Here is a 72,089-nt window from a genome sequence, read left to right on the forward strand (position 1 = left end):
CTAAAGGTCTCGACGATGATCCGGGTTAAGTCCCGAAGAGCATTCGTGCTAGTGTTACATTCGGGCTAAGTCCCGAAGAGCATTCGTGCTAGTGTTACATCCGGGCTAAGTCCCGAAGAGCATTCGTGCTAGTGTTACATCCGGGCTAAGTCCCGAAGAGCATTCGTGCTGTTGTTACATCCGAGCTAAGTCCTGAAGGGCATTTGTGTCGATGATGTGTAATCAGGCCTTCATGCCTAGCAGGCTTAATGACGGTGATTCGAGCAAAGTTTAAGTGTTCATTACTATATGAATTCAAAATTAAATGAAAGGACACGTTTAAAGTGTACTTATATGATGTTTTATAGACTTGGTTAAGTTATTTCAATGTGTAATAACGAATGAATATAGACACTATGTGTGCGAATGAATTGAGGCACTGTGTGTGCGGATTTTTTAACCGAGCACTATGTGTGCGAGATCGGTCAGTGGACACTGTGTGCGCGAATTCTTTAACCGAGCACTATGTGTGCAAGATCGGTCAGTGGGCACTGTGTGTGCGGATTTCGTTTCATGTAAGATCTCGTCTAGGACGACGGCATTGATTTGTGATAGTGTGTAAGACCGTGTTTAGTACACTGGCATCACTTGTGTTAAGCTTTATGCCTATTCGACTGTATACGGGTAACTTTAAATATGAATGGATGTATTGAATGAACTAAATGTTCAGGTACGTGGAAGTTAATCTTCTTTTGGAAATAAGTTAAGTCGAATATTTAGATATGATAATGTTATAAAGAATATTCATTAGGATGTTTAAGAACATGTATACTTTCGGCCATGTTACGGCTTATATATATATGAATGAAAATGTGGGTTATGAATATCTGAGTTGATGTTATGTATTTGTTTTAAAACAAGAGGACGTTATCCTAACGTAGTCGCTAGTAAGATTTTCAGGGATGAAAATCCTTAAAGAGGGGGAGAGTTGTGACATCCCTAATTTGACCCTAGTCAGAAAGTGGTTTCGGGATCACAAAACCGAGACATAAAAATAATTTAATATTCATTTTGATGCCTATAATATGCGTTAATTCATGTGTGACATTTTTTATGTTTTAACTTAGAGTTATAAATGTGAATTTCACTAAAAAGGGCTTAGTAGTAAACTTTGAAAGTATGATGGGGAAATGTGTGATGACTAGTTGATTCATGCATGCAAAATAGTGGAGTTGCATGTCAAATTTCCCCTTTTAATGTTAGTGGAAGGTAATGATGACTTTGTTTTGGCATTTTGTGCTTTGTATGTTAGTAAATAATGTTAATAATATATTTGTTTATATTAAAGAAAATAGTTTCATAAAATAGAAATAATAAAAGTTAATAAAATAAATGAATAAAATATGTTTGAGGTGAAAATAACAAGGCCATTTTCTTCTTCTTCTTGTCGTGAGTTGAGAAAGAAAATAGAAACCTTTGAGCTTAGGGCATTCGGCAAAAGAAGGCTTCAAATAAGGTAAGATTCATGTTATTTTCTTTGAAAATTTGTGAATTTTGGTTGGTTTTGAAGCTTGCAACAAGACCCATGTGAAAATTTTTGTGTTCATGAAGCATGTAGCAATCGGTCATGAGCTTAATGGGGTATATTTTGTATGTTTGATGATTTTAGGAGGATAATTGATTCTAGTTGAGTATGAACAAACTAAATGTGCTTGATGGCTCAAATGAGCTTGGAAAGTTGGCCAATGTTGTTTAAGTTCATGAATTAGGGCATAATTTCTTTCGGCAAACTAGGATAAATTGTAAAAAAAAAATCTTAGCATTAATAGCATTTGCTTAATTGGTGAATTGAACTTTGAGTGGATAGGGTGAGCCCTTGTGACTATGTTGATTGTGAAAATCGGCAATGTGGGGGCTTATACAAAAATTAATGTGTATTGATAATAGTTGTATGAGAATTATTCAAATTAGCACCTAAGTGATAAATTGATTATGTAATTGGGTTGATTGTTGCATTCGACCATGAATTCAACTTGTCATTTGAATTGGTAGATAAATGTCGCATATTAAGTTGAGTAATTAAATTTAGTTTTAGCTTGATTTTGAATGAATATAAATTGAGATGTTCTTTATGTGTTATCCGAATTAGTTGTTGAATAAGATATTGGGCTACACTTAGTGAAAGTGTTGAATGAATATGAATTATGTATATATATGCCTTATGTATGTACCATGTACACATAAGGACATTTGGCAATATGATTAAATTCTTGTATAAGAAAGAATGATAAATTAAGTGACTCTTTGCTTGTGAATGTGAATTAGATATAGATTAAATAAGCATGAAATCGAGTCATGGCATATTTTATTAATTAATACATATTGAAAATGATATGTGATTGCCAAATGTGATTGTCAAGTGAATAATATTAGTTAAGTACCTAAGCCAATCTATTGTTTCACTTAAGCTTAAGAGCAAAGAGGATCAAAGTCGGATAAGGGAAAAGAGAAAGTAAACGAATAGCCGTGGATATCTAGTCGTCGACCACTTCCGAGGTAAGTTTTAAGTGATTAAACGTTGAGTAAATTCAATCATAATAGAACATATTGAGTTGATTTAATAAGATATGATGGGCCATGATATGTTCTAAGCTCAAATGGTAAGTTCTTAAGTGTTTGAGCTTGGAAATTTAAGTGTAATTTGAAATAATCTGCTTAGGACAGCAGCAGTAACGTGACTTTAGAAAATCACCATAAATTTATGGACTTGAATTAGAGGCTGAATAAAATATGAAATTAAAGCTTAATGAGTCTAGTTTCTTATAAAAGAAACCGTGTAAGCAAAGGAATTTCCGATAATGAGATATTTAAAGTTATGTGAGACAGTGCAGAATGACACTGTAATCCTCTGTTCTGTTTTTAGAAAATCATTATAAATTGTAAAAAAATTTTAAAAGACAAAATTTATATGCTAGATGCCTTAGTGAGTCTAGCTTCAAATTAAATAAACTAGAACATATTTTGAATTTTGTACAATGAGAAATTTGATTCGTAGTGAAGAGTGGTCAGAATAGTCAAACAGTGAAATAGGGGAAACTTTAAGAAAAATCTGGTATTGATTGGCCAAACCAAAAATTCTGAAAATTTTTTGGATAAAATATATATGAGTCTATTTTCAGGGAAAATTAACAGCAATCCATTTGGAGTTTCGTAGCTCCATTTACGAATAATTTAATGACTGTTGCTCAGGAAAACAGCTTGTGCTGAATTTGTGATTATGTTGTAAACCTTAATAAAACTATTTGAGTTGCTTATAAGCTATCGATCAAAAATTGGTAATCAAAGTACGAAATCCGTATTAAAGGGAAGCTATAAGCCGTAAATGACTAGTATACCTAGTCAATTTTGTTATGATGAAATTGATGTACAAGATATGTATATGTGATAAGGCCGAATGGCCAATGTGATGAATGTGAAAGTGTATATATGTGATAAAGCCTAATGGCCAATATGATGAATGTGAAAGTGTATATATGTGATAAGGCCGAATGGCCAATGTGATGAATGTGAAAGTGTATATATGAGATAAGACCTAATGGCCGATGTGATGAATGTGAAAGTGAATATATGTGATAAAGCCTAATGGCCAATATGATGAATGTGAAAGTGTATATATGTGATAAGGCCGAATGGCCAATGTGATGAATGTGAAAGTGTATATATGTGATAAGGCCGAATGGCCAATGTGATGAATGTGAAAGTGTATATATGAGATAAGACCTAATGGCCGATGTGATGAATGTGAAAGTGTATATATGTGATAAAGCCTAATGGCCAATGTGATGAATGTGAAAGTGTATATATGTGACAAGGCCTAATGGCCGATGTGATGAATGTGAAAGTGTATATATGTGATAAGGCCGAATGGCCAATGTGATGAATATGAAAGTGTATATATGAGATAAGACCTAATGGCCGATGTGATGGATGTGAAGGTGTATATATGTGATAAGGCCGAATGGCCAATGTGATGGATGTGAAAGTGTATAAATGTGATAAGTCCCGAAGGGCATTTGTGCCAGTACTATATCCGGGTTAAGATCCCGCAGGCTTTATACGGGAATATTATTCTGAATTAATGTCCGTAGGCTTCGTGCTCGTACTATATCCGGGTTTTGAAGACCTGAAGATTCAAGTAAGACTTTGATATTGAGTATCCGCAGTAAGTTACCATCAAATAAGTATTATGTATTTAAAGATGTTCAGGTACGTATTACTTACTCGTCGGTGGATTGATTTCAAAGTGAATTATTAGTATCAAAAAGGTATGTAAATGTGATCAATATTATAACTTCAAATATGAGAATGATCTAATTGGTAATGGTATGCTTGTATAATGAAGTATGGGATGAAATATTCTTATGTATTAGTGCATATTCTGCCCAAAGGCCTTATGATTTGAGTACGGGTTGGGTTCAGCTAGATGTGCCAGTACAAGGTAAGGATTATATTCTGTAAACTTACGTATATGTAATAAGGAATATGTTTGGTTCTTTAGGTGCCTACAGTAATTTAGTACTTGTCATGTTGAAATACTTGAAAATATGGATGTGATTATGAACAAGTGGAAAGGATTATTGAAAGTTGTAAATTGATGAAGAATGTGCTTACCATGTGAATCCATCTTCAGTTGATGAAGAATGTGCTTTGGAAATATTCGACCATCTAGGTCACTATTGTACAAAAGTATATATGTGAGAGTTAAGTGATGCGTTTATTGATATTATAGTTCGAGATGAAGCTCTAGATTAACTTCATCGAACAGTTGAAATGAATGACCAAAGATATTGAATGAAAACACTTTGCGACTTAAAGTTCAAGGCTAAAGAAAGGCGAATTAAATTATGTGAAATTTTGGTTAGGTATATTGGGTCAAATGAGATTTTATCTAGATTAAGTATATGTGAAAAACGTCATTGATTCAACAAAATTATTGTTTTGCTTAAAACTTACTAAGCTTACGAAAGCTTACTCGTTCGTTCATGTTTTTGGTCTGTAGGTTGTGGATTCTAACTACTAGCTCGGGGATCGTCAGCACTTCATCACACTATCTACCATTACGGTAGCCATGAGATTGGATTATCTTATGGCATGTATAGAATAGACTTGTAGCGAAAGAATAATTTGGTTATTGTATATAAGCCATGCGAAAATGACATCTTTTGAATGTTTACTTATAGAAGTTTACATTTTATCCCTGGTTGTGTTTAGTGTTTATCCAAATGAATGATCTTAAAAAAAAAATTACCGTTCTGTCATAAGTTACAAGTCCGGTAATGCCCCTTACTTATTCCGGCGATGGTTACGGGATAGGGGTGTTACACATATCCTAGATATGGTCTTACATGTTATCATATATCGATGAAACTGTCCTACACAGAGTCTTACACGAAGTCAATTAACGATGCTGATGTCCCACATATGGTCTTACACGTAATCGCAATACAAGCCACCATCCCACATAGGGTCTTACATGTAATCACATCTCGATAACCTAATGTCATGACATTTGTATCCTATATTATTCCAAGGTTTGTACGGGGCTTCCGAACGTCGTAACTCTGTCGATTTCGACTCGTAATCATGATCATCCAGCATTCAATTCAATTCCATAATAAATAAGCATTTATAACACAATTAAAGTACATTTATTAGCATACGAACTTATCTCTTTTGCAGTAACGACGAATTAGATCGACGAATCTGATACTTCGTTTTTCCCTCGATATAGACTCGTGCGAGGCTTAACTTGATCTAATCAATCAAATTCAACTATTACAATTCATATTCTATTCATTTTAACCCAATTTCATATTTTGGTAAAATTACTATTTTACCTCTAAAGTTTCGCATTTTTGCAATGTAGTCCTTATCACTTAAAATCACAATTTCATGAAATTAAATATAAACCCAAACTAGCCGAATTTTCCATATATTACTATCAGCCCATATTTTCAATTACTTCACACTTTTAACTACAACATTTCACATTTCTCAATTTAATACCTAATTGACATTTTTGTCAAAAATCACTTTATAACACTTGTTAATCTAACTTCAAATATTCATATTTCACTATTAAACATCTCAATGGCAACTATTAAAATCTTTAACAATCTCGAAAATTAAGGCACAGATTAACTAGAACACAAAACAACGATCTCAAAAACGTAAAAATCATTAAAAACGGAACAAAATTGAGCTTACATGCATTCAATTCTCCATGGCCGAATGCCTTCAAATAATAATGGCTTTCTCTGCTTCCACTTTCGGTTGAAGAAACAAAAGAAATAAAATGCATGTGTTATTTTATTTCTTTATTATTTAACATTTATTAACACCATTTACTTATTTAACATTAAAGCCAACCCAAAATTTCAATATTGCCAAATCATTGCCATCCACTAACTCTTTAATGGATTAGTTACCATTTGAGGACCCTCACTTTAAAAGCCAAGGGCAAATAACTCCCTTTTACTAAAGCATGCAACTTTTGCATTTTACGTGATTTAGTCCTTTTTACCGAATTAATCACTCAAACGGTAAAATTTTTCAACGAAACTTTAATACTATCTTATTGCCACTCCGTAAATGTTTATAAAAATATTTACGACTCGGTTTATAAAAACGAGGTCTCAATACTTTATTTTCTAAACCCACTTGACCTTAACGTCATACCACTTGAACTTAATAAATCGCTTATAAAACAAAAATCACAATATCAAAAACCTTTTTTTTAAACTCTATTAAATATAATATTTACAAACCTACTCGCTGGATTTGGTGGCCTCGAAACTACTGTTCCGATTAACTCTAAAAACGAGCTGTTACAATACTACTTGAAAAGATAATGAAAATATAGAAGGGAATAGAAATGCTCATATTTTCATATCATCTTTTGTTTATTATTTTTGTTTATAATATAGTAAGGGGAAATGATTGTAAGAAACAGTGACACCACGTCATCTGTATCCCTTTCCAATAGTTTTATGCCACATCAGTACTTTTATCCTGAATTTCAAGATTTTATACTGAAAAAAATCAAATCCAAATTAAAATACTGAAATTCAGAATAAGAATACTGATGTGGCATAAAACTATTGAAAAGAGATACAGATAACGTGGCGTCACTGTTTCATACAATCCTTTCTCTATAAGATTATATAAATATTAATTTTTAATTTTTAAGTTGAATTTCCTGAAACGTAGTGAGAGCATTTTCTTGTAAATATAGGTAGATGTATTCACACAGCCACTGATTTGTATCGAAATGCTGCAAATGCAGAGGCAAAAAGAACAGGGCTATTAAGGTTGCCACTTGCCAGTGTAGAGCAAACACGTTGAACTGCGGAAACTAATCTCTGCATGCAAATCGACATCTGCCTGTCTGCTCTTCCAACACGTGTCATTGTCAACACTCTCCACTCTCCTTTTAGTTGCCTTGCATCTTACACTTTGCATTTTTCCTCCCAGGTTTTCAATCGAAACATCATCTGCTCTCTCTAAAGATTCGTCATGGCCTCATCCACTTTCAAACTAACCATTCATCTACCACTCTCAGGTATAGTTTCTAAAATTAAAGGCTTACACAAATCGAATCTGTTCTTTTCTCATTCCTTTTTCTTTCTGTTGTTCTTCATTGCTTTTTCTCTCCCCTTTAAATCCTCGTCATATACTTAGTTTGATGATCATGTTGCAGAATTTGAAGTCACCTTCACGATAGATTAATTAGGTTCCTGTTTCAAAAACTTTTCTGTTTTGCAGCATCCATCATAGTCTGAAGCCAAGTTACAAATCAACCATACTAAAGGTTAGCTGCATACAATTTAGATTTTGTTGGTGATACTAGTTTTTGTTGTTTAGATAAGTAAGAAACTAATTTCAAGACTTTGTTTAAGTGGTTCTAGGATGGATGATCCAGAATTAGAATGGGAAATCCAAGAATCATCAACTGGGTATAGTGAGAATGGCAAACTAAGTTGGTTGATGAGATTGGGAAGGAAAATATTTGTCACTGGAATTGTTATATCATCTGCACCACTTGTCTTCCCTCCAATTATGGCTATTTCTGCTATTGGGTTCGTCTGTTCGGTCCCTTATGGAGTCTTATTAGTAAGCTATGTTTGCACTAAGACTTTAATGAGTAGGTTACTTCCAATGCCTTCGCGATCTGCCCCATTATTGTTGGAATATGGAAAAGCATGTAATGGAGAAGGAGAAGGAGATGGAGAAGGAGAAGGAGAAGGAGAAGGAGAAGGAGAAGGAGGAGGAGGAGAAGAAACTAATGGAGTACAAAATGAAGTTATTAAAGGAGATATTAGCATAGAGAGGGAGGAAGAAGAGTTAAAAGAGGACATTATTGAAGAAATTGAGGCTAGAATTGAATTGGTTGACAAGAGAAATGAGGAACCAGATAAAGGGGATATTTTGCAAAAGGGTGCATATCAGAAAGATGGGGTCCAAAATGATGTAAAGAGATCAGCTGGAGATGACAGTGAATTTATGAATGAAAGGCCATCCCTAAGTTTTGAAGAAGTTAAGGAACTAACAGGAATGCAAACAGAGCAGCCAATGATAGGGGAATGTCGAAACAAACCGCCAGCAGAAAAGAGCCAGGGTATTGAAGCTGTTATCCAAAGAGACGAAAAGTGCAGCAGCAATCTTGTGAATGAAACGCCATTGGGATCCGGAAATGTGAAAGAGAAAGATGAATACGTTCAGTTAATTCGGGCCATTGATGCTTTAGTGAATGAGAAATTAAGAGGGACAACTGGAGAACAACAAAAAGAAAAGGAGGTTCAGGGAATAAATGAAGCTAAAGAGGAGGAATATGTGAGAGATAAACAGCCAATAGAGGAGGCCTGTAATGTTGTGATTGAGTTTGTGGAAGATGAGAAGAATGGCAACAATAAGGAGAGCGAAACACAATTTCTGATGGAAAAGGTAGATGTGCATTTCACCCAGTCTACTGACGTTGAAGAGGATGAAGAGTTAGTAAGGGAGACTATGGGATTATTAGAAAAAATCCGAGACCAGGGGGAAAGAGCTTATATGGATGATAAGCCGAGTACAGAAAAAGTGCATGTTGGTACTGAGAAAGATGATAAGCAAATTTTGCAAATTTCTGCAAATGCCGTCGCTGATTATGGGATGGAAATGCCAACTAGTGAATCTGAAACCGAAGTAGAAAAAAATAAAGCTGATAGTAAAGAGCAAATCAAGGGATCTGTGGAAATGGATATTCAGAAAAGGGAGCAACTAGTAGGGTCAGTGAGTGAAACTGCGAATGATGATAGCATTACAAAGGGGCTTACAGTCGAAATTTCTACATCGATAGTAGGACAAGCAAAAGATGAAAACATTGTAGATCGAAGCTATCGACTGAATAAGGAGAAGAAAGATGTGGTTTTTTCCAATGAAGATATAAGAGAGATCAATGACGACCAAGGGCTTGACCTGTCAGAAAATTTAAGTACAGTTAGTCTGCAGGGGTCTCCTCCAGAAGTGAACACTGAAGGTAGCATCTGCAATAGTTGATTTTCAGCTTAATTTGTTTCATGGTTTGCTTTTGTTTATAAGGTTAATTGTGATTCTAATTATTATACTCCAATGCTACATATGCAGAAAGTTGGCCTTCATCTAGTTACTCTCTTCACCAACACGCTTCTGATTCTTCAGATCTTCCTGTTTCTACAAAAGCTCAGGAAGCAGATAACACTATAATTCCTGTAGAAAATGCCACGGATGCCCCATCCAATGAGGTTAGGCCTAAGATAATTTATGTCGCATGTCACGCAACTATTTCTTAATATATATGTCTGTCAGTCTCATTAAGATCGGGAGCCATGCTCCAAATAATTGAAGTATAAGGTCAGAATTCTTTTATTGATCAAACTGGTCTTATTTCCTGCTAGAATAGTCATGTAGACATGTTCAATTTCAATTTAAATGATGTTCCCTTGTCTTGAGCATTTTTAAAGCGTAGTTTTTAATGAATTACCATGTCAAGGAATGTCCGTCCCTCGTGCTGGTAAACCCCTACTAGAACCATTTATTACCTATAAATGTGCTTATCACAAAAGATTATGAACGTGGATATGTAGGTTTCTCATGAACAGTAGTTCATCACATTGATCACACATTTAACTATCATCTGACTGCAGGCAATTCACTGTGAGGAGAAGATTTGGGAACAAATGAATGCTCTGAGAACAATAGTGGGGTATAAAGCCGCCCGAAGAGAGACATGCATAGATGAATTGAAAGCTCTGTATGTGTTCACTGGAATTGAGCCCCCTGCATCCTTGAAGGACACGTGTGATCCTGCAGAAGTCGATGCGAAGCTTGGGTTTCTCAAATCTGTAGTTGGAGTTCAATAGGAATGTGGTTCATTATGGACTTGCTTTTAGGTACTTGGTCGAACTTTACTTATTTAGTTTTATAGTTTGTGACATTAGAGACATTAGATTTAAGAGTAGAGAAGCTTGGAGTGCAGTGAATTGTGTGTTGTGTCTTGGAGTGAGAACTCTGGAGGCCTTTTCCTTGCGGTAATAGTTCTCCAGCTCTTTTCTTTTTTTACAGAAAATTCATATTAGTAAATTTCTTTGTTCCATTCCCATTTTTTTCCTTAATCCACATGGGAACTTAAACTCTACGTTTTTCTCATCTCGGTATCTGATTTTTTTTTTTTACTTTTTTTATCATACTTAGACTAATTTTTTATTCAAGTATCACTAAAAGTTGACTTTATTTAAAAAAAAATTTTAATTTGGTATCCTATCTAAATTATTTATTTCATATCGTTAGTTTTTCAATTTAATACATTTGATTCAATGAAATATATTATTAAAAAATTTATGAAAATAAAAAATAAAATATATTTTTAAAAGAATCGATCTAATCAAAGTTTATTAGTCCGGTTTAACCGATACAAGTCAAACTCTATCTTCGAATATCTCAAAGTTAGTTACAGGTCAAACTCTATCTTCGCAGCATCTCAAATTTGGTTTGGTTTTAGATTGATGAAAGAACTTTTTATCTTGTCTGAAGTTGAAAAACAAAATTCTCGGCCTTAAGAGGATGAAGAAAAATAAGATAAAATAAAACAATTAATTTTTTTATATTTTAAAAGTTCGTAATAATCTATTAAATTAAAATAATGTAACTATTTGTGATTAAAAAATTTTTTATACTAAGTTAAAAAAAATAGTTTAGAAATTTTTTGAAATAGATTTAATGATCTGATTAATTTGAAAAAAAAATTAAATATCACTTCTAAAAAATTGTGAATAAGAAAAAAATTTGAATTTAGAAACTGTTAATTTGTGACTTCAGATGTTTTTTAACATTCGAATACTTTATTTTAACACGCTTTTATCTTACAATGATGCAGTACGTTGTCTGTGATGTGATAGTTATTTCAAAGAAATTAAATTATTAATTTTTGTTTAAGGTAGAATTTGAATTTGACAGATTAAAAAATTAAATATAGACAGAATTTTTTGTAGATTTAGTGAAATGTTAGGATATAATTGTCATGTTTATAGTTTTGTTATCTTTGGGCAAATTATTTTGATATAATTGGCATGCTAAGTGTTTAATATATTTGCCAAAATGCTAAGTGTTTCAAAGTGTTTCAATGTAATATATTTGCCAAAATGCTAAGTGTTTCAGTGTAATATATTTGCCAAAAGGCGCAGTAAGGGGTTTGCCAGATTCACCATAAGTGTATTTCGCCAGTCTGTCTAGTGAACTGGGATTCGCCGATCATAGATTTTTTCAGATTCGAATTAGAAAATAAAAATATGGTGTATTTATGAATACTTTACGTGTAAGTAACACCTTTCCTAAGTCAAGTAAAGTATCTTAAGATTTTCAGAACACTTAAGTCTATAATTGTGACCCTTAATTCATGAGAGTTGTCTCATTAAATATTCTGTCGTCAAGTCTCTATTTCTGAACCAAGTTCGTGGCAATCAAGGTAAGTCTCTATCATGTTAGGTAATTCTTTAGAAAGCTAGGTTCATTTGCATGTGTGAATTCTATAAGTATGGTCTGTTTAAGTAATCTGTGTGTATGTTTATATTGCGAACCAGCCGAGCCATCCACCAGCAAGTATAAGGCAAAGCCAAGCTTGTTTAGTTTCTTAGTTTTTCAGTAAGTGATTTGAGATACATCATAAGCATGTTCATTATCATGATTTCCAGTCTGAATGCTTAAGGTTCGTATCTTGTGTGTAAACTATGATGATTTTTAAGAACTTTATTTCCAAACTTAGTTTCAAAAGTTGTTCTGAAGGAAACCCTATTTTCAAGTTTTGAGAATCTATTTCGAAACGTGTTTTTAAGTCTGTTTTTTAAATATACGTTTTATGTGAGCTCCTAAACAAGCTGACTTTTTTAAATATGTTTTACAAAACAGTTTCATAAACTGTGTTTTTAGGAGATTTTGTGCAAGCTTTTTACAAGTGTTTTCAAGTAAGCTCCCTATGCGAGCTCTTTGTGATATGTCTCTATGCGTGCTCCTTTACAAGCCATGTTGGACATATTGGCATACCAAAGGATTATGAGTATTCACCTCTTTGTTTCTGTGACTTTAGGCGTTGAGGCCTTGGGACATGTAGAGTGATAAGGGAATGTGGAACTATACTCCATTCACTGGCACATGTTGATGTACAGGAGAGTGTATTACCTCGTGATACACTTTATGGCACATATTATAAGGACTCTTTGAGTCATTCTGAGGCACTATAAGGAGATCCACATATCCAACAAGACTAAGATAAGTGTGGGCTTAAACATATCTTATATTCCTCAACCATACTAATAAGCATGTTAAGTGCAAGAACAAATTTTATGTTTCTCAGCAAGATAAGTATGTGAGCATGTCTTCATGTTGTATAGTTCTGTTTTTGAGAATGCACAAGTTAAGTTTTTAAGTATGAATTTTCAGTAACATATACGAAACTATTTTTCAAACTTATGCTTTCTGGCAAGATCTGTGAACTGGGTCTCGCAACCTCACTAACAAACCAACACGCGAAATGATTTTAAGATTAAGTTTTCTTTATGTTTTAAAAGTTCTATTCTAAAAGCATACTTTGTTTATTCCTATTTAATCACTAAGTTTTCAATGAACTCACCAACTCCTCTCTTACTTCACAGGTAAGTAGATCGTGGATAGCAGTGGCGAGGTAGACGACTTGGCGAGGCTCACTTCTGACTAGATATTGGCGAGCCTAGGAAAATAGGCAATAAGGTTTATTTTATGAAGGCTTTAGACTTATTATATTTTGATTTTGTTTTCCAAATAGGTATTTTAAAGTTTTAGCTATTTTGTTTTGTGAACCATGACTTAGAATATTGATTATCTTATATTACGAATAAAGTTGATGTTTTCATGCAAAAATGTTACGTTGAGTTGCTATTAAAAATACGAGTCAGATTTATTACTAAGCATTGTTTTTTGCGATCCCTGTATTTTTTTTATTCCAAAACTACACGTGTACTCTTAATTTAGCGAACCCATGCATACAAAAAAACACTATTAAAGTATGAAACCCCTTGGCGTATATAATCCTTTTTTTTTATGAAACTTGTTAGGATGCGAACCTTTGATGTGTGTTTGGGTGCGAACTTCATAAAATATGTGAACTATTGTATTGTGAACTTAAGCTATAAATGAATGATTTGACTTGTGTTGTGAACTTGTATGGGCAAACATAGTCTAAATTGTTATTTGGGAACCTACGCTGATTTGCGAACTTGTAATCTTGTGTGAACTAATACTGTTTGCATTATACAAACTTATATTGTATTTTATCATGTGTTCAAACCTTAACTTGTTCATATATGACCTATGAACCATCCTTTGTGGTTTTGTAAGCTTACATGTTTTCTGCTGGGTGAATTATTTTCATTGTTGTGCTTTAACTTAACACATTATCTGTTATTATTATGTGGTGTGTTGGAGGTTAGATTGGGAGTTAACAGAGAGTCACTTCAGTGGCTAATGTAGTTAACCAGATTCGGGCAGACCTACTCAGTCAGGTTTGTGGTGTTACATATTTGATGCTCTTTGGTGTGGTGGAGGGATACATTACCATATTGCTTTCGAGTTTGGCACTTTAGTGCCTTTTAGTATGGTGGATAAATGTGTTATGCTGTCTTACGACTTAACATTTCGGTGATCTTTGGTCTGGTGGAGGAGTCTGTGTATTGGAGTTGATTTTATTAGAGTTTACTATGGGTGAAAATGAACTGAAATGTTAATAATGAATTTCAAATGTGAATATAGACTGTCAAAAGTAAAATCAAGTGTTATGAGCTAAATGAGATGAAAAGATAGTAATTGAATAGTTAAGATAATAATAATTTAATATGATAATGTGTTCTAAAAGTGTGTTGTCGAGTGAACTCATCTTAAGTTGTAATATCCTATACCCAGCCCGGTCGTTGAGCTCGAATACTAGAACGCTACACCACCGTCTCACTTCAATTTCATTACAATTGTCACGTTTAGTATACATGCATCTTTATTTTGTTTTGTTACTACAACATTTATGCAAATATGAAGACATACAAACTCAATTTAACGTTTAATCAAGTTTTCAAACGACAAATGAACATAAAATAGGCATAAATCAAGCCTTGGAACCACTTAGCAAAATTTCCAAAACTGTTACGTAGGTATAGATACAGCCTTTACAATATCGATATTTTCCTTAAGTGGTATCGATACCATCTGGAAAATCGATACCAAACTAGCATTCTATTTCTTGCCAAATTTTAAAACATAAAAAATTATCGATACCTTTCGCAAGGTATCGATAAATTTATCTCGAGTATCGATACTCTGGCCAAGGTATCAATACCAATTCTATATCCTGACTCCTTGCACTTTTAAAGTTACAGAGGTATCGTTTTTAAAATCCACATATAGATACCTCTACTCCAGACTACCAAATTTCAACATATATCAACATTAAATCATTTAAACTCAATCCTAAATAACATGTAATACCCCTAACCTGTAACACCTTTAACCCGTATCCATCGTCGGAACAGAGTTTTGAGGCATTATTGGAACTTTCAAAACATTTTACAAATAATTTATGTAAACTACTATTCATTAACCGAGATTATTCAAAATATTCCTCAATTGGACCCTTGAGGCCCAATACGAGCATTAGAATCGAGTCGGGACTTAATCTGGAACTCTAAGAATTTTTCGCGAAATTACAAAAATTTTTCCAAGGTGCAGGATTCACATGCCCTTGTCGTCCAAGGGACACACCCGTGCTACAGGACGTGTTCAACCCCGTGTAACTCTCTAACTTGTGCACACAACCATGCCACATCCCAGTGTGCTAGGCTGTGTGGTCAAGTGATTCTTTTCGAAATTAGGTGCAGGTTTCACACGGCCAAGACATACACCGTGTTCTAGGCCATGTAGCACACATGGTTGAGATACATGCTCGTGTCTCTGCCTATGTGCTCAATTCTGAGCATTCTATTTCTCAAAATTAAGGTGCAGGAGACACACGGCCTAACCACACGCCCATGTACCAGGCTGTATGTCACACACAGTCTAGACACACACCCATGTGTCTGCCCGTGTAGACAAAATACAGTTATTTCGAAGCCTCATTTGTCACCCAAATTTACCAGTTCTTGCACTAAAACATACCAAACACATTCCAACCATTTCTAGGCATTCATGTTAAGCAATTTCCATCATGTATCATGGCATACCATTACATGCATACATGCTCACAATCTTACCTTGATTCAATCCATATATTAGACATAAGTTGATCAACTACTTAACATATATTTAACTACCATAACATGACATTACAAGCATATCAAAACAACCATTACTAGCCATTCAATGGCTAGATTACAAGCATCATTATCAAGTCACTAATGGTCAAGTTGTCCTATACATGCCATTATACCAAAATGATTTTACTATGTATACCCAAACAAGCTAGATGATAGTATGACGATGCTCCAATGATCTCCAACATTCGCGAGCTTCCGAGAACTATAAAATAAGGGGGAAAATAAAACGGAGTAAGCATTACATGCTTAGTAATTTCCTATAACAAAAACTAAACTACCAATCCAGTTTATTAAATCTAAGCATACAATAACATGTTTTCCATCCATATGGAGCCTAAACACATGCATCCAATCAAACATGTTAGTCCCAAAGTTTACATATACATCAAGTAAGGATAGATGAGCTCATCATGTAATACTCTTTCAAGACATTATCATTTCATCTCATAATTCTCATGTTATGTCAAGAGTTTTAAGTCTATTGAATCCTTGAAATTCAGATGGATACTCAAGTAGTACACTTGGGGTGTACGATTTAATAATCCGTCAATTCTTATTCGAGGGTACCCATTAGGGCACTTATCAAGGAACACACTCTTGTGTCACATATCATATAATAGGATTATTAGTTTAGGCTAAATCTTTATATAACGTAAGCTCAAAAGAGCTCAATTAGGATTACCAGTCCAGGCTAAACCCTAATTGTAACGTATACTTGAGAGGTATTATATCAAGATTACCCGTTCGGGCTAAATCCTTTCTATAACGAGGTCAATACGATTACTCATCTAAGTTAAATCTCGTATGCAACAAATGCAGGACCTTATTCGTTTCGAGAAAGCACATATATTCATCGGAATCGGAATTCAATATTCAATTGGGACTTAACCCTTTTTCTCTATTTCAAGCATGTATTCAATTTTTCATTATAACATTCAAATAATGTACATCAATATAAGTCACATTCTATACAAACACAACATTCAATTAAAAATATTTACATGCTCGATTAAGCTACACGAACTTACCTTGACACTTGTTCGCGTATAAAATCTACTAATCCGAACCCTTTTCTTTTCCTTAGTCTAACCTTAAATTTGCGTTGTCCAGATATATATAAATATCTTTAATCATCAATTTTAGATATTTCATATTTATTTAGACTCAATTTACATCTTAGGCAAAATTACCATTTTGCCCCTAACTTTTCCATAAATTTCCATTTTGTCCCTAGGCTCAAAACATGAAACTTGCGCAATTTACTCCCTATTCCAAGCCTAACCAAAATCCTATTACAAAATTTACAGTACATGTATTCATAAAAATTCAGAATTTTTCATCAAATTTCAAAACTTTACATTTTAGTCTCTAAATCATGTTTTCATCAAAAATCACTTTGTAAAAGCTGTTTATCTATCAACAACCTTTCATTTTCTACCATAAATTTCTAATTTTTAGCATATTCATCCATGAACCAAATTTCATACCTTGATAACTTTTCAAATTAATCCCCCAAATAGATTGTTTAAGCTATTCCAGTTTCAAAAATATCAAAATTACTAAAAATGGGACAAAGAAACCTACCCAATTAAGTTTTGAAAGTTTCTTCTCTCTCTCTTAGGGTTTTCATATAATTTTGGGGTTGAAGATGACAAAAATAAGATGATATTTATTTTTATCATCTTTTAATTAATTAAATTATTTCAATTCCAATTTAGTTCTTGCCCTTTTTCTAAATTTCAATGGATGAGTCACCAAAAGTATACATACTTTTCTTTAATGGTCTAATTACCATATAAGGACCTCAAGTTTTGAATTCCATAGCTATTTAATCTTTATAGCCACTAGAATTCAACTTCCGCATTTTATGCGATTTAGTCCTTCTTATAACTAAACACTTAATCAATAACATTTTCATATCAAAATTTTCACACGACATATCTATCATAATACGGACCATATAATAAAAATAAAAATAAACTTTATTTTTGGATCGGATTTCTTGTCCCGAAATCACTGTTCTGATTTCACTAAAAAATGGGATGTTACAACTCTCCCCCTTTAAGGATTTTCATCCTCGAAAATTTTACCAGTAAAAAGATTCGAGTATTGCTTCCTCTTAGTATCCTCCGTGTTCCCAGGTAGCCTCTTCAATATAATATCGTTTCTAAAGAACTTTTACTAACGCTATCTTTTTATTTCTTAACTCTTTTGTTTCCCGAGCTAAGATTTTGATCGGTTCTTCACTATATGTCATATCAGGCTAAATCTCTACCTCTGTCGGAGAGATAACATATGAAGAATCAGATCGACACCGCCGTAGCATAGACATATGAAAAACATTGTGAATCCGATTAAGTTCTGGTGGTAAATCTAACTTGTAACACCTTAAACCCGGCCTAGATGCTACGGCCGAATCTGGTGTGTCACATCTGAGTGTTTTGTGAAACCTTGTACTTGATGGTGGAAACCATTTTTAAGTTAAACCCATCTGATTAAAAACCGCAAAAGCTTCTTTACTTGAAAACCTTAAGGTTAGAAATGCAGGTTTTTATTCAAAAACGTTATTATTTTGAAAACTCGATGTTCCTACTCTAGCAGTTTAGAATATGAAATCAAAAGCCCATTAAAAGTTAAAAACCCCCAAATGGCCTTATTACATAATTAAAACCCAAATATGAAAGCTTAAATAAATTGAGTTATTAACAACCAATCTACGAACTTGTGGTCACCATTGAGTCCTTCGCGGCTCTAAATCGTTCAAGGCTGGGGATTACTTGCACAGTTAAAAGAAGTGTGAGTTTACGAAAACTCAATGTGTGATCCCCTATCGGTCAACAGTAACAGTGCATACAGTAACGGTCTGGGCCTGAGCCCTATTCAATAACAGTACAGTCTGGGCCTAAGCCCTATGCAGTAATAGTGTGGGCCTATGCCCAAAACAATATGATCATAATATAGGTATGCAACCCAAACCAATCCATCCTGCTCACCACCCGTACCAACCAACTCACCATGTGGGGATTAAATTAACCCACATAGCCAACTCACCAATATTGCAGGGTAGCTACTAATAGTAATGCAGCAAAGCTGCTAATAGGGGTAAACGTGGCGTAGCCACTAACATCAGAATACGTGGCAAGCCACCAGAACAGTACTTCCTCCAAATCAAAATCCCAACCCCAATGCAGTATGTCATGTCATAATATTTCATGTATGCAAGGTTTCATACTCATATACGGTCATGCATATATCATACACTCATCAATTAACCTACCTCTAAGGTATAACAGTCATTTCCACCCATTAGGGGTAGAATAGTAATTTTTACCCCTCAGGGGTATTTTGGTCATTTTACCTTCTAGGGTCTCGATACAGATAATTGACCTCCTGGAAGGTCCACAGTTGGCTCGAGTGACTTAAGTAACCTAAATAGACCTAACGGTGTAAATTGGCCTAAGACCTATTATTCGACCCAAGTGGGCCCACACGCTCGTATGGCCCACTTAGCCCAAATTTAGCTACGGTTATGTGACCTACATAGCCCAGTCCAAAATCACTTACCGTGAATTTAATCTGTGTGGGGCCCAGAGCCCGTTAGGCCCTTCTGACCCATTTTGGCCCAATAAAGCCTTTAACGGCCTATGCCATGTACATGACATGACAAGCCCAACTACTTCCCACTTATCAATTAGATTTACACAAGTGGGCCCACGAGGCCCATTTGGCCCATCGAGGCCCACTACACGAGAACGCTCGTGGCGGCCTCTACAGTCTATCGCCTATGGTTTGTGGGCTCAGTTTACCCCACGAGCGATCATACGCTCGTGAGGCCTCAAATGTTGAAGTTTTGGCTTTTTGGCTTTTGCCGATTTCCAACAAAGAATGGCGTGAATACACACCTGTTTATGAGAACGTGCCGAAGTCCACGATTACCAACCTTGGCACATCCTGCATTGAGTCTTAATCGCTTTCCCCCTCACAAACTCATCTGGTTCGCTCTATTTAAAGCCAGCTTTTCACCAATACTCATGTTATCTTCCTAATGTGGGATTACTTTCAACCATTAGGAAAATTCCTTATTTTTTTATGACCACTTCAACCATAGAGTCCCAGTCCAACTCTACCTCCTACACAGCTTAAACAACAAAATAAATACTCCATTGCGTATCCCAGGACTTGAACCTCAGACCTCACAGTTACACAACACACCACCTTGCCACTCTACCATAGGCTCTTTCTGTGTCACAAAATATTCTCAATTAATTATGAGGTCTATAGGCCAAAGTCCAGGTTCCTTTAAAAGAAAAACCAAAATAAATTGCAAGAGCCAAGACTTGAACCCAAGCTTCCTTACAACCTTAATGACGCCATAACCACTAGACCACATGCTTCCTTGTGTCAATGCAAATTCACCAAATAGGTAATGCCACCAGATTTTCAATGCAAACACTATGGCTGCCAATTCAAGATCATGTGTCAGGTAGTTTCTTTCATGTGGTTTTAGCTATCTTGAAGCATAGGTTACTACTTTACCTTCATGCATCAAAGCACAGCCTAAACCATTTAATGACGCATCATTGTAGACTATAAGTTCCTTACCTGATTCTAGCTGAATAACACTGGTGCTTCTGTCAATAAAGCTTTTAATCTATCAAAACTCTGCTGGCATTTGTTAGTCCACTCAAACTTTACATCTTTCTATAGCAAACGAGTCATCGGAGAAGCTATCATTGAAAAACTTTTTACAAATCTCCGATAGTAACCAGCTAGTCCCAGAAAACTTTGGACTTCAGACACATTCTTCAGTGGCTTCCAATTAACAATGGCTCAAATTTTTTTCGAGTCTACTTTGACACCTTCCACAGATACTATATGCCCGAGAAAACTAACTTCCTGTAGCCAAAATTTACATTTACTTAATTTTGCGTACAATTATTTCTCTCGCAAGGTTTGCAACACTATTCTCAAATGCTCAGCATGATCATTTTCATCTCGGGAGTAAATCAAAATATCATCTATAAATACCACCACAAACCTATCCAAATACGGGCTGAAAATTCTATTCATCAGATCCATAGACACTGCAAGTGCATTTGTAAAGCCGAATGGCATCATAAGAAACTCATAGTGTCCATACCTGGTTCTAAATTCTATCTTTGGTACATCCGAATCTTTTGCCCGTAAATGATTATAGCCAGAACGGAAATCAATCTTGGAAAATACAGTGGCACATTTTAACTGGTCAAACCAGTCATCAATACAAGGCAAAAGATACTTGATCTTTATTGTAACTTTGTTGAGTTGTCTGTAATCAATACACAGCCCCAACGATCCATCCTTCTTCTTTACAAATAGAACTGGCACACCCTAAGGTGAGAACCTAGGTGGAGCAAAACCTCTGTTAATCAATTCTTGCAACTGTGTTTTTAGTTCTTTCAATTCAATAGAAGCTATCCTGTAAGGTGCTATGGATATAAGTATTGTACTCAGAACAAGATCTATAGAGAATTCCACTTCTCTATCCGATGGTAAACTAGGTAATTCTTCTGGGAATACATCAGGAAATTCACATACAGCCGGCATTGACTAAATCTTTGACTCAAATTCTTTAGTATCCAATACATATGCAAGATAAGCGTCATAACCTTTTTTGACATATTTCTGTGCTGATGTTGCTGAAATCACATTAGGTAATCTATCCAATTTATCAGATTCAGCATGAAGTAGTTCACCACTCTCACATTTCAATACAATATATTTTTGCTTACAATTCACCACTGCATCATATTGAGTTAACCAATCCATTCCCAGAATCACATCAAATTCATCAAATGGAAACAACATTAAGTCAGCTGAAAAGCAATAACTTTTTACCATCAACGGACAGTTCTTACAAACTTTATCCACCATAACACACTGGCCCAGGGGGTTTGAAACTTTAACCACAAATTCAATAAGTAAATTTTTAACAGTCACTAAGTTCGTGCATATGTATGAATGTGTGGAACCAAGATCAATCAAAGCAGTAATATCAGTATCAAGTAGAGAAAATGTACCAGTAATGATGTCTAGTGCAGAGGCATCTTCTCTAGCACGAATAGCATATGTTCTTGCAGGTGCTCATGCCTCAGATCTAACTGTTGTATCCCTGGTAGTACCTCGACTACCACTAACATTGCCCGGGTGACGGGGTGGTCTGCCTCTTGAAACAGAATTACTAAGCTTTGGAGCTGGTTCTATTTCTTTTTCAACTCTTTCGAGATAATCTCTGAGAAAATGGTCAAATGAACTACATCCAAAACAAGCTCCACTTCTAGACAGACATTCCTCATGATGAAATTTGTTACAATGTTTACATTTTGGTTTGGGATTATCGACACTACCCATACTGGTCACAGATGGAGATGAAGACCTCGGGTTAGAACGTTGAGAGCCCGGTCTCTTCCAGAATATTCTGTAGAGGTGGTAACACGATCATAATACATTTTTAATTTCTTAGAAGCAAATGATTGTGACTTACTCATAATTCTTTTTCCTAAAACCCGAGCCTCTCTTTCAGCTTGTTTCTTCTTTTTACTTAATTCCTTAGCTATGTGTGCTTGATCGGCTAACACCGCAAATTCCCTTATTTTGAGAATTCCAATCAACAACTTGATATCTTCATTTAAACTCTCTTCAAAGCATTTACACATTTCAGCCTCAATTAGAACCCATTCTCTGGCATACTTTCTCAACCGAACAAATTCTCATTCATACTCAGACACAGTCATATTTTCTTGTTTGAGCTCTAAAAATTCTTTCTTTTTCTTATCCATGAATCTCTGACTAACATATTTCACTAACATATTTCTTTCTGAATTCAGCCTAGAAGAATTCCCATGTAACGTTTTCCTTCGGTACCACTGAAGTTATGGTATTCCACCAATGATAAGTTGTATCTTTCAGTAGGGATACTGCACATTTCAGACATTCAACAGGTGAACAGGATAATTCATCAAAAACCCAGATAGTATTTTCTAGCCAAAACTCAGCCCTTTTCAGATCATCATCTGCAGTAGCTCTAAATTCTTCTGCCCCATGCTTACAGATTTTATCTACCGGAGGCTTACTAATTCTAACAGGTTCAGCACCCTGTGGTACCTTAGGAATCGGTTGAGAAGCAGGTGAGAGAGGTCGTTTTATAATGGGGTTTGTTCTTAGGTACTCAGTAAACTACTCATTCATCAATTGAAAGAAGGCCTATTTTGCCTCCTCACCTCGACCCTTAGAGACGGGCCTTTCACTACTAGAGACAAACGCAACTTTTTGAATTGAAGTTGAAGTATTGCTCTCAGCTTCCTCAGATTCAGCTCTAGATCAGTTGGATGACAATGCTATATGAAAAACAAATTTAAAATGATTAGGAGTAATCACACTATCACAAATTATATAATGGCATGTATAGCTAAACTCGTGTTTGCTACGATAAATTTGAGAATTGATTAAATCGTGCTCTGATACCACTAAATATAACACCCTAACCTGTATTTATCGTCAAAATAGGGTTTCAGGGCATTATCAAAACTTTTAGAACGTAATTTATGTAAATTACTATTTATTAACTGATATCATTCAAAACGTCCCCTAATTGGACCCTCGAGGCCCAATACGAGCATTAGAATCGAGTCAAGACTTAATCTGGAACTCTAAAAATTTTTTGTGAAATTACAAAAATTTTCCCAATGTGTAGGGTTCACATGTCCATTTGGTCCAAGGGATACGCCCGTGCTATAGGCCGTGTTCGACCCCGTGTAACTCTTTGACTTGTGCATACAGCCATTCCACACATCCGTGTGCTAGGCCATGTGGTCAATTAATTCTTTTCAAAATTAGGTGCAGGTTTCACACGGCCAAGACACACGCCCAAGTTCTAGGTCATGTAGCATATACGGCTGAGACACACACCCGTGTCTCTGCCCGTGTACTCAATTTTGAGCATTCTTTTTCTCAAAATTAAGGTGCAGAGGACATACGGCCTAACCACACGCCTATATACTAGGCCTTGTGTCACACACAGTCTAGACATACATCCGTGTGTCTGCCTATGTGGACAAAATAAAGTCATTTCCTAGCCTTATTTGTCACCTAAATTTACCATTTTCCTGTACTAAAACATACCAAACACATTCCAACCATTTCAAAGCATTCAAGTTAAGCAATTTCTATAGTTCATCATGGCATACCATTACATGCATACATGCTCACAATCTTACCTTGATTCAATCTATATATTAGACATAATCTGATCAACTACTTAACATATATTTAACTACCATAACATGACATTACAAGTATATCAAAACAACCATTACTAGCTATTCCAATGGCTAGATTACAAGCATCATTATCAAGCCACTAATGGTCAAGTTGTGCTATACATGATATTATACCAAAATGATTTTACTAAGTATACCCGAAACAAGCTAGATGATAGTGCGACAATGCTCCAATGATCTCCAACCTTCGCGAGCTTCCGAGTACTATAAAACAAGGGAAAAATAAAACGGAGTAAGCATTACATGCTTAGTAAGTTCGTATAACAGAAACTAAACTTGCCAATCCCGTTTATTAAATCTAAGCATACAATAACAAGTTTTCTATCCATTTGGCAAAATTGCCTAAACACATGCATCCAATCAAACATGTTAGTCACAAAATTTACATATACATCAAGTAAGGATAGATAAGCTCATCATGCAATACTCTTTCAAGACATTATAATTTCATCTCATAATTCTAATGCCATGTTAAGAGTTTTATGTCTGTTGAATCATTGAAATTCTGATGGATACTCAAGTAGTACACTCGGGGTGTACGGTTCAATAATCCGTCAATTCTTATTCGAGGGTACCCATTAGGGTACTAATTAAGGAACACACTCTTAAGCCACATATCGTATAATAGGATTACTAGTCCAGGCTAAATCCTTTATGTAATGTAAGCTCAATTGAGCTCAATTAGGATTACCAGTCTAGGCTAAACCCTAATCGTAACGTATACTTGAGAGGTATTATATCAGGATTACCCGTCCAAGCTAAATCCTTTCTATAACAAGGTCAATAGGATTACTCATCCGAGAAATATCTCGTCCGCAACAAATGTTGGACCTTATTCGTTTCGGGAAAACGCATATATTCATCGGAATTCAATATTTAATCGAGACTTAACCCTTTTTCACCATTTCAAACATGTATTCAACTTTTCATTATAACATTCAAATAATGTACATCAATATAAGTAACATTCCATACAAACACAACATTTAATTAAACATATTTACAGGCTCGATTAAGTTACACGAACTTACCTCGACACTTATTCGCGTATAAAATCTACTAATCCGATCCCTTTTTTTTCCTAGATCTAACCTCGAATTTGTGTTGTCCAGATCTATATAAATAGCTTTAATCATCAATTTAACATATTTCATATTTATTTGGATTCAATTTACATCCTAGGCAAAATTACCATTTTGCCCATCACTTTTCCATAAATTCCCATTTTGTTCCTAGGCTCGAAAAATGAAACTTGTGCAATTTACTCCCTATTCCAAGCCTAACCATAATCCCATTACAAAAATTTACAGCAAATGTATTCATAAAAATTCAAAAATTTTCATCAAATTTCACAACTTTACATTTTTGTCCCTAAATCTGTTTTCATCAAAAATCACTTTGTAAAAGTTGTTCATCTATCAACAACCTTTTATTTTCTACCATAAAAACTTACAGCACATGTATTCATAAAAATTCAAAATTTTTCATCAAATTTCACAACTTTACATTTTAGTCCCTAAATCTGTTTTCATCAAAAATCACTTTGTAAAAGTTGTTCATCTATCAACAACCTTTCATTTTCTACCATAAATTTCTAATTTTCAGCATATTCATCAATGACCCAAGTTTCATGCCTTGTAACTTTTCAAATTAATCCTTCAAATAGATAGTTTAAGCTATCCCAGTTTTAAAAAATATCAAAATTACTAAAAACGGGACAAGAAAACTTACCCAATTAAGCTTTGAAAGTTTTTCTCTCTCTCCTAGGGTTTCCATATAATTTTGGGGTTTAAGATGACAAAAATAAGATGATATTTATTTTTATCATCTTTTAATTAATTAAATTATTTCAATTTCAATTTAGTCCTTACCCTTTTTCTAAATTTCCATGGATAAGTCACCAAAATCTACATACTTTTCTTTAATGGTCTAATTACCATATAAGGACCTCAAGTTTTGAATTCCATAGCTATTTAATCCTTATAGCTACTAGAATTCAACTTTAGCATTTTATGTGATTTAGTCCTTCTCGTAATTAAACATTTAATCGATAAAATTTTCGTATCAAGATTTACACACGACATAACTGTCATAATACGGACCATATAATAAAAATAAACTTTGTTTTCGGATCGGTTTTCTGGTCCCGAAATCACTCTTCCGATTTCACTAAAAAATGGATTGTTACATAACATGCTTCATTCACCTAGTTAAATAAACATCAAAGTATTCAAAATAACAATCCTAACATCATATTCACATTCACATATTCCAAACATAAATAGCATGCAAACAGCCCAAAAATTGACTTAGCAAAACCGATATAAAATCTGCCACATTGCCTTAAACTCCCATATCAAAATAACCATTAACACCTACTATCGCGACTAAAGATTGGCTTGGATCAATCCCTTGAGGGCTACACCCTCACACTAGGAACTCAACTACTCTGTAAAGGTTAAAATGGAGTGGATGAGGTTAACAAGCTTAGTGAATGCTCAAAACAACTGAAACACCCCTTACCCGTACCGACACCGGGACAGGGTTCGAGGCATTACCGAACTTAAACATAAACATTAATACAAATCGGGCTATAAAATTTGGTCCAAATCAAATTCATCCAATCACATGCATATCGTCCCTTATACGGGCTCACGAGACCCAAAACATATGTTGGGAGTGGTTCGGGACTAAACCAAAAATTTTTGGAACTTTTACTACAATTAGAAAATTTTCATACTTTGGAGAGTCACACGCCCATGTGGGTAGGCCGTGTGGTCATACACACGCCCATGTCTCGAGGTCGTGTCCTTCACACTGCTGAGACACACGGCCGTGTCTCTGCCCATGTGGCCAAGGAAATGGCTATTTTCCAAGCCATTTGCCACCCTCATTTGCACACTCACGTACACACTTTCCATGAAACTTAACATGGCACAATTAAGCTACCATCACAACCATAACCAAGGCTTAAACTTATCAAAACAATTATTACTGTTCATAATAAAACTGTCCACTTAAGTCACAGTCACTGAATTATTTATATCTTCATCTACAGAACTCTAAATTAAAATCCTTTTGATTTTTCCAAAACTAGACTCAAATATCTTCCTACCATAAAATTTACAGAATTTATGGTTTAGCCAATAAGTACAATTAATTCTTCAAATTCATTCCTATTTTGCTGTTTGACAGTTTCGACCTTTCTTCACTAAAAATTAATTATCTCTTAGTACAGGATTCGGATGATGTTCCCATTTATTTCTCTTGAAAATAGACTCATTAATAATTTAAAAATATAAATTTGAACCCCCAAGTATTTTTATACAATTTTTAATTATTTTCCAAATTCAGAACAGGGGAACCCGAAATCATTCTAACCTTGTCTCACAAAAATTCAAATATCTCATAAAATGAAATTATTTTCCTTACAACGTTTCTTCTATGTAAAACTAGACTCATAAAATTTAATTTCATATTTTTTTCAACCTCTAATTCGATTTTCAAAATTTTTGGTGATTTTTCAAAGTTGTACTACTGCTGCAATCCAAAACTATTTTAATGCTAATTTTACTCTTTACTGATTCCCTTGTACTTTCATTAACATACCATTATAAACCACATCACACAATGAAATTGGTATAGGCATATGAGTAATTAATATATTTGCAACCCATTAGCCAATATAAGCCAATTTATATGGCTACATACCAAATCAAATCCTTATTCATTACAAGCCAATACATTTGGCCATATCATAATGACACATATACAAAATGAATAAGTCCCTATACATGCCATAGACTCAAAGGTTTACGTTCATTTACCCAACATGATAGCTTGATAATGTGATAGAATCTCTGACGATCTCCAACTCGAGCTAGCTGAATAAACCTATGAGATATGGGAAAGGAAAGGGGAGTAAGCTTCAAAGCTTAGTAAGTTCATATGCAAATAAGAACAACTATTAGCATTTATTTACTTTATCCGTCCATGATGATACCATTATTACAATTTGCATTAAATCCCATGATTACAACTTACTCATTCATAATGCTTACTCTTTTATCTTATACACACTAATTATATCGTCTTGTCATTAGGCTAGCAACCATAATCTCCCCATTATAGCATATCACATTATTAACAAGTTATTTCAATTTGCTTAACAACATGTACATCATTTACAAGTAATCATAATTTCAACATATAGCTTAACAATCTTTCACATATCTATTGAATCACAACTTAAGTATATACATCGTACTATATCCCAACTCAATTAGGCTCATAAGCCTAACACATGATTATTTTCAAATCTTATTATACATCCATTTATCATAATTGTAGATCATCAGTCACATGACTATCAATATTTCAGAAGCATAACTTTTTCGTATGCATTCTTACCACATATTCATAGTATACCGAGACCTTTACTCATGGGTTATAAGTACATACCTGTACTAACTCGTAGCATATTCTCATATTTCCTCATCATTGACTTACTTGTCACATAATTCACTGATTTACCCGTTAAACACTTGGAATACTATCGGATACACGGAAAGCTTGCACATAGTGCCTCATACGTAGCCACTTGCTACCTCATATAACATATCACACATTGCTCACTCTCGAGCTAATCACGGGCCTGCTCACATAAGCTGACAGTCAGGACGTAACTACACGAGCTGCTCACACAAGCTAACAGGTACCCACAACACATGCCGGGCTACCCAGCCACCAGTAGAACGTACAAGACCAGCACTCGAATTCACATGGTCACATATACACATAATCTCATGAGCTCATAATCACATAGTTCCTAGTGACATGTTACATTGTATCCTAAATTATTCCTAAGGTTCAAACGGGATTTTCTCGACGTCTCATCTTTGCCGAACTCGTTACAATGTCATTCTCATTGACCATATTATCATTCATACACTAATTGTAACAATTAAACATAGAAAGTCATACATTAATTAAGCATTAAAACATGATACAACATTGCATTATTTACACATGAACTTACCTCGACACCAAAAATGGCAAAGAGGTACCTAATCGTCAATTACTCGTTTTTTTCCCCGTTCTAGGTCTGAACCTCGTTTTCTTTGATCTTTAACATCATATTTAGCTTATTTATTAGTCACATTATTCATTGTGACCCAAAAATAAAAATTACATTTTTTCCCCTAAACTTTGTCATATTTATATTTTTCCCCTAGGTTTGTAAAATGATTTTTGTTCAATTTCTCTAACATACAAGCCTAGCCGAATCATTTTCATAACTATAACAGCCTACAATTTCCATTAAAACACACTTTTCTACATATTTTATAAATTTTACAATTTAGTCCTTTTAAGCGTTTTCATTGAAAACCACTTAGCAAAAGTTGTTTCTCCAACCATAAACATGCATAATCTACCATTCAACATCAAAATGCCCAAATTTCTAACATGGGTCTAACCCTTGACCTTCATCATAACTCAAATAAATGGTAGAAATAGGTAGATCTTGTTACGAGGATTTCAAAAACATAAAAATTATTAAAAACGGGGCCAGAACGGACTTACAATCGAGCTCGGAAGCTTGAAAAACCCCAGCCATGGTTTCTTCATGTAAAATTCGGACAAGGAAGAAGATGGACATGAAATTTTGGCTTTTATTTTATTTTTAATTCATTTTAATTACTAAATGACCCAAATGCCTCTAACTTAAAGATATTCTATTTCACCTATTTCATGTCCATTTTTGTCCAAAAAATTAACCCATGGTTAATTACCATTTAAGGACCTCCAATTTAAAATTTCATAACAATTGGACACCTCTAACATGTAGAACTCAACTTTTGCAATTTTTACAATTTAGTCTTTTTAACTAAATTGAGTGCCTAAACGTCAAAATTTTCAAACGAAATTTTCACAAAATCATTTTGTGAAATTGTAGACCATAAAAATATTTATACAACAACCACTATGTAAACAAGTCACTATGCATCAACTAAACAGACATTTATAATATTCATAACATAACTCTAATATCATATTTCACACATTTAACCACATGATTATTTAAGTATATATCACAACACAAATAAACCATATTTAGTCACATTCAATCATATTATAAGATAGTTTGGCTCTTGAGGTTACGAAACATAATGTGGACTCTATCACTACACTCAGATACAAGGATCTCCAACACACCAATAATGACTCATAGAGTCATGCATGTCCTATAAGTGTAGCGTATAGCTAACATTCTCCAACACACCAAACACACATATCCCAGTAAATGGAGCTTAGCTCACATTTCCTTATCACTCTAAAAACTATCCTTGGGCCTCAACACTTCAAAATCACATCACAAAGGTGAGTATTCACAATCCTATGGCGTGCCAACTATATCCAATGGTATCATAATAACACAAGGCCAAAATATTCACATTATTATCACATATTTACTTATTGATTTTCCACACATATTCACTGTATATTCACATAATTAGCACATTATAAACATTGTCACATAGCATGAATAACATACCCATATACTCACTTTCACATTAGTCATCATAAGCTTATAACATATGTCGTAACAATCTCATATATGTTCATAATTTCACAATTTCACAAGCATACATATATCACATTTAATCATAGGCACGAGAACACTTACTCTCGAAATTTATATTAGGGGTTTAGGCTACCTCTAAATTCCCAATTACATAATGAATCATCTACTAACAGTGATTCCAAAACTCTCACCGAATATCAACTTTCATTGAAAATTGAGAGCTCAAACTGGCTCTTCCTCTAACTCGTAGAAGGATCTAATAAATTCGAGACTTCACACATAACAATCACACAATATACATAGTCAAATGACAGCCAATGACCTACTTAAACTAACTGAAACACAAGCCTAATTACCTTCTCATGTAACCAAACCCTTTAGCATGATGGCCTTAAAATAAAAATTCCTCGATCTACACTTAGCCTTTTCTCATGAGACAAGTTTCATTCATCCCCATATTCATATACGACTAAAACCCAACCTTTAAACCACACAAAACTACATGTTTCAAGGTATCGACTTTTATCAACAAGTTTTGACCATAATAACGAAAATTCATTAAAACTCAAGAATTCCTTAACAAAAATTCAAAATAACTTTAGAAACCTTCTAGCTATGTTAAAATAAGTTGAAAAGTAGTTTAAAACCAAGTTTTAATTCAAAAACCTGAAATCCACCGTTAATGACCAAAATTTTGGATTTTTATCTAAAACATGTGTTTTAACATTTAAAACTAATAGGAAGATGAATGGTTACCTTGAATGCAAAAAAAAAATGAACTTTGGCAAAATTTTGAAAAATCCATTCTTGAAGAAGATGATGAAATTAATGAAGTTTTTGGGTATTTTCCTAGTTTCAATGGAGATTTATAGTTTAAGGAATGTTGGAAATCCAGAGGAATTAGGAATTGGAGGTCAAAAGCTGTAACAATCTAGTTTTGACCCTAGTCAAAACAGTGGTTTCGGGACCACATATCTAAGTTAGAAAAATAGTTAAATATTATTTTCCATGCTTTGTGATGTGTGAATTAGCATATGTGAAGTTTCATCTGAAAACTTGATTGTTTGTGTGCTCAATTTCATAAAAAGGACTTAATCGCGTAAAATAAAAAGTTACTGCTACTTGCTAAAAGTGCTTATTTGATTTGGCTTTACAAATGAGAGGTCCTTATTATGTTATTTGTCCATTGGAAGTTGGAATGGACATTAATGACCATCCAATATATGTTTATTTTATATTTATAATAAGGTTAATAAGGTAAAATGTTTATTAATGTTAATTAAAATAAAACAAAAGCACGAAAATGGCCATTAACGTCCATTTGTGCCGAAAATACAAGAAAAAAGAAAAAAATGGAACATTAGGGTTCGACCATTTATTTTCTTTGATTAAGGTATGTTTTTGCTTTGGTTTTTGATAATTTCTACGTTTTTATAATCGTTGCTTAGTATACTATCAAGCCCATGTCTCAATTTCTGATTTTGATGATGAATTTGAAATGTGCCATGGATAAATTCATGAGCTTTATGTTGTTATATGATGAAATATGAAAGTTTGATGTTGGGTGTATATGTTTTGTCTTTGGATTTTTGATGATTTTGAGTAAAATGGGATAAATTGTAAAATTTGTAAATTGAGGGACTAAAATATGAAATAAATGAAATGTGTGAACTTGTATGAGTGCTATGAATATTCGGCCAAGCATGAGTATATGAAAATTATGTGTATTTTGTGATTTTGTGAATTAGGGACTAAAGTGTCAAAATGTGAAAATGTGAGGGTTAGTTTACAAAGTGCCCTAAATATGTGTTTATGGACTGTTTTGAATGAATTTATGATTGAATAAGTAAAATTTGAATTTATATAGATAAAAAATTAAAGAAAACGGAATTAGATCGGGGAAAATCGAAAGTTGTCGAGTAACCAATTCTATCCATCCGAATCTGTACGAGGTAAGTCTATATACAAGTAAATGTGATTTGAGTTGGAATATTAATGTTTATATGCTATTGAACATTTACGAATGGCAATATGAATTGAATACGAGAAAATCTGAGAAAGTTTCGATAATGAGACGACATCCAAAAAGCCCCGTATGAACCATAGGAATAGTTAGGATACATATGTCATGACATAGGATCCGATATGTGTTTCTTTATAAGACCACATCTGGGACGTTGGCATCGATTTATGTTTTACATGTAAGACCATGTCTAGGACATCGGCATCGTATCTGATTTCATGTAAGACCCTGTCTGGGACAGTAGCATCGATGTTTGATTACATGTAAGACCACATCTGGGATGTTGGCAGTGTATATGTTCTCTGAGCTATCCATGTATCCTTACGTTTTCGAACGGTTCAAATAGGCATTCCAAGAAAATGAATAATTTGGTGAAATCATATCAGATTCAGGTATGTTTACTTTGTATAGCCTAATTGAGAATCACTACAGCAAAACAGGTTTTTAGCGGCATTTTTAGCGGCGTTTGGATAAAAAACTCCGCTATAGATTGAGTATTAGCGGCGCTTTTTGAAAAACGCCGCTATAGATCAAGCATTAGCGGCGCTTTTTGAAAAACGCCGCAAAAAATAAGCACAACTTCGTCATTTTATGTTAAGCTATAGTGGCATTAGAGGTGCATTTTCAAAAACGCCGCTATAGATTAAGCATTAGTGGCGCTTTTTAAAAAACGCCGCTATAGGTCGACCATTAGCGACGCTTTTTTAAGAATGCCACAAAAAATTAAGCATAACGCCATCACTTTATATTGAGCTTTGGTGGCATTAGCGGCGCTTTTTGAAAAACACCGTTATAGATTGAGCATTAGCGGTGCTTTTTTAAAAAACGCCGCTATAGGTCGACCATTAGCGGCGCTTTTTGAAAAACGCCGCTATAGATCGAGTTTTAGCGTCAGTTTATCAAAAACGCCGCAAAAAATGTTTTATCTGTCTATTTATTATTTAACTGGTTTATTTATATTAATTAAAATACAATTGGTTTATTTATATTAATTAAAATACAATTTATTTTTAATTGAATGCTTGAATTCTTCAAAAAAAAAGAATGAAACGTAGAAAAAATTTGAAAGTAAAAAGGGTATATGACTAATTATTTTTTAATTTATATATTAAATAGTTTCTTATATAATCGTAAAAGAGATAATATTAATTTTAAAATATTGAATTAATTATCATTATAGTTTAGGGTTTATAGTTTAGGATATATAGTTTAGGGTTTAAGCTTTAGGAGATACTATTTTAAGGTTTATGGATTATAGTTTATGGTTTAAGGGTTGGGGGCTTAAGGTTTAGGGGTTATGGGTTATGGGTTATGGCCTTAGGGTTTATGTTTTATGATTTAGGATTTATGGGGATAGGGGATAGGCATTTAAGGTTTATATTAATTAGTGTTTTTTAATTTATATATTAATTAATTTCTTATATAATTGTAAATATATAATTTTAATTTTAATATATTAAAATTATGATTATAGTTTAAATTATTTAAGAGATAATAGATAAACTTTATATATATTAAATGGTTTAAGATTAAAGGTTTACTTGAGATTTGTTAAATGATTAAATTTTATACAATCAATTAAATCTTTTATATTTAAAAATATTTAATCTAAATCATTTCATATATATTTAAATATTAGATTTAAAAAAATTGATAAATAATAAAAAAAAGTAACAGATTGATATGGATAGGTAACTATATAGTTAGGGTTTAAGGTGTAGGTTTATGGTCTAAGATTTAGGGTTTATGGTCTAGGATTTGGGGTTTGGTGTTTGGGTTTTAGGATTTAATTTTTAGTGTTTAGGGGTAAATATGGTGAACTACTTAACTTGTGTATCTTGGATTTTTTTATAATATAAATCTAAAAAAATAAATATAAATTATTATTTTTAAAAAGTTATATATCAAAATGGGTTAAATCCCAAAAGCATACATGAACAATGGTTTAGTGTGCAATTGTATACATGAACTTTAATTTAATCTAGTTCTTGTAAATTATTAACACAATTATTGATATAACATCATTTTATATTTATATATTGCATACATAAATATTTATATTTATTCAATATAAAAATATATTGATGTATTTATTTTTTAAAATATGTATGATTAAATCAAAATTAAAGTTTCAACTATACATTTAAACCACAATTAGAATTTCACGTCTATAATAACACATTAAACCGAAATTCATATATAATTCTGAGATGTATCTCTATCAAAATTTAGGTGTATACATATAATTAAATGCCATTTATATAAAAATCTAAACTACTAATGCGAACCATACTTAAAAGAATAATGCTTGTATTGTTGTGTCATTTTGTATTTTTTTAATTCATCAATTCCATTTTATTTCTGTTAAAGTTTCCTTTTGTATTTTATATGTTAATTTAAAAATTATAAAAATCTTTAAAATAAATTGAAAATTTAAAAATAAAAAAGAAAAAAAACTTAAAAATTTTAATATTTAATATTTTAGTTCATATTTCAATTAAAAAGTTCAATATTCAAAATTAAAAAAAATCCAAAAAATGATAATCTTAGCACAAAAATTTTGAAAGGAAAAAATAGAAAAAAATATGTTAAAAATTAAAAAAAATAAAATTAAGCAATAGTGGTGTTTTTGGGTAAAACGCCACAAAAAGTTGAGCTATAGTGACGTTTTTGGTAAAAACGCCGCAAAAGACCATTATTTTTATACAAGAAAAGGAAATCAAAATCTTGCTCACAACCAAAAAATAATTTTTGGTTACCCGCTCGTTACTCCCTCTTCTTCTCATCTCCTTTTACTCTCAAAATTTACCCCCCAATTTCCCATTTCCAGCAACATCAAGTCAATTAACCTACACCAATCACACTTCTTTTTCCTTTTCATTTCACTGCACTGAATTCACCACTATAGTTACTCCTTTTCATTTTTGCACTGAATTCACTTTCCCACTCTTCGATTTAGAGCTTTCAATCAAAATTACGTAAATAAAAACCAAATTTCGTATCCCTAATTTAAAGAAAAATTTTAATTATTTGCTTAAAAAAAAGTATAGCCTCTGCCATCGAATCTTGTTTGTGATTCATTGAAGGTATATTATTTCTATATACTCACATTCTTTGATTACAAGCTCTAGGGTTTTCTTTTTTTAAAAATTGTTCACTGTTTTTTTTTTAAATTTTGTTTGATTGAAATTTCAGTTTATTTTATGATATTCATCTTGGTTTAGTTTTTAGGGTTTTCCTGCGATTTTTTTCTAATTGTTGTGATTCGATTAATGAAGTATGATTGCGATGTAAAATCGTGGAGTTTAGAGGATTCGATTTTGATTTTTTTTATTTTAGTTTAGAGTGGCTTTTACTGTGTAAGATAGAGCATTTTTCGTTTGATGAGGCTGGGTTTTGTTGATTAGTTGAATAATGAAGTACTATTGTGGAATTTCACTGAATTATTGTTTTTTCTTGGACTGCTATGTGACTGAATTTTAGATTGGGTTTAATTAAAGCAAGGAAAGTTAAGTTGAATGCAATTGTATATGTTATCTCTGGCTTACTCAAAAAAAGGTAGAAACAGAAAAGCAATGTTGATTAGGAAATAATTAAAATGGGAATATTGCTATTACTGATTGCTATGTACTAGATGTCACTGGCAGCTGAAATCAAAGTTAGTTTCATTAGTTAAATAATGTTTGTCCTTCTAGATCTTATTTGGGTGAGATAGATATTTAGTGATATGATATATAGAATATTTTCAGCTGGAGCAGCTAGTTAAATAGTGGCAGCGTTCTTTGGTTCGAGTTTAATTAATTTGCTGAAATTGACTTGGGGCTAACTTTGCGAACTATGATTCTATCAGATAAAACAAGGTAAATTATTTAATATATATAATTTTTCATGATGAGGTGATGTGGCACCCTCATGAATCAAGGTGAGATAGTTAATGAAGCCAGCCCCGTATTTTTACAATCATTTATTTTCTTTTCCATATTTGTTTAATTAGTTCTAATTTGATAATGTAAGGTTTTAAAATTTTTTCCAGCACCTATACTCTGATTTGAATATTATAATTATTGTATGCAACAGATGCAAATCTTTCTTTGAATTTGTTTACTTTTTATGCAAATAAACTATTAAAAATGTAAAACTTATTAAATTCAAATATTTAATGTATTTAAATATTTAGCTGTTTGTTTTTAAATATGTATTAGCTGTTGGTTTAAAGTCTGTAAACATACTTGGTTTAATAAAGTTTTTTTTTTTTTTTATTGTGTATAGAGGCATTACGTTTGTCCCTTCACATCACATTCTTTTCAGCTGTTCCCCCTCTAATATACCTATGGTATAGTGGAGTTTGATACAAAGAATTTACAGAAAAGAATAGCCTTCTCTACCAGCACTGATCTGTTTTTGTATCATGGTAATTATCATGAAATGCAAGAGGTTTTTGCTGAACATTTTAATCACCAATTCTGATGAGGTATTTTATCAGTGTTATGGCAGTTCAGTTTGTCCGCAATACACATTATATGTTCAGTGTGGGGAAAGATCGCCTTGTAAAATACTGGGATGCTGATAAATTTGAGTTGCTTTTAACTCTTGAAGGGCATCATGCAGATGTTTGGTGCCTTGCAGTCAGCGACTGTGGTGACTTTGTTGTTACAGGATCTCATGACCGGTCCATTCGCCGTTGGGATCGTACTGAGGAGCCTTTTTTTATTGAGGTACTTTCAAACATTTTTTCTGTGTACCGAAAGTGAAGTTCTTGGCTCAGGACGGAGAATGCTGTTGTTAAGCTAGTTCTACTTACTGCATTTGTGATTATCTTTAGAGCTGGATTCTCTTTTTGTGTTTACCATTGCTTGAATGTGCAGGAAGAAAAAGAGAAGATTGGAGGAAATTTTCGAGGCTGACATTGACAATACATTTGAAAACAAACATATACCGAATTCCAGAGGAGGGAGCTGTTGCATTAGCAGGGAAGAGAAATTGGAAACCCTGACAGCCACTGATTCAATTATTGATGCACTAGATGTGGCAGAAGTGGAGTTGAAACGAATAGCTGAACATGAGGTATTTTTCACTTACCTTGTTCATCTGTTCTAAATTGATATGTTTATGGCTTTAACTAGCTTGTTAAGTTTGGGAAAGAAGTGGTATCTATCTTTGAATGCCAAATTTGTATTTTGACCCTCATTAATTTATGCTTTTAATAATTTTCTCTTCCCCCAAGCAAAGAGGAGAAAAGAAAAAGAAAGTTATTGCAATTTATATGTTTACTATGTTGTATCTCAGGATGAGAAAGCCAGAGGAAAAGTTGCTGAATTCCAGCCAAATATGATTATGCTTGGGTTGTCTCCATCTGATTATGTCCTTCGTGCTCTTTCATATATTAGCACCAATGATCTGGAGCAGACTTTACAGGTAATTAAGTGTGTCTTAGGATTGCAGTCCATGATTTTCTACTTGTTTAGTTAATTATTTACCTTATAATAGGACCAAATACCACGCATATGCTGAAAATTTAGCAGCTTTAAACTGAGTTTCTATTCATATTCCTGCTATGTCAATAGCCAAGTTAGTAATCCAGCTTCTCACAATTAATAAAAGAAAATTCATATATGAAAGTTTGACTATCTTTGTTTTGTCTAGAAGTTGTTCTCTGCCCAGGCACTACCATTCTCAGATGCTCTCAAGCTGCTCTCTTATACAAAGGACTGGACTTCAAATCCAGACAAGGTTGGCCACCTTGCGTTATAAATGTGTTTATGGTTGGATGTTTTTGTAAATAGATGTGTGTCATGTACACCATGCATTCTCTTTAAGATAAACACTAAAGCTATTGATGTTATGAAAGCATATGTTTTATGCATTTGAGCACTCATCATTTGGTACTTACTGTTGTTAGTTACAATATATCTTGTTTGTACAGGTTGAGCTGGTTTGCAGGATTGTTAAAGTGTTGTTGCAAATACATCATAGTCAGTTAATTAGTACCCCATCTGCCAGACCAGTGTTGGCTGTTCTAAAGGAGATTATTTATGCACTGCAATAATTGTTATTTTGTGCACTGCAATAATTACAAATTGCTTATGGAAAATAGGTTTTCATCCATTCTCTAGTTGGACATTTTTTTTGCTTCTTTGTTTATGTAACTTGTCTGATTTCAGCTCATGAAGCCAAATATATTAACGTTTTTATTCTCTATTTGGTTTTCTGTTTGGTTCTCTTGTAAAATGAATATAAACGTTGAAAGAATTGTCAATTTCTTTTAATTTTTTGCTTGTGTGTGTTCCTTGAGCAGCAATTCAGACGAGGTTACAAATGACAATGGAGGTTAGAGACAGTCTCGAGATAGCTCAAACTGCGGAGGACTTCTTTAAGTTATATGCAGGCATTGCAATACTTCGACTTCATCTAAGCTTGAACCAGCCCTATGTTGTATATTGATTTTTCTTCTTTTCTGATCTTTTTCCTTTGATTAATGAGAGGTGATGATGATTTGGCATTCTTTTTCCACCAGAATGAATTTTGTTTTAGAAATAGTAATACTTTGTGAGTGTCTGTGTTTTTTTTAATGTATTAAATTACATATTGAATCAATGTTTATGTATTAAATTTAAATTCATTAATTTTTATATTTAGTTTTAAAGTTAAAATTTTTATAGAAAATTTGATTTAATTAATATTTTTTTTATTTATCCTTAAAAGTATATAGTTTAAACTTCAAATTTCAAAAATAAAATAAAATATAATATTTATCATAAAAATAAATATTATATAATTAAAATATATTTTTTAAAGGTTATGTTCTTTAGCGGCACTTGTGGGAAAAGCGCCGCTAAAGGTCATGTTCTTTAGCGGCGTTTGTGGAAAAGCGCCGCTAAAGGTCATGTTCTTTAGTGGTGTTTGTGGGAAAAGCACCGCTAAAGGTCATGTTCTTTAGAGGTGTTTTTTTACATAAACTCCGCAAAATGTTAGTGACGTTATCTTTAGCGGCACTCCCAAAAAAACGCCGCTAAAAACCTGTTTTGCTGTAGTGAATGAAAGGTAAGTATTTGAATCTGGTATTTGTGTTAGCATTGGTATACAAAGTATAAATGATTTGATGATACTTATTTTCTTTGAATGATATGTTTATTTGTATATGGCTTACTAAGCTTTTGAAAGCTTACTTTATGTGTGTTTGCATTATTTTATAGATATCAAAGCTATTGTGAGCTCGGGGATCGTCACCACACTATGGAACCTTATTTTGGTACTTTGAAAATGTATATATTAAAGTATGACATGTATAAGCTAGAAGTTGTTGAATTATGTTTTGTGATGTACATATTTAGCCATGTGATATGTCTAGTTTGTGTTAGAACTTATAGTTTTATAATGATATATGATATGTGATGTTAATGTGAAATTGTGGTATGTTTCAGTTGGCCAAAAGAAATGGTTAATGTTGAGAAGTTTTGGTAATAGTTTTGAGCATTTGATTGAATGGTGTATTAATCATATGTTTAGGTATGATTTTAGTTTAACTTTTGTTATGAATTGATTGATGAATTGAGATTTGAAATGATTGATAATGTTATAGCATGAATTATGTATGGTTTGGTATAGATATTGGCTGAAATGGTTGTGCATATATGTTTGGTTTGGTGTTTGTAGGTTGACCCAAATTGGGGTGGCAAATTGGCTATTCAAATTGCCTATTTTTGTCCACACGGGTAGACACGGGCGTGTGTCTCAGCCGTGTGCGACACATGGCTATGTGGCACGGTCGTGTGTCCCCTGGGGTACCCTACAATTGTAAGTTAGGTTCGAGCACGGCCAAGGCATGCGGGCATCTAGCTAGTCGTGTGGCTCAAGTCAGACTCGACCACGGCCAAGGCACACGGGCGTGTCTTGTGCCCGTGTGAGCAAGTTAGTATGTATGTCTTGTTTTGACACGGCCTAGACACACGGGTGTGTCTAATGCCGTGTAAGGCACACGGCCTGATTACATGAGCGTGTGACCTGTACTCATTTGAAAAATGTTTAAGTTTTGGGAAAATTTTGTATGTCTTCGGTTTAGTCCCGACTCTTTTCTGACGCATGTTTTAGGTCTTGAAGACCTTTATAAGGGAATCTATATTGATGTTGATCTCTGATGATTTGATGTTTATGAAATGAAAGTTAAATGTTCTGATTCGTCTGGTAATGCCTTTAACCCTAATCCGGCGACGGATACAGTTTAGAGGTGTTACATTTTATTGGTATCAGAGCTACAGTTTAGTCAGTTCTAAGACTAATGTAGCGTATGTGAGTCTAGCTATACATACCATATTAATGAACTGCGATAGTGTGATGAATCCTGACATTGAAAATGGATCCCGAACGAGTCGTAGCGGACGATGTCGAAAGTAATGCGCATGCTCCCTCGCAAGGGATGGCACCATCCGATTCTAGACCGACTATGAGTAGCCGTGATGGTGAGGCTAGACAAGCCTTCTATCAGATGATGAACGAATTGTTTAGCCAATATATTAGAACTAATCCGGCTGTACAACAACCTCCACCCCCGGTTAATTCGCCACAAGCTCCTGTTATGCCACCAGTGAATCCAGTTCAGTTAAATAGACCACCAGTCGATAAGATTAAAAAATATGGGGCTGAAGAGTTCCGAGCTACAACGAGCGATGATGCTGAAAAAGCTGAGTTTTGGCTAGAGAACACTATAAAAGTGTTTGACAAATTATCGTTAAATCCTGAAGAATGCATAAAATGTGCTGTTTCCCTTCTGAGAGATACGGCATACCATTGGTGGAAGACTTTGACATCTGTGGTTCCGAGTGAACGAGTTACTTCTTCCAAGCTGAATTCCGGAAGAAATATATCAGTCAGAGATTCATCGATCAGAAACGTAAAGATTTTCTTGAATTTAAACAAGGCCGTATGTCTGTCACAGAATACGAATGGGAATTCGTAAGATTAAGTCAGTATGCTCGTGAATGTGTATCTATGGAAGCAATAATGTACAAAAGATTCGAGAATGGCTTAAACCAAGGTATTTGTCTGTTAGTTGGAATTATAAAAATCAAAGAATTTGTTGTGCTTGTTGAACGAGCATGTAAAGCTGAAGATCTCAGGAAAGAGAAAAGAAAAGTTGATTTTGAAACTAGAGAGATACGAAAGAGATCATCGGGCAAATCATTTCAGTCCGCATCAAAGAAATTCAGAGAGGATAATAGCCGTTCAAAAACTAATGTGGGACATTCGAATAGAGATCGTGCTAGATCGCAGTCGAACTTCAAAGCTCCAGCTACATCTGTTGCCAGTGTCGAAAATGCTAAATCTGATCGCCCTGAATGCAAGCATTGTGGTAAAAGACATCCTGGTAATTGTAGAATGTATGATCGTGCTTGTTTCAGATGTGGATCGTTAGATCATTTTATCCGCAATTGCTCTGAATCTATCGAGCAAGAAAGTGTGCAAAATTTGAGATCGAGTGGTAATGCTTCTCGTGGTAGACCTCTTAGAAATACAGGAAATGTAAGTGGCAGTTAGAGAGGGACAAAAGATACAGCTGTTAGATCCGAGGCTCGTGCACCTGCCAGAGCCTATTCTATCCGAGCTCGTGAGGAAGCTTCATCGCCAGATGTGATTACTGGTACATTTACTCTTTATGATACTTCTGTGATTGCTTTGATAGATCCTGGATCGACACATTCGTATATATGCATGAACTTAGTGAACAGTAAGACTTTTCCTGTAGAGTCTACTAAATTTGTAATTAGAATTTCGAACCCCCTAGGCAGATTTGTTTTGGTTGATAAGGTCTACAAGAATTGTCCTTTAATGTTTCAAGACAATTGTTTTCCGGCTGATTTGATGCTGTTGCCCTTTGATGAATTTGATATAATCCTGGGCATGGATTGGTTAACTTTGCATGATGCTGTTGTGAACTGCAAAAGAAAAACTATTGATTTGAGATGCAAAAATGATGAAATAGTCAGAATTGGATCTAGTGATTTGAATGGATTACCTGCTGTGATATCTTCGATGAAAGCTTTAAGTATGATGAGAAAGGATAGTGAAGCTTATTTTGCATATGTGATTGATTAGAGAATGTCAGAAAAGAAAGTTGAATCAATGCCTGTTGTATGCGAGTTTCCTAATGTGTTTCCTGAAGAACTTCCGAGATTACCTCCAGTTAGAGAAGTAGAATTTGGCATTGAATTAGTACCTGATACTATTCCGATTTCAATAGCTCCGTATAGAATGACTCCGACCGAACTAAAAGAATTAAAGTCTCAATTGCAAGACTTGACCAATAGAGGATTTGCTAGACCGAGTTTCTCACCTTGGGGTGCTCCGGTTCTATTCGTGAAAAAGAAAGAGGGAACGATGAGAATGTGTATAGATTATCGTCAGTTGAACAAAGTGACTATTAAGAATAAGTATCCTCTACCTCAAATTGATGATTTGTTTGATCAGTTGAAAGGAGTTGCTGTGTTTTCGAAATAGATTTGAGATCAGGCTATTATTAGTGGTGAGTGAAAGACTCAGACATTCCAAAAGCTGCTTTCAGAACGAGGTATATAGTCACTATGAATTTTTAGTTATGCCTTTCAGATTGACTGATGCACTTGCTATTTTTATGGATTTGATGAATAGAATTTTCAGACCATATCTAGATCAATTTTTTGTTGTATTCATTGATGACATATTGATTTATTCACGTGATGAATCCGAACATGCCGAGCATTTGAGATTAGTGTTACAGATTCTGTGAGATAAATAGTTGTATACGAAGTTCAGTAAATGTGAATTCTGGTTGCGAGAAGTTAGTTTTCTGGGTCATATTGTATCAGCCTCTGGTATCCGAGTTGATTCGAGCAAAATTTCAGCTATTTTGGATTGGAAACCTTCGAGGAATGTTTCTGAAGTCCGTAGTTTTTGGAACTTGCTGGTTATTATAGAAGATTCATAAAAGTTTTTCGATGATTGCGACTCCATTGATAAAACTGTTTCAGAAAGATGTGAAATTTGTGTAGTTTGAAAAGTGTCAAAACAATTTTGATCAGTTGAAACTTTGTTGACTAAAGCTCCGGTATTGGTACAACCCGAATCGGGTAAAGAATTTGTGGTCTATAATGATGCTTCGTCGATCGGACTGGGATGTGGTCTATAATAAAATTCAGCATAACATATAATTAACATCAATAACTTAAAAATAACCATTATGATACATTATTTACACATGAACTTACCTTGGTACCAAAATACAAAGATTTTGCAATTTAGTCCATAATCTTTTCTTTTCCTCGATTGAGGTCGATTCCACGTCTTTCTTGATCTAAAATAACACATTTAGCTTATTTAATACCCACATTATCAAATTAATCTTTAACTCAAATTTTGGAAAAATTACAATTTTACCCCTAAACTTTTGCATATTTACATTTTTGCCCCTAGGCTCGGGATTAAAATTTATTCCTTATTCTTATGTTTTACAACATGTTGATCACTTTTCTCTTCTATGGCAACATCAAATTCTCACTCTAACATGTACTTGTGACTATTAGGTATTTTTACCGATTAAGCCATTTTACTCGTTTTTGCTTAAAATCGAGTAGTACAAGTTGTCTAACATAATTTAAAACTTCATATTCTATCATAAAACATCAAAATACACAAATTTCACCTATGGGTATTTTTCCAAATATAAACCCTAGGTTAAATTAATGCTAACATAAGCTTTATCGAGTTACCGGGATCTCAAAATCGTAAAAATCATTAAAAACGGGGCTTGGAATCACTTACTATGGAGCTTGGAAGCTTGAAACAAACCCTAGCTATGGAGAACCCTTGAAATTTCAGCCTAATGAAGAAGATGGACAAAAATTGACTTTTAATTTTGTTTTTAATTCATTTTAATAACTAAATGACCAAAATACCCTTACTACTAAACTTTCCAAAAATTCCTTCCATGTCCTAATTTTGTCCATGAACTTAAAATTGGTCAAATTGCTATTTAAGACCTCCTCATTAATATTCCAAAACAATTTCATACTAAAAACTTCTAGAATGCAAGTTTTGCAACTTATTCGATTTAGTCCCTACTTTCAATTTAAGCACTTTAGGCATAGAATTTCATCACGAAATTTTCACACAATCATGCAATCATATCATAAACCTAAAAATAATTATAAAATAATTATTTCTATCTCGAATTTACGGTCACGAAACCACTATTCCGATTAGGCCCTAATTCGGGATATTACATGCAAGTCCTCCCTTTTTATTACATGCACCATTAGATCCTTATAGATTAGCCTATCACATTTCAAAAGTGTCACACAAATCCTACTAACTGAATTCACATGCAATTGACTAAATCGAAGCTTGAAATTTTCACACATTCATAATTACATACTCTAGACAATAAATATCACATCAAACATTTCGGTGACTCGGTTTAGCGGTCCCGAAACCACTTCCCGACTAGGGTCAATTTTGGGCTGTCACAACTCTCCCCCACTTAAGAAATTTTCGTCCCCGAAAATCTTACCGGTAAATAAGTTTGGGTATCGTTCTTTCATGGCATTCTCGGTTTCCCAAGTAGCTTCTTCGACTCCGTGTTTGAGCCATAACACCTTTACTAACGGAACCCTTTTGTTTCGCAACTCTTTCACTTCACGAGCTAGGATACGAATCAGTTCTTCTTCATAACTCAAGTCAGATTGAATTTCAACTTCTGATGGATTAATCATGTGTGACGGATCGGATCTATAACGTCGAAGCATCGAAACATGAAAGACGTCGTGAATCTTTTCAAGTTCAGGGGGCAAAATCAATCTATACGCAACTGGACCAACTCGTTCGGAGATTTCGTACGGCCCAATGAATCTCGGACTCAACTTGCCCTTACGGCCAAATCTGAGTACCTTTTTCCAAGGCGAAACTTTAAGAAACACTTTATCTCCCACCTGATATTCAATGTCTTTTCGTTTCAAATCCGCATACGATTTCTGACGATCTGTGGCTGCCTTCAGACTTTCACGGATTACCTTTACTTTCTGTTCGACATCTTTAATCAAATCAACTCCGAAAATTTTACTTTCACCGAGCTCGGTCCAAAACAATGGTGTACGGCATTTACGACCGTACAAAGCCTCGTAAGGTGCCATCTTAATACTTGATTGAAAACTATTGTTGTAAGCGAATTCAATCAAAGGTAAATACCGTTCCCATGAACTACTGAACTCGAGGATGGAACATCTCAACATATCCTCAAGTATCTGAATTATCCGCTCGGATTGACCATCGGTTTGGGGGTGAAAAGCAGTGCTAAAATGCAGCTTGGTACCCAAAGCTTCTTGCAATTTCTTCCAAAATCGTGAGGTGAATCTCGGATCTCTATCTGACACGATAGAAATAGGTACCCCATGTAATCTCACAATCTGAGAAACGTACAATTCAGCTAGTTTATCCAATGAAAAATCCGTACGCACGGGGATAAAGTGAGCCGACTTAGTCAGTCTATCAACAACAACCCAAATCGCATCCTTCTTACTTGCTGACAATGGCAGTCCGAACACAAAGTCCATTGTGACTCGATCCCATTTCCACTCGGGTATCATGATCGGCTGAAATAATCCTGAAGGCACTTGATGTTCCGCTTTCACTTGTTGACATATTAAACATCTTGAAACAAAGTCGGAGATGTCTCGTTTCATACCATGCCACCAAAACCGACGTTTCAAATCGTTGTACATTTTTGTACTCCCAGGGTGAATTGACATTCGGCTACAATGGGCTTCGTTCAGAATCATCGAAATGAGTTCCGAATTCCTTGGAACATACAAACGACTTCTGAACCTCAAACAATCATCATCATCAATTTGAAACTCCGATTCCTTGTTCGGAACACACTCAGCCCGTTTTGCAACCAATTCATCGTCGACTTTCTGAGCTTCACGAATTTGATGAATCAATAATGGTTCGGCCTTTAATTCAGCTACTAACACATTGTCGGGTAGAACAGACAAGAGTACATTCATCGCTCGTAAAGCAAACAGTCATTTCCGGCTTAAGGCGTCTGCAACCACATTAGCCTTTCCCGGGTGATAGTCAATGACAAGCTCATAATCCTTTAACAACTCGAGCCAACGTCTTTGTCGCAGATTTAAGTCTCTTTGAGTCATCAAATATTTGAGACTTTTGTGATCCGAAAATACATGGCACTTTTCACCAAATAAGTAATGTCGCCATATTTTTAAAGCGAATACGATGGCAGCTAGTTCGAGATCATGGGTCGGATAATTTTTCTCATGTGGCTTTAATTGTCTCGACGCATAGGCCACAACTCGACCTTCTTGCATCAATACGCAACCTAACCCAAGTAGGGACGCATCACTATAAATGACAAACTCTTTGCCTGATTCGGGCTGCACTAGAATTGGAGCTTCGGTCAAATAAGTTTTCAGTTGATCAAAACTTTTCTGACATTTTTCCGTCCATTCGAACTTAACATCTTTTTGAAGTAGCTTCGTCATCGGTGTGGCTATCATCGAGAAACCTTTTACAAACCGTTGGTAGTAACCGGCAAGTCCCAAAAAGCTCCGAACCTCAGTAATATTTCTCGGAGGCTTCCAGTTAAGTATGGCTGAAATTTTGTTCGGGTCAACTCGAATACTCGATGCAGATACCACGTGGCCCAAGAAGCTAACCTCTCTTAACCAGAACTCACACTTACTGAACTTAGCATATAACTGCTTATCCCGTAAAATTTGCAACACTAATCTCAGGTGCTCAGCATGTTCGGTCTCATCTCTTGAATAGACCAAGATGTCATCAATAAACACAACTACGAACCGATCCAAATACTGTCTGAAGATCCGATTCATCAAGTCCATAAATACCGCAGGGGCATTAGTGAGCCCAAACGGCATCACTAAGAACTCGTAGTGGCCGTATCTCATTCTGAAAGCAGTTTTGGGTATATCCGAATCTCGAATTCGCAACTGATAATAACCCGATCTCAAATCTATCTTTGAAAACACTGAGGCTCCCTTTAGTTGATCAAACAAATCATCAATACGCGGTATCGGATATTTATTCTTTATTGTCACTTTATTCAGCTGACGATAGTCGATGCACAACCTCATGGTTCCGTCCTTCTTCTTCACAAACAATACTGGTGCACCCCAATGTGAGAAACTTGGTCGAGCGAAACCTCTATCAGTCAACTCTTGCAACTGAGCTTTCAACTCCTTTAACTCGGTTGGTGCCATACGATACAGAGCTATCGAAATTGGCGTAGTTCCAGGTACAAGCTCAATACCAAACTCTACCTCCCGAACAGGTGGTAAACCCGGTAATTCTTCAGGAAAAACATCCGGGTATTCACAAACCACCGGCACAGATTCGGGTTTCTTTTCTAATTCTTTGTCATCAAGTACATACGCAAGGTATGCTTCGCACCCTTTTCTTACATATTTCTGGGCCAACATTGAGGATATTACAGCTGGCAACCCATCCAAGTCCGTAAACTCAACTCAGATCATCTCGTTATTTGCGCACCTCAAATCCATAGTCTTGCTTTTGCAATTCACAACCGCATCATGCACGGTCAACCAATCCAAACCAAGAATAACATCAAATTCATCAAACGGCAAAAGCATCAAGTCCGCCGGAAAACAGGAACCTCGAATTACTAGGGGACATTTCTTACACACTTTGTCGACAAGCGCGTAACGACCCAAGGGATTTGACACCCGAATTACGAACTCAGTAGACTCAATAGGTAAAGTCTTACTGGATGCTAAAGTTTCGCATATATAAGAATGAGTAGAACCAGGGTCAATCAAAGCAATCACATTAGTATCAAAGAGAGTAAAAGTACCGGTAATAACATCTGGCGAGGAAGCATCCTCGCGTGCGCGTATAGCATAAGCCCTAGCAGGAGCGCGAGCCTCGGATCTGGTCGTAGCATCTCTAGATCCTCTCTGACCACCACTAGCATTGCCCGTATTTCTAGATGGTCTACCTCGAGCAGTGGTAGCACCCGGTTTCCCACTCTGATTTACATTCTGTTCAGACAACCTCGGGCAGTCTTTAATGAAGTGGTCAACTAATCCGCACTTGTAACAGGAGCGGTCATGGAATCTACAACTCCCCGAATGCCATTTACCGCAATATCGACATTCCGTTCTGTCCCGACGATCATTTCCAACACTGGCGACCGAAGTGACTCGTGTGCTCACAGGGGGTCGATCGCGATCTCGTCTAGAGAAACCCGAAGTGTCCCTAGACCGGCCTAAGTCATCTCTAAATTTCTTCGATGACTGTGGGAAGGGCTTCCCCGAAGACCTCTTACGAAACTCCTTTGCTCCCATACAGCTTTTCTTTTCTCCATACTTAGCTCCTCGGCTTTACAAGCTCGCTCAACAAGTACCACAAATTCTCGAATTTCCAAGATGCCAACATACAGCTTTATATCATCATTTATTCCATCCTCGAAACGTTTACACATCACAGCTTCTGAAGAAATACATTCTCGCGCATATCGGCTAAGCCTCACAAATTTTCGTTCATAGTCGGTAACCGACATGGAACCTTGTTTGAGTTCAAGAAATTCCTTCCGTTTTTGGTCAATGAATCTCTGACTGATATACTTTTTTCGAAACTCGGTTTGGAAAAACTCCCAAGTTACTTGCTCTCTAGGCACAACAGAAGTCAACGTATTCCACCAATAGTAGGCAGAATCACGTAGCAAGGAGATAGTACACTTTAGGCACTCATCGGGTGTGCAAGATAGCTCGTCGAGTACCCGGATAGTGTTGTCCAACCAAAATTCAGCTTGCTCGGCATCATCGCTGTCCGTAGCTTTAAATTCAGTAGCCCCGTGTTTTCGGATTCTGTCAACTGGGGGCTTATTTGACCTTATTTGGTCAGTTGCTGGAGGTATTGTAGGTGCAGGGGTGGCATTAGTCGGGAATGGAGGTTGTGGAACAGCCGTATTAGTTCGAATGTATTGGTTGAACCAATCATTCATTACGCTATAGAAAGCTTGTCTAGCTTCGTCATTCGGATTACTAGCAATCGGTTGAGAGTCCGCCGGAGCTGTCCCTTGTGCGGGAGCAGGCGCCACACGCTCAAGATCATCAGCTACTGCTCGGTCGGGATCGGGATCCATTACTATAAATAAACACATTTTCAATCGTCAGAAATCACCACACTATCAAATAATCACAAAATGGCATGTATAGCTAGACCCAAACGTATTACGGTAGTCCTAGAATCGACTAAACCGTAGCTCTGATACCAATAAAATTGTAACACCCCGTACCCGAGTCCGTCGCCGGAGTCGGACACGAGGGGTTTGCAGACTTAAATCACTTCTTTGCACAATCCATTTTAAATTTTCCAGGCAAGTTGGCTAACTGCATCACTGTCACCTTAAAAATCATATCTTGAGTTTCACAACTCGAAAATCAGCTTCGTGATTTTTTCCTGAAACTAGACTCATATATGCATCTAAAAATTTTTTTCTAGAATTTTTGGTCAGGCCAATTAGTACAGTTTATTAGTCAAAGTCTCCCATGTTACAGGGATCGACTACACTGACCTTTGCACATTACGACTTGGATATCTCCCTGTACAGGGCTTAAATACTGATTTCGTTTGTTTCTATAGAAACTAGACTCAAAAAGGAATCTATGAATATATGGCATGACTTCTAATTATCTCTGGTTAATTTATAATGAATTTCCAAAGTCGGAACAGGGAATCCAGAAACCGTTCTGGCCCTGTCTCACGAGAACCTGAATATCTCTTAACATACTGTCCATATGATCATTTCGTTACTTTCCTATGAAAATAGATTCATCAAGGTTCGTTTACATAATTTATTCACTATTTAATTCCATTCCTACTATTTTTAGTGATTTTTCACATCCACATCACTGCTGCTGCCAGCATCTGTTTTTTTTAGGTAAACTTTACCTATTTCATGATCCTCCATGGATCAACTAGAGTTTGTCATACATATTCCAAAAGTGATCAAGAATAACCCTTCCCATGGCTAACCGTTACCAACATTTCCATACCTCTCGACGGACAACATACAAAACGATTATAATGCTATGATCAAAGTATATTTAAGCCATTTTCGCATGGCTATCCAAATTTACACAAAACCGAAGGGTACATGACCAACAACAAAAGGGTAGTCCTATACATGCCATTTCAAAGTTCAACCAAAATTGTACCAAAAGGGGGCTTTGATAGTGTGGGAGACTTCGACTTCCAAAAATCCCGAGTACGATAGCTGACGAGCCAAAATCTATAAAACAGAGAAACAAAGAAACGGAGTAAGCAATTTATGCTTAGTAAGTTTTGAGCAAGGGATTCCAGCACAACAAAAGTATAGCATTCATATAGCTAAACGGATAATTTCATATGCACAAATTTTCAATATCATACTTACTTCACATTACCAACCCTTATGTTCATACACAAAAGATCAACTTAGCCAAAGGCCGGTAGGTCATTTATCGACTGAGCGAATACAAATTTGTAAGGGATCAACTAATTCAAAGCACACACGAAACATACCTCATCGCTGGGATTTTACGAGCGTATTAATTTAAATTTTTACAGCAAGATCGCTCGTTCCCAAATCAAGCATCTTCGGGGTTTAGCCGGATATAACCACTCGCACAAGGCCTTCGGGTCTTAACCCGGATATGGTCACTAGCATAAATGCCTTCGGTACTTAGCCCGGATATAGTCGCTAGCACAAATGCCTTCGGATCTTAGTCCGGATGTAGTCGCTTAGCACAAAAGCCTTCGGGACTTAGCCCGGATATCATTCGAGTAACCAGGCACATATATCAATAAATCATGACACATTCATATTTCATTTTCATTACCAAAGCTCAAACACAAGACACTTATCACATTTACAATTTCGGCTCAATAGCCACATATAAGAGCATGATTTTGATTTACTTAAGACATAATCTAATCGAATCATAATTTAAGTCCCATTACTCGAAAACTTACCTCGGATGTTGTCGAACGATTTCGATGGCTATTCGACCACTTTTTCCTTCCCTTTATCGGATTTAGTTCCCCTTTGCTCTTGAGCTTAATTTAACAAATAAATTGATTTAATCATTTGAGCATCGAAAAGAGGAACTCAAGGTACTTGGCCCACATATATTCATTAGACATTAAAGTCACATATGTACGGAATCATGAATCAAACTCAACACATTAGTTAATACTCTCCTTAGCCGAATTTTCTAAGTCAAGATAAAGCCTTCAATATGCTTACCTATGGCCGAACAACACATCAACCTATGTACTCATTCATGTGGCCGATTATGCATGTCTATGTTGAGGCCAATTATATACTCAATACCACACACAAATGGCATACCTTTTACTAACTAATGCATTACATATTATAACTCAATACGCATCCATCATGTACTCCATAACCGAAACACCATCATATGTAAATATATACCTTGAGATATTGTATATGTCATACCAATACGTCATGTGCAAACATATATATATGTGCAAGAGCCGAATCTCAAAGTTGATTATAACTAAACATGAACATAAATCCAAAACACAAATCTTACCTACCATGCAATAAGCATAAATCATACTTATGGATATACCATGGCCGAATACATCACAACACCAAACCATTTCAATTTTGGTCATGGTTAAACAAAGAACTTAATGTCTCACTCAAAAATGCTAAAAAGAAAATCCAAGAGTCATCAATCCACCATCACATGTATCATTAACAAGCTTCATATTTAGCATGCAATGGCATTAACACAAAATCCACCTAGGCCGAATATCATCCCCATGACATAGCAAAGATTTGAACCATGGGCTAATTAGAACTCAAGCTAGCAACTAAAAACATGCATGAATCTCATGGCACAACCTCAAACATACCTTAATCTAGATACAAGTATGGCCAAACCTCCTCCTAATCCTCTTCCAAACCAAACATGAAGCAAGAACTCCTTCCTCCTTCCTTAGAATTTTCGGCCAAAAGAAATGAAAAAGGATGAACAAATTTTTTTTTCTTTTCTTTAACTCACGGCAATGGGGGGGGGGAACACTCACACACATTCTTTCTTTTTTTTTCCATTTCTTTATTACCCATACTCCTTATTTTATTTTTCCTAACATACCTCACTAACATAACATGTTTGTGACATGTTTCCACTCATAGCATGGCCGGCCACTACTAATTAGGGGGGGAAATTTGACATGCAAGTCCTCCCTTTTTATTACATGCACTATTAGATCCTTATAGATTAGCCTATCACATTTCAAAAGTGTCACACAAATCCTACTAACTGAATTCACATGCAATCGACTAAATCGAAGCTTGAAATTTTCACACATTCATAATTACATACTCTTGACAATAAATATCACATTCAAACATTTCAGTGACTCGGTTTAGCGGTCCCGAAACCACTTCCCGACTAGGGTCAATTTTGGGCTGTCACAATTCAATGCGTTATTTTGAAATTTAGTGGTAGCCTAGAACCCTATTCTATATTCTGAGTATAAGCTTTCTTGTACTCATGTTATCTTATGAGATATGTGCTTGTGTAATTGTGAAATTGCGAACTGAAATGATATGTTATATTTGTGTTATATGTTCATGATATTGTTGTGAAAGAGTGTATGTGTAGGCATGTCATACATGCTAAGTGACAGTGATAGCATTGTGCAAATGATACAAATGTGAAAGTAATAAAAAATCGGTAAGTAATATGTGTAACAGCCTATTTTCGATAAAATCAGAATAGTGATTTCGAGGCCACAAATCCAATTTCGAAAAGGAAATTTATTTTAATATTATTTTATGATTTATAGTATGATAATAATGTCGTATGAAAATTTCATAAAGAAATGTTACTAATTATATGTTTAATTTGATAAAGGACCAAATTGCACAAAGTGCAAAAGTTGAGTTCTAATATCTAAAGGGATTAAATAGCTATAGAATTCAAAATTTGAGGCCCTTAAATGGTAAATAGACCATTAAAAATGCTTAGTTGTTAAGGATGATGATTCATCCATGGAAAATAAAATAAAGAAAAGGATGAAATTGGAAAGTGAAAAAAAAATAATGATGATCAATGATAAAAAAATGAAAATATAATCAATTTATCATCTTCTTCCCTAAAAATACATGGAAACCCTAGGAAAGAGAAAGTAAGCTTTCTTGGCTTAATTGGGTAAAGCAAGCTTTCTTGGCTTAATTGGGTAAGTAATTTTGTCCCGTTTTTAGTAATTTTTATATTTCCGATATCGGAATAGCTTAATCTATCTATTTTGGGGATTAATTTGTAAAGATATCAAAATATAGAAAATTTTCCATGGATGTAAATGTTGAAATTTTGAAATTTATGGTAGAAAATGAAAGGTTGTTGATAGATAAACAACTTTTGTAAAATGAATTTTGATGAAATTATGATTTTAGGACTAAATTGTAAAGTTGTAAAATTCATGGAAAATTTTAAATTTTTATGAAATACATGGGTTGTAAATGTTACATATAAAATTCAGCTAGGCTTGGAATAGTGATTAAATTGCATGGATTTCATTTTTCGAGCTTAGGGACGAAATCATCATTAATTAAAAGTTTAGGGACAAAAATGGTAATTTTGCCTAAGATGTGAATTGGACTGAATTGAGTATGAATTGTATTAAATTGATGTTAAATTTACTCATATAGATCCGGATAGATCAAATTTGAAGTTAGAGCGAGGAAAAGAAAAAGTGTCGAATTAGTAGATTTTACGTACATTAACATTTGTTGAGGTAAGTTCGTGTAACTAAATTGTATTTATTTTCATACTTGAATTGAGTGTGGCATGTGTTTATATGAATTATATAAATGTTAAAACTGTATGAAATAATCACATGATCAATAATGTCCGGAAAATGATAAGTTCCGTTTGTATAATGAAAATTCAATGGATACATGATTTTCCGTATTGAATGTGGTCTTGCATGTGTTGCGGACAAAATATAGCTTGAACGAGCAATCCTGTTATAAGCCCTCTCGAGCATCCTGATCGATAGTGATTTTGCATTGTTGCGCACTACCGTAGCTCTTTGTGAGCATCCTGTTACATGATTCGATCGGTTGTGGTCCAACATTTATTGCGGACACAAACGTAGCTCTTCGTGAGCGTCCTGATATAGGCTCTTATGAGCTTCCTGACATGCCTCGCTTAAACATCCTGTTAAGCTATCCGGAGCTCCTGTTACATGGCTCTTTGTGAGCATTCCTGATAGGCTCTTCGTGAGCTTCCTGATTAAAAGTTATTTGTGAACTTCCTGTTATAAACTCTTATGAGTTTCCTGGTCTAGCCCGGACAAGCTTCCTGTTACATGACTCATATGAGCATCCTGATATATAGCTCGAGAGTGTGCTTCCTGATTATGTACCCTTATGGGTACCCCTTGTAACACCCCAAACCCGGCCTAGACGTTATGCCCGAATTTGGCGTGTCACATTGAAGTGTTTTTCGAAAACCATGTTTTCATTCAAAAACCCTTCTTGTTTAAAACATAGTACAATGTAAACTTATTGATATTATTCCCGAAATTCTTTTTAGGTTGCTGAAGCTAATTTTAAAAGTAATCGATTTACGAAAACTTGATGTTTAAAAGTTAAGTTGCTAAAATGTAGTGTTTTCAAAACAGTTATTGTTTTGGAAAACTATGATCTACTTCTAACAAATATCAAACATAGTAAATAAAATCCCAAAGTTTAAAATAAAAACCAGGGAGGCCTTATTACAAACCAAATTGAATTTAAAGTACTGAGAAGCAAATAAACGTAGTAGATAATAAAAGCAGCTATGTGGTCATCTCTGAGTCCCTCGCAGCACCGATCCTCCTAATGCTAGGGATTACCTACACAGTTAATAAACGGGGTGAGTTTATGAAAACTCAGCGTGTAATCCCCTCCTAAATTAAAACAGTTAGTAAACAGAATTCAGAATCACTCTGGGCCGAAGCCCATTACAGTAACAGAACAATGTGTGTGGGCCGAAGCCCAGTACAATTTCACTTGGGTCTCAGTCCTCATCAGAATCAATTGGGCCTAGCCCATTCTCAATATCAGTAATAGTTGGGCCTAGCCCATATCAGTAACAGTTCCATATGCATAATGTGTGATGCATGCTAACCCATCCCAGCCAACCCTGCACTTGCCTCCGTCCAACTCTGCATTACCTGTAGGGAATAAATCACCCACGCCATCCCTACACTCCCAATGTTAACACTGGTTGCAGCACTAACCAAAATCGCAGCAAAGCTGCCCGTAAACAGAATGGCCAAGAGCCATAAATAGAATGGTTATAAACCATAATCAAGGTAGCACAGAGCCATAATTAGGATGGCATAGAGCCGTAATCAGGATGGCACAAGGCTATCGGTAACTGTAATAAGTTTGGCACATAACCATCAGCGACGGTAATATAATCGGCACACAGCCATGAGTAAATATGATCGACACAGAGTCATCAATAAATATGATAGGCACTTAGCCACAGGTAAATACGATTGGCTGAAAGCCATAATCAAGATGGCACAGAGCCATAATCAGATTACGCGGCTTTAAGCCGTCTGTCGATCCACAGCCGTCTCGTGCGACCCATGCAACCTTAACAGATCAATACTGGATCCACAGTCGTCTTGTGTGACCCATGCGACCCTATCAGAACTTCCTCCGTATCAATGTCCCAACCCCATGCAATATGTCGTGTATGTCATGCTCAATCATCACACGTGTATGCAAAATGGCCATGCTCAGTAACAGTCATTCGAACATATATTAAAAGCATAATAGTCATACGACTACAGTCAAGTCAGTTAAAACATAGTCATACGATCACAGTCAAATCAGTCAAATTCACAGTCTAAGTCGATTATTTACCCATAAGGGCAAAATAGTCATTTTTCCTTACAGGGGTATTTCGATAATTTTACACCACAAGGGTATTTTGGTAATTGTACACTTCAATGGTATTTCAGTAATTTTACAAATTGGGGTATTTCGGTAATTTTACAAATCAGGGTATTTTGGTAATTTTACAAACTGGAGGTATTTCGATAATTTTACAAACTGAGGGTATTTCAGTAATTTTACAAATTGGGGGTATTTCGGTAATTTTACAATCCGGGGTCTTAACGACCCAACAGAAAATCCATTGTTGCCTTGAGCGACTTAAATAACCTAAACAGACATAACGGTATAAATGGGCCTATGACCCATTACTCGGCCCTAGTGGGCCCACACACTCGTCTGGCCCATTCAGCCCAAAATCAGATGCGGCTATGTGTACACCATAGCCCAGGTCCTTATTAGTCACTTACCGCAGATTTCATTTGTGTGGGGCCCACGAGCCCATTGGGTCCACACAGCCCATTTAGGCCCAACGAGGCCTAGAACTTCCTAAGTAATGTGCCCAACATGACAAGTCTATCTACGTCCCACTTAAAAGTGAAGTTTACCTACGTAGGCCCACAGGCCCATTGGCCCATACGGCCCATTCCGGCCAAAGCCCATGAGATCGCTCATGGTGGCCTTTCTTGTTGTACGCCCATGTTTCGTGGGCTCGGTTGATCACATGAGCGTTCGCACGGTCATGTGGCCCAAAAGCCCAATCCTTCAGCTTTTTAACTTTTCGACATTCCGACATTTCGGCATTTTCCGCTAGAGCTAACACCGTGCGAAAAACATACACACTCTATCGGCTTTTGATCGATTAGCAATTACGATACTAATACGCACATTTCTATGGCTTTTACGCCTAATACCATTTACAAGGTACGGAAACACACCTGATTGCAAGCTTTTGTGAAAACTCTTGAGCATCCAAACCTATAATCCATCATAACACACTATTAATAATTATCTAAAGAGTTAAAACAACCCCTTCCTAGTAATACATATCCACAGAAAAATTGCCACTTGCCTTGATTGATTGACAGAAAATCACCCACCTACATCGTTGTCCAAAAACTAATCACTTGACCTCAGAGATCTTGTATCAACCAACCTGATCATCCCTTACCCAAAAGAATAACTTGAGCAAGATAATGAGAATACTTACCGAACCGCGAGGTTAACTAGGGAGAAGAGAAAATCAACTTAGCACCATTCATCCCTAGCCACTGAACGGTAATAAAAACAATAAGGTTAAGCACAGGATTACCACCAAGGAGAAGAAGATTTACAAAGAATCAATACTCACCACTTGACCACAGAATATTCACACGAGTCGAAAACCGGAGTAGAGAGGGAGGGTGCTGATGTTCGGCCAAAGCAAAATTAAAATCAACACTGAAGCGAAAATAAATTAAGGAGAGAGAGAGATTGATTCGGTCAAATTGAGAATAGAAAGGGGGAGGAGATGTATTTGGCTAAAGTTTGAGAATAGAAACAAGAAGAGAAGAAAAGGATTGAGAAGAGGAGAAGAAAGGGAGAATCAACACAAGCAGCAATTGTTTGAGAAATATCAGGGAAGAGAGGTATCGTTCGGTTTTAGTACAACAAAGAAATTAAGAAAACAAATGCCCAATCGATTAACTGAGAAAAAGGCAGAAAAAAACTAAAACAAGAGACTCCTAAATCCATTTAGCAAAAATCGGCTTCCCAAAAGTGCCTAAAACCAAAATAGCAAGAAAAGATTCGGCAACTACCAACATCATCACTTCAAAACTGAAAAAAATGAACCCAACTCTCCCTAGCTGAAATTCTTGAGTAACCAAGTCCTCATCCGGCTAGAATACCTCATTATTCAAATCCTTCCTTGTTTTTCTCCCAACCGCCAAGATTATCTCCCCCAAATCCCTCCTCAAATTTCTCCAAGACCAATTCAAACTCTCCTCATCAGTGTTTGATTCAAACTCCACTACTTACTCAGCAAAGGAGTAAAATAAATACTCCTTTGAGCATGGAGTGACTCGAACTTAGGATCCCTTGCCACCTTAATGACACCACAACCACTGGAGCACAAGCTCATCTTGCATCACATTTCCACCCCAAATATTTATAAAGCCTTTATGTAAAGGCCTAGATTCACTTAAGAGCAAAATCAGCAATTTTGCAAAAGCTAGGGCTTGAACCCAGGACTTCTCAGGCACTCCCAAACACTCCCAATTCACTTAACCATTAAAGCAAACAACCAATCTATTCTATTCTCATACACAACTAAATATTTATAAGCATCCTTCTAACCGATCCTATGCTCAAGGCCTAATCCTACTAGGCCCAAATTCATGGCGTTACAACTCTACCCCTTTAAAGAAATTTCATCCCCCAAATTTTCCAACTAACAAGGTAGTCGTGTAACAACTACCACACTACGCTACCGCTGCGCACTCTAATCCTCACAACACTAATACACTTTTAACCTAATCTTGAAACCTTACACACAACCAAGCATCTAACCACAGAAGCAAACAGATATTTATCACACATGCATACAATTTCTATATTCAAACATCACATCCAAAAAAAACAGACCTGACTGAAAAGGGATTCTGCAATCCCGAACCCGATGCTCCTTAGACCCGCATATGAGACACGCTCTTGACTTCCTCTAGAATTCACTCAGATGGTGCCTTTTGCAATGCTCGCAAGCTGAAAAGCTCGGACGCGTCTTAATGCGTTTAACAGAACAAGGCTCTTGCTTCAGAGGACTGTATCCCTTTTCCTGCTGCACTCCAAGCACCTAGCCTGAAGTGTTTCACCATATGCGTTAACTCTTGCCTCGAACACTTCTTCCAACACTTCCCTTACCAATTGGGTTAGTGCCTCTGTACCATGCTCTGGGTTTTTGTTACCCGAAGTTGGTGGACTTACCTCAACTATCATTTTCTGAACCATCTCATGTTCTGGGGAGACGGGCAACTCCTCGCAACTTTGGTTGCCTTTGGAATCCATCACAGTACTGTTGCTAACTTAAAAAAAATTGATTTCCAGAACAAACACTGAATAAATACAAAATTTAACTTTAAGTACAATCTCACAGAAAACTTACAGATTCAGCGCCGGAGACTCGGTAACCACACTTTCAGGAAAATATTTAGAAAAATATTTCAAATACTTCAAATCTTTTCAAACCTTTTTGAAACAATTCTGTCAGAAATCCAATTTTAAAACCCATTCCACAGCTGAGTTTTGCAGCTTGACTCTGATACCACTAAATGTAACACCCCAAACCCGGCCTAGACGTTATGCCCGAATTTGGTGTGTCACATTGAAATGTTTTTCGAAAATCATGTTTTCTTTAAAAACCCTTCTTATTTAAAACATAGTACATTGTAAACTTATTAATATTATTCCTGAAATTCTTTTTAGGTTGCAGAAGCTAATTTTAAAAGTAATCGATTTACAAAAACTTGATGTTTAAAAGTTAAGTTGCGAAAATGTAGTGTTTTGAAAACAATTATTGTTTTGGAAAACCACGATCTATTTCTAACAAATATCAAACATAATAAATAAAATCCAAAAGTTTAAAATAAAAACCAGAGAGGCCTTATTACAAACCAAACCGAATTTAAAGTACTGAGAAGCAAATAAACGTAGCAGATAACAAAAGTAGTTGTGTGGCCATCTTCGAGTCCCTCGCAGTACCGATCCTCTTAACGCTGGGGATTACCTGCACAGTTAATAAACGGGGTGAGTGTATGAAAACTCAGTGTGTAATACCCTCCTAAATTAAAATAGTTAGTAAACAAATAGAAGTCAGAATCAGTCTATGCCGGAGCCCATTACAGTAACAGAACAATGTGTGTAGGCCTAAGCCCAATATAATTTCACTTGGGTCTCATCCCTCATCAGAATCAATTGGGCCTAGCCCATTCTTAATATCAGTAACAGTTGGGCCTAGCCCATATCATTAACAGTTCCATATGCATAATGTGTGATGTATGCTAACCTATCCCATCCAACCCTACACTACTTGTAGGGAATAAATCACCCACGCCATCTCTACACTTTCAATGTTAGCACCGGTTGTGTCACTAACAAAATCGCAGCAAAGCTGCCCGTAAACAGAATGGCCAAGAGCCATAAACAGAATGGTTATAAACCATAATCAGGATGGCACAGAGCCATAATCAGGATGGCACAAGGCTATCGGTAACTATAATAATTTTGGTACATAGCCATCAGCGACTGTACTATAATTGGCACATAGCCACGGGTAAATATGATCGGCACAGATTCATCAATAAATATGATTGGCACTTAGCCACAGGTAAATACGATTGGCACAAAGCCATAATCAAGATGGCACAGAGCCATAATCAGATTACGCGGCTTTAAGCCGTCCGTTGGTCTACAGTCGTCTCGTGCGACTCGTGCAACCTTAACAGATCAATACTGGATCCACAGTCGTCTCGTGCGACCCATGTGACCTTATCAGAACTTTCTCCAGATCAATGTCCCAACCCTATGCAATATGTCGTGTATGTCATGCTTAGTCATCACACGTGTATGCAAAATGGCCATGCTCAGTAATAGTCATTTGAACATATATTAAAAGCATAACAGTCATACGACTACAGTCAAGTCAGTTAAAACACAGTCATACGATCATAGTCAAATTCACAGTCTAAGTCTGTCATCTACCCATAATGGCAAAACAGTCATTTTGCCCTACAAGGGTATTTCAGTAATTTTACACTACAAGGGTATACGGTAATTGTACACTACAAGGGTATTTCAGTAGTTTCACGAATCGGGGGTATTTCAATAATTTTACAAATTGGGGGTAATTTGGTAATTTTACAATCTAAGGGTATTTCGGTAATTTTACAAACTGGGAGTATTTCAATAATTTTACAATCCGGGGGTATTTCAATAATTTTACAAATTGGGGGTATTTTGGTAATCTTACAAATTAGGGGTATTTCAGTAATTTTACAAACTGAGTGTATTTTGGTAATTGTACAAACCAGGGGTATTTTGATAATTTTTCAAAATGGGGGTATTTTGGTAATTTTACAATTTGAGGTCTTAACGACCCAAAAGAATATCCACTGTCACCTCGAGCGACTTAAATAATCTAAATAGACATAACGGTGTAAATGGCCCTACGACCCTTTACTCGGCCCTAGTGGGCCCACACACTCATGTGGCCCGTTTAGCTCTAAATCAGATGCGGTTATGTGTCACCATAGCCCAGTTTCTTTTTAGTCTCTTACCGCAGATTTCATCCGTGTGAGGCCCACGAGCCCATTGGGTCCACACGGCCCATTGAGGCCCAACGAGGCCCAAAACTACCTAAGTCATGTGCACGATTTGACAAGTCTATCTACGTCTCACTTAAAAGTGAAGTTTACCCACGTAGGCCCACAGGCCCATTGGCCCATACGACCCATTCCGGCCAAAGCCCATGAGATTGCTCATGGTGGCCTTCCTCGTCGTACGCCCATATTTCGTGGACTCGATTGATCACATGAGCGTTCATATGGTCATGTGACGCAAAAGCCCAATCCTTCAGCCTTTCAGCTTTTCGGTATTCCGACATTTCGGCATTTTTCGCTACAGCTAACACCGTGAGAAAAGCATACACACTCTACCGGCTTTTGACTGATTAGCAATTACAGTACTAATACACACATTTCTACGGCTTTTCCACCTAATACCATTTACAAAGTACGGAAACACACCTGGTTGCAAGCTTTCGCGAAAACTCTTGAGCATCCAAACCTATAATCCATCATAACATACTATTAACAATTATCTAAAGAGTTAAAACAACCCCTTCCTAATAATACATATCCACAAAAAATTGCCACTTGTCTTGATCGATTGACAGAAAATCACCCACCTACACCGTTGTCCAAAAACTAATCACTCGACCACTGAGATCCTGTATCAACCAACCTTATCATCCCTTACCCAAAAGAATAACTTGAGCAAGATAACGAGAATACTTACCGAATCGCGAGGTTAACTAGGGAGAAGAGAAAATTGGCTTAGCACCACTCGTCCCTAGCCATTGAACAGTAAGAAAAAAAACAAGGTTAAGCATAGGATTACCAACAAGAAGAAGATTTACAAAGAATCAATACTCACCACTTGACCCCAGAATATTCGTACAAGTTGAAAACCAGAATAGAGAGGGAGGGTGCTGATGTTTGCCCAAAGCAAAACTAAAATCAACATTGAAGCGAAAAGAAATTAGGGAGAGAGAGAGAGAGATTGATTCGGTCAAATTGAGAATAGAAAGGGGGAGGAGATGTATACGGGTGGAGTTTGAGAATAGAAACAAGAAGAGAAGAAAAGGAATGAGAAGAGGAGAAGAAAGGGAGAATTAACACAAGCAGCAATTGTTTGAGAAATAGCGGAGAAGAGAGGTACCGTTCGGTTTTGGTACAACAAAGAAATTAAGAAAATAAATGCCCAAACGATTAACTGAGAAAAAAGGAAGAAAAGAAACTAAAACAAGAGACTTTTGAATCCTTTTAGCAAAAATCAGCTCCCCAAAAGTGCATAAAACCAAAATGGCAAGAAAAGATTCGGCAACTACCAACATCAACACTCCAAAATCGAAAAAAATGAACCCAACTCTCCCTAGCTAAAATTCTTGAGTAACCAAGTCCTCTTTCGGCTAGAATGCCTCATTATTCAAATCTTTCATTGATTTTCTCCCAACCTCCAAGATTATCTCCCCCAAATCCCTTCTCAAATTTCTCCAAGACCAATTCAAACACTCCTCATCAGTGTTTGATTCAAACTCCACTACTTGCTCAGCAAATGAGTAAAATAAGTGCTCCTTTGAGCAGGAAGTGACTTGAACTCAAGACCCATTGCCATCTTAATGACACCACATCTTGCGTCACATTTCCACCCCAAATATTTATAAAGCCTTCATGTAAAGGCCTAGATTCACTTAAGAGCAAAATTAACAATTTTGCAAAAGCCAGGGCTTGAACCCAGGACTTCTCAAGCACTCCCAAACACTCCCAATTCACTTAACCATTAAAGCAAAAAACCATCTGTGCTATTCTCATGCACAACTAAATATTTATAAGCCGCCTTCTAACCGATCCCATGCTCAAGGCCCAATCCTACTAGGCCCAAATTCAGGGCGTTACACCCCTGAGCATGAATTGACAGATTTTTAATTTGTACACTTCGAGTGTACTACCTGTATATCTTTCAATATTTCAAATAAATTCAACGGGAAAAATCCTGACATGAGAAAATATGAGCATGAAAATGATGATACATGATATATAGAAGTATGAGATGATGACATATGAACATAGAAATCGTTTTATGAATATGTTTATCTATGATTATAGATTTGTACATCTCGAATACAAGTATACTTTTTGTGTTTTCATCGATATTTTAAATAGTTCAACAGGTAAAATTTTGAAATGAAACAATTTGAATTGTGACAAAATATTATAGGTACATACTTCAATTACATGGACATGAATTATACCTGATATTCGAATACTTGTTGTGAAAGGTATGAGCATATGGAAAAAGGATTATTACTATTAAGTCATACAAGTTTATTGATATTCATATGAAATACATATGACTAACATGTTTTGTACATGCTACATGAACACATGATGAAAGAAGTATTTGAACATATAAATGATATCACTTGATATATTAAAGCATGGTATGCTTGATACACAAATGTAGAACATGCTTAATGACTTTGTTCATCTATAATTCGGTATATGCCTGAAATACATGAAACTGATATTACAAAACATGTTGAAATGTGAGATGGACGGTACATGTGTATAAAATTTACCTGATAATTATGTAAATTTTTGAATATGAAATATTATATGGATTACAGTGATTAGCATGTTGATGAGGATATTTTTTTAGGCACTTGGCCAACATGACTTGGCAATGAAATGTATGTTTACCTTATGTTTATAAAATAGTGGTAAGTTAAATTTTCGGTTATATGAACTTACTAAGCTTAAAAGCTTACTCTGTTTTTAATTTCCCTGTTTTAAAGGAATTTGGAAGCTCATTGGGTTGGAAGCTTGGCGGAGATATTTCACACTATCTATCGACCCATTCGGTGCAAATGGTAAAATTAATTCTAGTTATAATGGCATGTATAGGTTAATTTGACCAATGTTGGCATGATAATACTTTGGTTGTAACTAGCTATTGGAATGACTAGTATTAAACATATTTGGTGAAATTGTATAAGGCCTTATTAAGTTTGATGTGTTTGAAATGGTTATGTGATGAAAAGCATATAAACCTAATGATAAATGGTTTTAAGTAAGCATAAATGAGAAAACATACTTATATGTATATATATGTGTATTTGATAAGTTTAAACACTTGAACATAGGTAATGATAAGTCATGCATAAGACTCGATTTTAGCTTGATTTGAACGTTTTGTATTGACTTGGGAATGTATTAAAATGTCAATGTAAGTGGAAGACATATTTGGGTGAGAAATAAAGCTTCGAAATGGATTTATTTTGTCCACATGGGCAGAGACACAACCGTGTGTCCCAGTCGTGTGTAACACACGGCCATGCGCACATGCGTGTGGTTTGACCGTATGTCCCTTGTATCTTTAAAATTTTAAAATAGAATGTCTAGGTATTTACACATGGCCTAGCACACGGGCGTATGGCATGGTCGTGTGACCCAAGTCAGAGTGTTACATGGCCTGAGACACGGGCGTGTCCTTTGGCTATGTGAACCACATGGCTTGACTACACGAGCGTGTGACCCTTGCACCTAGAAAAAATTTTTAATTTCGTGAAAAATTCTGAGTTTCCAATTTAGTCCCAACTTACTTGTAATGCATATTTTGGGCCTCGAGGGCTCTTATAACGGACTTAATGATTGATTTCTGATATGAATACTGTATAAATGTGAAATGTTTTTTATCTGATCTGTAATCTCTGGTAATGTTCTGTAACCCTATTTCAGTGACGGATTCAGGTTAGGGGTGTTACATTTATTGGTATCAGAGCTACAGTTTAGTCGATTCTCAGACTAACGTAGCATATACGAGTCTAGTTATACATGCCATTATATAACCTGTGATGGTGTGATATCTTCTGACCATTTTAAAATATGTTTTTCATAATGTATGTTATCCAACCGAACTAATTCTAAAAAAAAAACTGAAAGTAATGCTCAAGCCTTAGTGCAAAAAGCAGTCTTGTGCAGTAGAAGGCTTATATTTGAGGGCCAAGGAGGAAAGGCTAAAGAAGTATCCTTCCAAATGATTAATAAGTAGTTTACTAAAATTGTAAGAACGAATCTAGTTGTACAACAATCTCCAACCCCTCCTATTCCTCAAATTGGTTTCCAAAGTGCTTCAAAGTACAGAACTTGTCTGAACGGAAAATACTAATAGAGTTCCTAATGAATTCTCGTGTACACAAGTTGAATACTTAAAGTATGTGATGTCTCTATTAAAAGATTCAGTTTATCAGTGGTGGAATATCTTGATTTTATTGTGCCAAAAGAAGGTTACATTACCATATCTGAGTATGAAAGAAAATATGTCCGACTGAATAAATATGCCAAAGAATGTATTTTAATTGAAACTGCAATGTGCAAGTAATTGAATGTGGTTTAAATGAGGACATAAAAGTTTAGTCAGAATTCTTGGATAGAAAGAATTTGTTGTACTAGTTGGTCAGGCATAAAAAGCCGAGGAAGCTTAGCAAAGAGAAAAGACAAGCTGAGATAAAAACCAAAACTTCAAGTAGAAGATTGACAAAAAAGCTATATCATTCAACCTCAGAAAAAAATCAAAGAAATATTATGATCTTTCTATTGTCTATGTGGGATACTCTAGTAAAGACAAAGGTACCCAATACTCAAGTCTAAGATCACAGATTACATTTGTAGTAAGTGTGGGAAATGTTAGAAACACTAAGCCCAAGTGCAAGTATTGTAATAAACTACATTTTGGAGAATGTAGAATAAAAAGTGAAGCATGTTCTGAATGTGGTTCTTTTTTACCATTATATTAAAGATTGCCTGAAAAAAGTTGAAAAAGATATTATTCAAATTTCAAGACTGAGTAACACAGCTACCAGAGGTAGATCACCACGTAACCCTAGAAATAAAAATGGTAACCGAGGTGCAACAAAAAACTTCACTGTAAAATTTGAAACGCGAGCATCAGTTAGTACATATACTATTCGTGCATAGGATGATACTTCTGTGTCAGACGTCATTACTAGTGTAACAGCCTATTTTTAGTCAAATCAGAATAGTGGTTTCGAGACCAAAAAATTTGATGTTGAAATATTTATTTTATTATTATTTTAAGGTCTACAACATGATAGTATGATTGTATACAAATTTTGTTAAGAAATTTTATCGTTTGCTTTCTTAATTTGATAAAAAGGACTAATTTGTGTAAAGTGTAAACGTTGTGTTCTAATAGCTAAAGGTGTCTAATAGCTATGGAACCTTAAATTAGAGGTCCTTATGTGGTAATTAAACCATCCATAATGTTAGTGGACATATATGGACATATTATTAAGTGTTTTAAAGGTTATTAATTATGGTTAAAATAGTAAATTAGTAAATAACTTGTAAAATAATAGAAACATGATATCATCTTTAATTTTTGTTCATCTTCCACCAAAAATAGAACTAGGAAACTCCATTGAAGGAGATTAAACATTCAACTATTCAAGTTCTTTGCATGGTATGATTTTTGACTCCGTTTTTAATGATTTTTATGTTTTTAGAATCATTGTAGCTTAATCTAGCTAGCCTAGGGACTAATTTGCAAAACTGTTAAAGGTATAGGGTTTTACCATTGATAAATATGTGTTTATTTTGATGTTTGATGACAGAATATGAATGGTTGTTGTTAGATAAACAACATTTGTTAAGTGAATTTTGTTGAATTTGTCAATTAGGGATTTATTTGTAAAATGTGAAAATTTCATGGTGAAATGTGTGAAATTATGAAAAATATGTGCTGAATGGATATATATCTAACTTGATTAGCATGGGTATAAGTTGAATTAAATAAATTTGTATTTTTACGAGTTAGGGACTAAATTGTAAAGAATTCAAAATTTAAGGGGTAAAAATGTAATTTTACCATAATATGATTTTTGGGTTAAATTGAATAGAATGATAATTAAATAAGTTAAATTTGATTATATATAGATCAAGAAAAGTGAAGTTTGGAATTAGATCGGGGGAAAAACAAAATAGTGGATTAATAGCTCGTTTCTTTCTGTATAAATCTGAGGTAAGTTCGTATGTTAATAAGAATTAATGTAATTGTGTTTTAAATGCTTTATAATTATATGGTTGATGAATACGGTCTTACGAAAATGTTTAACGAAGATTCGACAATGTGAAATCCTTGTTGAACCTGAGGAATAGATAGGATACAAATGACATGTCATTAGGGGTTATTGTGTTTGGGTGCTGGTCTGTACGTTCTACCAGTGGCTGAGTTTTTGGGCATGTGTTGCAGACTCTCATCAACTTGTGTGAGCAGCACCGTGTAGACATGTTTTGATAGTCAGCTTGTGTGAGTAGACTCGTTGATAGCTCGAGATTGAGCATTATATAAGATATGAGATTGAGATAGCTTCGGCTATGTATTGGTAGTTAGGGTGTGACATTCTTGAGTATCCAATACTATTCCAAATGGTTCAATGGGTAAATTGAAGATATGAAAGGGTAAGAGATTGATACGTGTCAATGAAGGTATGTACATAAACTGTATAAGCATTGAATCTATAAAGTTTATGAATTACATGACCTACTATATGGATGAGTATATATTAGCCTTGTGATTAAGTTGAATTGTAATGTTTTATGATAGATAACTTAATTTGAGAATAAATTGTAAGTTTTACTTATTAACTGTACGATCTTACTAAGCTTTATAGCTTACTCTATTTACTTTTCCGTGTTTTATAGTGATTATCGAAGCTTGCTCGGTTTGGGAGTTGTTAGAGATTTCATCACACTATCTAGCTGTCATTTTGGTACTTTTGAACTTGTGTATTTGATTATATGGCATGTATAGGTGTTGTGGTTAATATGGTCTATTGTTGGTAATGGATTTAGCCAATTGATTTGGCTTGTTAATGATGAGTGTTTGGTTATGAGTATAGCCATGTGATTTTGCTTATTTTGGTATATTTGGTTATGTATATATATGTGCAAATTGCCTTTTGTTATGTGGTTGGTAATTACTATGTGAATGCTTGTTGTTAATTGGTATTTTGGGTACCAAATGGTTGAATTTTGAGATATGGTATGTATGTGGATTTAGGCAAGATATATATATGAAGTTAACCATTTAGGTGATTTGTGAATGTGAAATTGTATGTATTGAATTGGAAAAATATGATCTTATGAGCATTATAGTTGTTGATATTGGTTTAGTATGATTTTAGGCTTGATTGAGATCGGTTTGAATGCCTATTGATGTTATGTTATATGCCATTTGACATGTTTAGGTGGATGCAAATTTGGGTGAGAAAGATGGCTTGGAAAATAGCTTATTTTTGTCCACACAAGTAGAGACACAGGCATATGTCTTAGCCGTCTGTGACACATGGCTAGGTGACATGGCCGTGTGTCCCCTGATGTTTAATTAGAAACCAAGTCAGTATGCTCCACACAACCTAGCACACGGGTGTGTGACTTGGCTATGTGGCATAAGTCAGTATACCCTACAGTTTTGGCACGACCTAGCGCACGGCCTGGCCTAAGGGCGTGTGAGGCCATTTCAAAGGGTACACGGGCTAGTCACACGGGCGTGTGGTTGGCCGTGTGACCCAAGTCAGAGAGTTACACGAGGTAGGACACGGGTTGGGACACTGCCATGTGATTCCATTTCGAATGTCCACATGACTTGTGACACGGGCGTGTCTTTGTCACACGGCCGGGCCACACGGGTGTGTGTCCCCTGTATTTTGAAAAATTTTCTAAGTTTTCCAAAAATTTCCTGAGTTATCGGTTTAGTCCCGAACCACTTCTAATGCATGATTTGGGTTTCGATTGTAACACCCCTAACCCGTATCCGTCGCCAGAATGGGATTATGAAGCATTACCTATCATAAAACAATTCAGAACAAACTTTCATTACAAGTTAGTCATATAATTTTATTTTATTTTTTTTAAAACAAACAAACAAACTAACACATTTTGTTATTCCATATATCTTGTTAACTCAATATAAACATATAACCATAAAAATCAAATGCTTAAATTATAACCGACTATACTTCGTTTCATAAGTACATTACCAAACATTCCACACATATATATGTCTAAGTATATTCATATATACATATCAAAATAACCGAATCATGAACCAATTAAACATGATCATATTATTTTGACCCAACCAAACATATATGCATCATATATATATAGCTCATTTTTCTCTCTTTTTTTTGTTTTGTCAATATAAAATTCACTATTCATTTGGTCATTTATTTCAATGTATTACTCGAACATAAACTTACCTAATAATCATACTAAATTCAAGATTACATCTACTTCATTTAACCCTATCATTTCATATATATATCCTATCACGAAAATAAAATTAATTAACATATAAATTAACCATAATTTACCCCTCAAATTTAAATCATTACGAACATACGTTCTCATTCACATATATGCATATTTCATATCAACCTATCTCAATAAATAATTCATAACACATCAAATTATTGAATAACATAACCGAATTTACATTATAAGTAACATTAATACTTTGCCGACTTATGAACAACCATATTAAATTCATATACTCTATATCTTGAGCTCGTGTATTTAAATTATTGTAATGCAAGTCATATCTTCCCAATATATCAAAATAAAACCACAACCAAAATATTTATGTCTCTAAACAACCATCATTCAACTCACTTCCAAAACACGTGACCAATCATCTATATATATATACAAATGCCGAACTACTAATAAAAAATATTCCTTAACTCATTTCGACATTTATTCAAATATACTTTTAACTAAATTTTTAAACCTTTACTAACACATAAGAAACATAATCAAATCATTTTAATTAAAAGTAGTATAACGAACATAATTTATACTATTATATGCATATCATAGCCGAATCACTCATACCATGTCCAAAATCATCAATTAACCTCAATGTACAAAACACATATCACCTATACTACTCATCCACTAAACTTATTATTTCCTGAATATAATCATGCATTTAGTTCACTTAACGAATAATCACATAACCATTACAACATGTTTATAATATAATTATGAAATTAATTCAATTCATCCTAATTTATATATTATACATATCAATAGTAATAAATTATACTTACCATAATATATTTATTTCTTGTCAAAATAATAAATCAACAACTAATCTAATAACCAAGCCGAACCATATTGCCAATTACCACACATTCAAAATTACTAACCAGACGTATCCATAGCTTAATCAAACTTAAACCAAACTTAACATGAATAAACAAGCCATTTTCGCATGGCTTTTATATATACAAACCAAAATCCAATGCCTCCAAATATTATCTAGCCTATACATGCCATAGATCCGAAATTTAGCTTAAAAAAATAGCAAAAACAGTCGATAGTGTGATAGACCTTGCTGACGATCCCCGAGCTCATAACCAACTTCTAAAATGTATAAACAGTGAACAAACACACACAATAAGCTATCATAGCTTAGTAAATTATAAGCAAATAATAACTTAAAATTTATAACAACTTGACTTAACCAAAATAAATTATGCTAACATAAACACATTTATTTCAAGATCACAATTTCATATGTATCATACATTTCCATATACAATTTTACCTTAGCTGAACATATACATATATCTATTATCAAGGTAATATTAAATTTCAAAACTTTAGTACCATTAGATAGCTGAATATACATAACCCATATACATATATATCCATGAACCATTTCATAAATATCCACATAATATAATAAAAAAGGCCAAATACATTTTCAATATGCATATACAAAATTTCCATTTACATTATACATGATTTATAACACATATCGAGTAACTTACTTACCTTATTTCGAATAAGTATTAAGCTATCACATACCTGATTACTTCAGCTCATTTTATCCATTCAATCATAGTTATCATTTCCTGTTGAACCATTCAGAATTGGATAGGCCACTCAGATAATCACATATATCGTACAATGTCAACATCCCAGACGTG

The 72,089-nt window shown here is 35.0% G+C and overlaps 2 protein-coding genes across 18 annotated transcripts; both read left to right on the top strand.

The window, feature by feature from the left end:
• Window positions 1-7,476: 7,476 nt before the first annotated feature.
• On the top strand, window positions 7,477-10,651 carry LOC107918408 (nestin). 3 transcript variants are annotated; one of them, XM_041085035.1, is made up of 5 exons: window positions 7,477-7,600; window positions 7,804-7,849; window positions 7,926-9,556; window positions 9,664-9,800; window positions 10,203-10,651. In XM_041085035.1, the coding sequence occupies exons 3-5, from the start codon at window positions 7,948-7,950 to the stop codon at window positions 10,416-10,418; spliced, it is 1,962 nt and encodes a 653-aa protein (XP_040940969.1). In that variant the 5' UTR covers window positions 7,477-7,600; window positions 7,804-7,849; window positions 7,926-7,947; the 3' UTR covers window positions 10,419-10,651. The 3 variants fall into 3 exon arrangements, with proteins under 3 accessions (XP_040940969.1, XP_016703459.2, XP_016703458.2); XM_016847970.2 differs by having other exon boundaries at window positions 7,938-9,556; XM_016847969.2 differs by having other exon boundaries at window positions 7,947-9,556.
• Window positions 10,652-35,540: 24,889 nt separating this feature from the next.
• Window positions 35,541-39,430, top strand: LOC121203565 (WD repeat-containing protein 3 homolog). 15 transcript variants are annotated; one of them, XM_041086081.1, is made up of 7 exons: window positions 35,541-35,897; window positions 37,081-37,282; window positions 37,408-37,526; window positions 37,677-37,875; window positions 38,098-38,226; window positions 38,455-38,541; window positions 38,735-38,905. In XM_041086081.1, the coding sequence occupies exons 2-7, from the start codon at window positions 37,220-37,222 to the stop codon at window positions 38,855-38,857; spliced, it is 720 nt and encodes a 239-aa protein (XP_040942015.1). In that variant the 5' UTR covers window positions 35,541-35,897; window positions 37,081-37,219; the 3' UTR covers window positions 38,858-38,905. The 15 variants fall into 15 exon arrangements, with proteins under 15 accessions (XP_040942015.1, XP_040942018.1, XP_040942019.1 ...); XM_041086084.1 differs by having other exon boundaries at window positions 37,081-37,222; window positions 37,295-37,526; XM_041086091.1 differs by lacking the exon at window positions 38,735-38,905 and adding an exon at window positions 39,107-39,430 and having other exon boundaries at window positions 35,557-35,897.
• Window positions 39,431-72,089: the final 32,659 nt, after the last annotated feature.

This window comes from Gossypium hirsutum, chromosome A13, assembly GCF_007990345.1.
Source record: "Gossypium hirsutum isolate 1008001.06 chromosome A13, Gossypium_hirsutum_v2.1, whole genome shotgun sequence".
Classification (NCBI taxonomy): domain Eukaryota; kingdom Viridiplantae; phylum Streptophyta; class Magnoliopsida; order Malvales; family Malvaceae; genus Gossypium; species Gossypium hirsutum.

What these genes read in the sequence shown, in the direction of transcription:
- LOC107918408 (XM_041085035.1), top strand. Translation starts at nt 7,948, where the DNA reads ATGGATGATCCAGAATTAGAATGGGAAATCCAAGAATCATCAACTGGG. An exon ending in TCCAGAAGTGAACACTGAAG is followed by an intron (nt 9,557 to 9,663) that starts GTAGCATCTGCA and finishes CTACATATGCAG; the next exon opens with AAAGTTGGCCTTCATCTAGT. An exon ending in CGGATGCCCCATCCAATGAG is followed by an intron (nt 9,801 to 10,202) that starts GTTAGGCCTAAG and finishes ATCTGACTGCAG; the next exon opens with GCAATTCACTGTGAGGAGAA.
- LOC121203565 (XM_041086081.1), top strand. Translation starts at nt 37,220, where the DNA reads ATGGTAATTATCATGAAATGCAAGAGGTTTTTGCTGAACATTTTAATC. An exon ending in AGGAGCCTTTTTTTATTGAG is followed by an intron (nt 37,527 to 37,676) that starts GTACTTTCAAAC and finishes TTGAATGTGCAG; the next exon opens with GAAGAAAAAGAGAAGATTGG. An exon ending in ATCTGGAGCAGACTTTACAG is followed by an intron (nt 38,227 to 38,454) that starts GTAATTAAGTGT and finishes TGTTTTGTCTAG; the next exon opens with AAGTTGTTCTCTGCCCAGGC.